We start from the raw sequence: 72,089 nt of genomic DNA on the forward strand, positions 1-72,089 counted from the left end.
CTTTCTTTTGAAGATGTACCTCGAAAGCCTGGTGGCGGGGGAGCTTCCCAGAGATCAACGAACGGCCACCATCGTGGCGATCCCAAAGCCTGGAAAGCCTCCTGAGGAGTGCTCCTCGTACCGCCCGATCTCATTAATTAATGCGGAAGCCAAGATTTTAGCCAAGCTATTGGCAGCGCGCTTGACCCCCCACCTGGCGACTTTAATCCACCCAGACCAGTCTGGATTTATGCCAAACAGGAGCACAGCTCTGAACTTGCGGCGGTTGGAGGGAGTAATAGCGCGCATGTCTCACATTCAGGAGTCGGACGTTATTCTATCTCTTGATCCGCAAATGGCGTTTGATATGGTGGAGTGGCAGTTTCTTTTTGCAGTCCTCAGGCATTTTGGTTTTGGCCCCAAATTTTGAGCATGGGTAAGGATGCTCTACACTAAGCCTATGGCACATGTGGCTGTCAATGGACACATATCCGGAGACTTCCCACTGGCGAGAGGAACGCGCCAGGGGTGTCCGTTGTCCCCGCTGCTCTTCGCGTTGGTGTTGGGGCAGCTTGCGGCATGGATCAGGTGGGAACCCATGATTCGTGGACTTCGATGGGCACCGCACTGGGAAGACCGCATCCCCCTATATGCGGACGATGTGCTGCTGTACCTGGCGTCACCCGAGCGTTCTATCCGGGCGCTATTAAATATTTGTGAAGTGTTCGGGAGAGTGTCAGGGTATACCATTAACTGGTCCAAATCGGTCCTCTTTGTACTGCATGGACCGACGCCGTTGCTCCCGGGGGACTGCCCGTTGCAGGTCGCGGAAATGACCTTCAAATATCTAGGCATTCATATTACATCTACGCCTGGGGAATTCATGCGGCGCGATCTCAGACCTCCCTTGGAACGGCTTCAGCGCGACACGTCAGTGTGGCAAGGTCTGCCGCTAACAATGCTGGGGAGAGCGGCACTTTTTAAAATGATGGCTCTCCCACGGTTTTTGTACGTTTTAGAGAATACCCCGTTTCAAGTACCACTAAGCTATTTTAAAGCAATTGAGTCGCAGGTTTCGGGTCTGGTCTGGGGGAATAAACCGGCGCGTATTGGACGGGATAAGTTGGTCAGAGGCTGGTATGACGGGGGCATAGCCCTCCCTAATATACAGTTATACTACTGGGCGGCCCAACTGAAAGTGATTAATAACTGGCTGCACGCTCCCCATACTGACCCAGCGTTCCAGGCGGATAGGCAGGGCTTAGGGGAGGGTGGAGTCCTGGCGGTACTGTATGATAGAGCACAGTCCAAACACCTGATTGGGCCAACGGAGCATACGGTTCATATATGGTACGAGGCCCACGCCAGGTTGGGTTGGAGAGGGGCGATTACGCAAATGACACCACTCTGGACATCTCAGCGTCTTGGGCGATTGCACAATAGTAAAGGTTTTGATAAATGGGATGTGATAGGCATATCCACGGTGGGGGACCTCTGGCAAAAGGGCGAGGTAATGCCATTCGAACATCTACAGGCCAAGTACGAACTTGCGGCGTTGGAATTTTACAGATATATGCAGGTGAGACATACGCTTCAGGCGAATATCCCTGCAGGTACCATCCTGGCCGAGGCCACTCCCCTGGAGGATAGATTGTTAACTGAGTATATGCATAAAAGGGCTACCTCATTTACCTATCGTAAGCTGGTGAACAATCTGCCGGACCCTATGCTGGCACTTAAGCGGAAATGGGTCATAGACCTGGGGGAGTTGGATGATGGAGAATGGCAGGAGGCGCTGTCATCCCCTCGGGAGGTGGCAATACCGGCACGCTTGCGATTGATACAATTGAAAATACTTAATCGTACATATTACAGTGACCCTCTTTAAAATAGGGATGGCTGCGCACCAATTTTGTCTGAGGGGTTGTGGGGAGGAGGGTACATTCTACCACACGATATGGGAATGTCCGAAGATTAGGCAATACTGGATCAAGGTAATGAGGACTATGTCACAAACCGTGGCGGACTCAGTGCCTCCGGAACCGAAACAATGCCTCTTAAACATGTGGGAACCGACTGATCTAACCCACCCCGCGCAAGACTGGGTAACGATGGGAACCGTGGTGGCTAAGAGGAATATTGCAAGGCGGTGGGGATCGAATGAGGTACCTACACTGAGAGATTGGTGTAGGGACATGGACGAAGCCATGGTAGCAGAAAGGGCTGTGTATGTGCACCGAGGATGCCCCCAGAAATGGACAAGAATCTGGGGAGACTGGAATAAATTTAGAAGATACATTTGTGACCCACCAGGATTAGACAATGTACGACGGTCAGAATAGAGATGTGGGAGGACAAGGGATGGGGGAGGTGGGCGGGACTGCTGTTAGAAATTCACTGGAGCTCGGTCCACATATTGATGTCATAACGGTTAAAGTGTATTGGTGCTGCAAAAACATAATAATGTATAAATCAGGTGTAATGTTGATGCCCTATGTTTCTGTTTCTAATAAATACAATTTAAAAAAAAAAAAACTCTTATACACTCGGATCAGAGGGGTTTTATACCTGGTAGGCAGCTCATTGAGCTTACCTTTCAAGCCATAGGGGCAATAGATTTTGCAACAGAAAGTATGTCGCCACTAACTCTTGTTGCAATAGAGGCCGCTAAGGCGTTTGATCAGGTCAGATGGATTTATCTTTGGGAGACCATGCGTAGTTTTGGTTTCCCTATGAATTTTATTGAGATTGTTGAATCTCTTTATTCAGCCCCACGAGCAAAAGTTCTAGTTAATGGCATCTTATCGGAATGGTTCAATATCTCAAGAGGTACTAGACAGGGTTGTCCCCTGTCACCCTTATTGTTTAATTTATATATTGAACCCTTTGTCTGCTCCCTTAGAAAAGATCCTCTTATTTTGCCTTTTAAGATTGCCGACCTAGAACTTAAGGTGGCTCTCTATGCAGACAACCTCTTAATGTATACTTCTGATCATGTGCAAGCAATACCTAGGCTATTTGAATTAGCTGAGGAATTTGGTAAGATCTCTGGTTATAAAATTAACATAGAAAAAACTGAGATTATGAGCTGGAATTGTGTAAATTCAATACCAGGAGCTACGGGTCGGATGAGATACTTGGGGATCCATCTAGCGCAGAAGCTGACAGCTACATCTAAGATCAGCTGGGAGAAGGTTGCTAAGGAGGTGGGCAGCTTATTATCACGCTGGGCGAGTTTACCATTGAATATATATGGGAGGGTGAATCTCGTAAAAATGATAATTCTGCCTAAGGTAACTTTCCTGTTTAACTCAATCCCACTTCCTTTTAACTCTAGAGACCTAGCCACTCTTCAAGGGAAAATTGGGTCATTTATTTGGGCCACAAAAACCCCGAGAATAGCGTGGAAAAAGCTCAGGAGAGGACTGAAGAGAGGAGGATTGGCTCTTCCCGATCTACTCTCCTACTGCCATGCTTTTAATTTAAAACTTTTTAGAATGTTAGCAAATAAGACGGATTCCTCATCTATGGGCCGTTTGTTTCAGGCACTGCTGCGTGGTGTTCCGCAGGGACAGGAGTTTTTTCTCTATAAATTTGGGGACCCTAAGTTCTACAGAAATGTATGACTCAAGATTTTATTAGCTGCACTAAAAAATTGGGGGTTTGTTAGGAAGATATTGCGAATACCATATTATACAACCCAGGCCCCAATTTGGGATTCTCCTGGTACCCCGGGATGCCTCCAGGATCAATTGTCACAACCACTTAAACTAGCAGGTATCAGGTTATGGGGTGACCTTCAGAAAGACTCACAACTGATCAGCTGGGACTTTATGTCTAATATAACTAGCGGAACATTAACGAGATTTAAATTCTATCAATTGTCCGCTTGGTGGGCAACTCAGCAATGAAGATCCGGGCATAATTATTGACTCTATCTCGAGAATAGGATCATGGAAACGGGAAGTGTCGTTTTGGTATGGGGCTTTCATAGACACAGGAGATTGTCTAGATCTAGAGGCGGAGAGACGAGGGGGTGGTGTTCTACCTGAAAATGACGACTTGCGGAAGCTTTGGTGTGACTCATTTTCTATGTTACAGTCTGTGGTTAAACCAGCTAATCTCAGGAGAAACCATCTATACACCGCCTACAGAGTTTACTGGACTCCGGGTAAACTATCTAAGTTGTCTCCAACAATTTATCACTGCCCTAGATGTAAGTACCCAGCTGCCGATGATCTTCATATGTTTATGGATTGCCCGAAAATTGGGCCCTTTTGGACGGGGGTTTGTGGTTTCCTGGAGGATGTGTTGCATATGCAGATTGAAGCTAATGTTAGGTTTATCTTTTTTGGTCTTTTGCCGGATTATGGTTTGAATGTCCTTGCGTCAAAGTTTGCATTTTATGTAGCAATCATTGCCAGGAGGGACATGGGAGAAGGAGGAAGGGAAATGTCTAAAAACTCTTCTCTCCTTGCCTAGCTCCTCAATGGTACACGCCATTAGGCAAGAACTAGACTGGCCAGCATGGAACATACAAGTTCAGGTAAACCTGTGTAGATTTTGGAAAAGGTTGGGATCAGGAGAAGAGGAGAAAGTGTCATGTTGGTGTAGGAGGGAGATCCAACAGAGTGAATTAAAGTGGGCAATAGGTACCAGAAATAAACTACACTCCATTTGTGAAACCCTAAAAGCAAAAATTAACCCAGAATCATTGTGTATTGAAGAACGGAAGAGTGCTCTAAAAATCTTGGGAAATGTAAAATCTAGACAGATTAACATGGATTACTTGAATCAAAAAAAGTCTGTGCATTTTATGTTAAATACCTGGAGTAACGATAATTATTATCCATATTTAGATACTGTACCAAATCACGGGATGAGATTGGAATTATTAAAAGTGAGAATAGGTATCAATCCCGCCCGTGCAAATGAGAAAATAAAAAACACATTAATGGATGACTATGGTAAATGTACATGTGGGCTAGATTTAAAATGTACTAGCGTTCATTTTGTAATGGATTGCCCAAAATTGATATCTGTACGGCGAATGATCTTAAGGCCACTCTTTTTAAAATACGGAATAAGCACAAGGACGCAAGCAATTGAGCTACTTATGGACATGCAGTTCTTAGATAGTGCTATTGCCTTGGCGAAGTTTGTACAAGTAGCCAAAAGATTTCTCATGGAATAAGGAAATGGAACAGGGTGGTCGAAGGAGGGATAAATGGATGGAAATAGAATGTCTGTAATTATTTTATGCATTGAAATTTCTAGGTATTCTGCTTTGACTCATAGTATGACAGTACAAAAACAAGTTCTTATGAGAACATAATGAAATTGGTTTTTAGGCTTTTTTATAAATTTTAACAATCGTACAATTTTATTTTTAATTTGAGTATTTTTAATCTGATAGTATATTGGTCATAATAAACTTATTTTTTGATTGATTGATTGACATTTGTAGATCTTGGATGTTGGAGGTACCCCCCTCCTTTGCTGACTGTCTAAAGAACTTCATCATGGTTAGTCAATCTGATATGGCCTGCGACAACTCTAGTGCCAATAAAATCTGGGCAGCATTAGAGGTCTGGAGAGGGAAGTAACATCTGTCCTATGATTATGCCGGAGGTCTGTGGGTCCGGTCTCCCCAGTAACGGTGTTTAGGTGCTGTGACACAGTCGCACCTCTGGGAAGATTTCGCCCCTTCCTTCAGGCCCATTACTAGGGCGGCTTCCAATAAGGGCTTGTCGGCAGGGTGTGGAAATATCCCTTCTAGAGCTTTTCTTTCGATGGCATGTATGAGGACTATGTCCAAGCTCTTCCTCCTCCTCACAGTGCTTCGAAGCTGAGCGACCACAAGGGCTGAGACCACCACCCGCTGGCAGCATGCTGTGGGAGAACACTGTCCTCTCCCTTTTCAGCCTGGGGCTTGTCGTCTATGAGTGGACCCCAGTGCAGCTGCTGGCCTGGGGCGTCGCGGTTATGCCATCATGGAAGCTAGAAGGGGTCTGGCCGGGAGCAGCCGCAGGAGAGCGCCACGTCAGGGCACCCAGTCACACATCTGGGCAGGGTAAGATCATTGAGGGGTCAGGGAAGAGTGGGCAAATTTGAAAATTGCACAAAGTAACTGCACCATAGCAGCATGAAAATATATATAAATCCCCGCAGGGCAAGCGCTTACTCGGATAGAGCACTGTGTGGGAAGAAAGTTGGCGCCCTTGCTACAACTGAATAAAATGAGGCAGCAGGGAGTTCATCATTTTGTGCTCACAGTTCAGTCATGCATCAAACAGTGACTGGCCTCTGAGCATCAACTTCTCACAAACCCTCCACCCCCCTAAACATTCTGGGTAGCTCGATCATGCTAGTGTCAAGTGCGTGGTAGTGCAAATAGTGGTGTTGGTGTGTGCCGGCAGGGGGTGAGATAGATATGGGAGAGGAAGGAACGGGGTTAATGAGGTTTAAAGCGGCAACTGCAGTATGTGACAAGCATTTGCAATGCAATAGGTCTCACATTACTGAAAGTTTGAGCTATTGGCGTTGCATTATTATTAGCAACACCAATAGCTCAAACTTTCAGTAATGCGAGACCTATTGCATTGCAAATGCTTGTTCTTACTCCTGGAAGTCATTCACACTTTTCCCCAGGAGGACAGAAGGCTTTCTTGTGGCCAACATCTGTGTGGCTACTGGAAACGTGGGCAACAGAGCGGGAACTTTCAAAAAGTTGCACTTTCTCAAAAGTCACAATAAATTTGACTTGGGCAATAAGTTGGGTTTAATGCAATGATTAATTTGATACTTTGAAGTACCAACTTTAGTAGTCCCATCAGGAGTTAGCACAGCTGAGTGGTCAGCATGTAACATTGTACTCGACAATGGGGCTACTAGCCTTTCCACAGTAACAACGATAATTTGGGTTTTTTACAGTTAGGACATATAAAAATGCATGTCCTGCCATTTAATATACAGCACCCTGCCTCAGGACTTGATAGCCCTGCTTTAGGGGTGTATTAGGCATGTCAGCCTTAAGGTGGTCTTTACTCAAACGTTTTGCCTACTTACATCCATCATTCTGCTGAAATTCGTTTTTGTTGGCCTTAGGACTCTCTGCACTTTACCACTACTGAACAGTGCTAAAGTGCTTGTGCCTAGTCCCCTAAACATGGTTGAACTGGTTTACACCTGATTGGCATATTTAATTTACTTATAACCCCCTTGTAGAGTGGTATACCATATACACAGAGCCTGTGAATTAAATTATACTAGTGGGTTAGCAGCACTTATAGTGCCACCCACTTAAGTAGCCCTTAAAACATGTCCCAGGGGGGCGTGGCCAAGATGGCGTAGTGAGCAGACGTGCTCCGTAATGGCTCCGCTCCGGCCCTGCAACAAAAGCCCTAAATTAGCAGTGCCCCGCAGTTGTTTACTGCAAAGCGGCCCCTGGGCCTCGGGGGTCCGCTGGTCGGCGGTGAAACCTGCTCTGGCTCCGCCGAAGCAAGCAGAACTAGCGGCTGACTGAGACCTAGGCGACGCAGCGCAGCACGAAGTAGAGGAACCGGTGTCTGTGCTGTGGGTGCAGCCCGCCGGGGTGCTCGAGGTGCTCCATGGGGAGCACACACACAGGACATCACCCCTCAGCTGACGACTGCGGGCCCCGGAGCCTTCATCTGACTGCCCGGCCTTGAGCTGCGCAACAAAATCCCTAAATTAGTGGTGCCCTGCAGCTGTTAGGGGTGGATATACCGCATGGTGACCCTGAGCCTCAGGGAACCGCTAGTCAGCAGTGAAACCTACTCTGGTTTGCAGATCTGCGGCCCCGCCAAAGCAAGCAGACCTGGTGGCCGACTGAGGCCTGAGATACGCAGCGGAGCGCAAAGGAGAGGAACCGGTGCCTGCGCCACAGGTGCGGGTCGCAGGGGTGCTCGAGGTGCTCCGTGGGGAGCCCACGCGCAGAACATCACCTCCCTCCAGGCGACGACTGCTGGCCCCAGAGCCTTCATCTGACCGCCCTGATCTCCAGCCTAGACTCCAGCATACGAAGGAGAGCATGCATGGGCCGGCCGGACGAGGGTGAGTCCGTGCCTCCCCCAGACGGTGGACCTGCTGAAGGCCCTCTGAGACCAGTCAGGAGAGGCTCGAACCAGACAGAGGGAGAAGATCCTGCGGGCCCTGAGGACGGCACGGGCCCGAACTGCGGGCGTACTTTGGGCCCAGACGAATAGGAGAGAAGGAGGACCAGCCGGGGGGTGTACCTGGAGGTAAGAGGCCCTGGGACAGCTCCGCGCGGCAACCCTGTGTACCCAAGGAGGCAGGAGTGACCATATACTCTGGGTAGCGACTCTCGGGGGCATAGGCCTGGCGGGCCCAGACTGAGCTGAAATTGGTGGCTTTGAAGCACCCTCGACACTGACTCAAGCCCTGAGAGAGACGTGGGCCAGGACTGGGGGCCGTGCACTGCCAAAGAGGGAGGCCCAGGATAGGCAGAGAAGAGTCGGGCCTGTCTACACACTGATCCTGCACCCGAGAAAAATGTATATACTCTGTATCCAATATTGCTTGTTGCAAGAAGACCAATATAGAATCAAACAATTATTATGCTTCCCATACAAACATCTATTGACAGATAACGTAAGTCTTGATTGTAGCTTTGTTTAATCCATTCTTTATTGAAAATCAGTTCTCTGCCTTAAAATCATCAAAAGATTGCTTTGCCAACGCGTTTCATCCCTCTTGGGACTTCTTCAGGGCCATAAAGCAATTTATAAAAACACTATTTACAATTCATATAAACAGACATTTATAAGCTACAACATAGATCAATCTTTGTAAAACAACAAAGAAGAACAATTTATATCATTGTATATAACACAACGTTCTAAACATGGCCAGTCCACATGATTAATATTTGAGAATGGAAAATGTTCTCAATACAGATCTAACATATTGGGAAGCTACTCATGTATGGTGCCTAAGATATCACAATTTTAATTGGTTAGGGGAGAAGCACATCCTAACAAAAATGCTATTCAAATAATACAGTATCAGTGTTGACATAAAATATGATGTATTCACTGCTCATTATCTCATATAGTTTGATAATCACCCAGACAGTTAGCAAACCTAGTAAATTATAGACTGGATCATCCCTGTCTTACTATTTGGAGTAAAATATTGTCCATAGATAAAACAAGTCACTTCTAATACTGTCATTCATACCTCTTCAGCGTGCTGTCTTTTTTGGCAATTCGTGTAATGCCAAACCTGTGTTGACAATACAGTAAGTGAGATTTCCATATATCTATAAACAAAAATAATAATAATAAATTTGTCTCAGCTCCTAAATTTGATAATTGTTTATCTATTGACATTTTGACATAAGATCAGAATATATTTAGTAAATTAATGGAGCAATTTATCATGATATAAATATATAAATGTCTGTGTAATAAAAGCATATCGAATAATACTTTGAAGCTTTCATAAATTATAGCAAATCAATTGATACTATAAGTAATAAACCACATCTTGTATAAATGGAACGAAGAATGCACTTACTAATGCAAAAGGCTTTGGATCGTTTTTTGGTTACGTCTCCGTGCGGTCACTGAATATATTTGACTGTGGATTTCGCTTTGTGTATTATCAGCGTAAATACATCTCAGGTATCAATCTGTAAAATACATCAGAATAGAACCTGAAACGTGATTCGCATCTATTAAGGACCTATTTTAGTCTCACGCAGTTACTGAACTTTTTAGAAATACATCGTAGGACCACTTGCTTACATATCTATTCCTTATTTTAGAAGTTGTTGATGATGTCAATGTGGTGCAATTTGCTTAATACAATATATTTGCGCTTTATTGCCATCAAAAACAAATGTATCGCAAACCAAGTATCATTTTCAGAGATCACCGACCTTAATATCGTCACACACAATTTTATATATCATGTCGTTTGTGGGACGGCCGAAACCAATAGTTTCAAACGGAACGTCATATAGTTAGCACGTTTGAACTTAAGAGGACATATGCCCACTATTACATAAGCTAAGATCATGAATAAACTCACAACTTTAAATCTACATGTAATTAGTTGGAGTTGGGTTGTTAAACACAGAGGCATCTCTTGTCAATCTGTAAAAACCCAAAACGGACAAATACTATGTCTCACAAAATGACCATGCTCATCCTGTTTAATACGGCCACACATATAAATAAATGAATATGATCTATGGAGCACCACGCTCGTAGTAAAAAGACCCCGCGGTAATAGCGCTTACTTGCTATGTCGCCAGCTCCGTGCACGCCGTGTAAATGGTAATAGAACACGAACTGTCGATACGAAAGTCTTTTAAACTCTCTAAAGTGCTCACACCTGTGGTCTATCAGTCAAAGGTGAAATAATCACGTGAATATGCATTTCAATGTGGGCGCCATCTTAGAACGGTATACGAGCACAAGCAGGTGCGTATTCGTGGGCGCCATCTTCAAATGGCTAAATCATCAATATAGTCATTGAACACGATAGTATATATATTTATTCTTCACAGTGTGTAATCTTGATAAGATTACACCGACAATTTTTTTTTTTAAGAGCTATAATCAATACCGATTTTATAAGCAGAGTACGAGTGCATGGTCTCTGAACTTGGGTGCCATCTTTAAATGTCTAGAAAATGGATTGACTTTAGTACTCCATAAATGATAAAAGATAAAATAATGTCAGGAACAATCAGTTACGACTTGTTTAGTGATAATCCGTTACCAGATAAATTAACCATTTGTGAGGACTCTAACCCATAGTGTGTTGTATAATACTCTCAATTAGATGTGTGTAATATACATAGTCGGATAATTCTCGACCGAGGCACCATTATAACATGTGTACATGGTCAAAATAAAATGAAATAAAATGCTCGATATGTATATTTGGATTATTGTAAGTATACACAATGTGATACATTCCACAGCGCACTAGCGATGTGTAGAAGCATGTATATCCAAACAGTTCAAAAAAATCATTCAATTCAACGACTCGCATAGATTCAATTGGTATCTCCTATTCATGCTAGAGCATATTTGTTTAACAGTTCTCATGGTTCGTTAACAGTCTCTAAGATTGCCATCCTATTATATTAATAACCACACATTATATTAAGCGATGATTACATAGTTACATAAAATATAGTTATTTGATCTATCTATAGAATATATAGCAACATTCAGACTGTAAGGTACATCGAGTGAGAGACCAACTCATAGGAAATGATGAAATTCATTATTCTGATTCAGACCCAGTGTGACTGCTCTCAGACGACAAATCCATAATGCTTCAGTTTGTCTCAACATAGTCACCCTATCTCCCCCTCTGCAGCTATTTTTTACCTGATCAATTGCATGAAATGTAATTTGAGGTCTGTCAGGGTGTGAATCATTTATATGTTGGGCAATAGGCTACTGGCATTCTTATTTCTGATGTCTCTGACATGTTCTTGTATGCGGATCTTTAAGCATCTAGTACTACTGGCCACATAGATTTGGTCACATGCACATTTAAATGTGTAGACTGTATGGGTGGTATTACAATTTATGAAGGACAATATACTATATAGTTTCGAACCATTATATTGGAAATTGGAACATTTGTTTTGTCCAAAACGACAGATGCAACAAATGCCACAGACATAAAAACCATCCGGTTTGTCTGGTAGCCATGTCTGTGGGGCTGCTCTTGGTCCCATGACATGACTTAGACATAACATGTTTCTCAACGTCTTGCCCCTGCGGCATATAACCCTGGGTTTAGGGGGAATGAATTTACCAAGTGTTATGTTTGATTTCAAAAAATGCCAATTCTTGCGCAGTATATTATAAATATGTGTGCTATACATATTATACTCTGTCACAAATGCCACCTGATCTGAGTATTTCTTATTTACTTTTGGCACTCTATCTGCAAGAGTATCCTTTCTGCGTAATCCTATGGCCTTGGTCAGGGCTTTTTTAAGGCAGGTATTGTTATATCCTCTTGCCCCAAAATCCGTCTCAATACCTCGCAATCTTTTTTCATAATCATTTTCCTGACTGCAGTTGCGTCGTGCCCTAACCATTTCGCCAAATGGAATGGCCACAATGGTGGTACTAGGATGACAGCTGTCGGCACGCAGCACACTATTGCAAGCAGTAGTTTTTTAAATATATCACTCTGAATGGTGTCATCCAGAATGTACAGTCGCAGATCCAAGTATGTGATCTCTGTTTTGGAACTATTTAGTGTCAATTTAACATTAAAGTTGTTATCATTGAGATATTGACAATATTCAAGTAAATCCTCATTACTGCCTTTCCATATCAACAGTATATCACCTATATACCGTACATGTAATAAGATGCTCTCAATCCAGTGATGTGCTCTAGGGCTCCAGACATGCTCCATCTCATACAGACCCATGAAAAGGTTAGCATAAGATGGAGCAAATCTGGAGCCCATCGCAGTCCCCTGTTGTTGTAGGAACCACTGTTCTCCATGTAAAAAGGCATTTTGTGTCAATATCAATTCTGCAATCTGGAGTAACATCTGGGAATGTTCCAAATGACTAGCATTCCTTTTATAGAGGAAGTATGTCAAAGATCTTAAGCCTTGAGTCATTTCTATGCATGTGTAGAGGCTCTCTGTGGTATTCTTGTCTTCTCCTTCTCCCTGCTGCTCAGCCTGTGTGTGTGTGATGTCATTTGGAATGTTCATGAATGCATGGTTTGAAGTGTGGTCAGTTGAGTGAGATGGGCTGAGCAGCTGGATGCTGCTCCCGGTGGGGCATTCTTACCATCTAACCTACAACAAATAAATCTACTTAACTACACCTATGACTCCTGGATTACATCACCTGCTAGAGTACCTTCTTAAATGTAACAGTGGCGACGATTGGAAGCAAAGAACCACGCAAAAAGCCTAAGGATTTGAGGGAACTGAAGGAACTGATGAAACTGATTTAACTGAAGCAAGCTGAGCCTAAAGACTAAACTAATCCACGCCTTGGATGCTCCACCGGTGTCTTTTATAACTGACAGCTCACAGCGGTATGTTTAGGCGTTGGAAGTGTGTGGCTCAATTTAAAGGTAACCTGTTTTCTTTTGGAAATACTGTGAGAAGAGCGCAGCTGTGAAATTTCTTCAACTGTCTGTGGAAACCTTTGATAGTTCTTGACCAACACCATATTCGTGAGCAAGGGTTTGACTATGGTCATCTTCATTTAAAAAAAAAAGGGATTTTGTGGATGTTTGACAGAGTGTGCTTTGAAGCCTGAAACTCGCAAACATGGGACTCTTCCAACCTTTTGGCTGTGTGCTACTGCAGTGTTTCAGGGTGCCAAAATACTCTGTGAAGATGTTATCTTTATAACGGTCAAAGGTTAAACAAGAGAACTTCGTTTGCATGTCTTGTTGTCAAAGGGCCCTGCATTTTTCTCGTGATTGTTCTTGTTTTTACAGCGGAGCATCTATAAGCCTGAATTTCTTTTTTTAACGACCTACATACACATGGGAGGGACATTTGATTTTATTTGATTTTTAACTGCGTGCACTGTGGACAATGAGACACCTTGCAAATATTTATCGTAACGAGTGCCGGTTCAACACTTTGTGACTGTGTTTGAGGCTGTCCGGTGAGGATCAAGGAAAAAAAACTGTAGTGATCAATGGTGATTCTTTTTTAAAACGAAGCTATTTTTGAAGTTGGAGGCGCGTGCAGTGCACAGTCCGCGCGCCCTTACCTGTATAACGATGTACGCTCGAGCTGGCAGCATCATGACACTGGCATCTTCTTCGACGTTGTAGCCATTCCATCTGTGACTGCACCGGCGATTACACTGTTTGTTCATGTCGTCGCTCATAGACGCGCCTGGAGCCACCCGGCGAGCGTCAATTCTGCGTGCTGTCATTTTGGTTTTCTATTAGTCAAGCGTAAGTGAAGTGAAGCCGAGTTGCGTGCCTAATCGCTGCGGATTTGTTACTGTGAGGTCCGTAGTTGAATTAATTGGACTTTATGGAGCATTGCCTGAGGTAATTCATCTTTATTTTTAAAAGAAAGGGAAAACTTCATCGCATAAAGTCTTATTTTGTACTTCATCCGAAATATGTTATGGTGTTTGACACATTTGAACTAAATCGTGTCAGCTACGATGTAAGTACTGTAATGAGCGCTGCACCGATCCTTTATTCCTCACCTTACAATGGAAATCGATGCATTTTTGGGCATTTCCTTATATCAAACTCTTAACAACACTGCCACCTTGTGGATCTTCATGCATTCTAATGTGTTTGGTTTCAACTTGTCTTCTGGTGACATTTAATTCCAGCAACCTTTTCAAGTGATGACAACGGTGACTACATTAATTTTTTTAATTTATTTTGTTGCCATGTCTTACAGCATACTCGTCACAACTGTGTCTATTTTATTTACTTAAATCCAGTGTTATTAATTTGTGACGTAGTTTCTTGAACCGTTACTGTAAACGAGTTAGTATCTCGGTCTAGGTTTTATTAAATGTGTTTGCATGCATTTTTGAATCTTTAAAAGTAGTGGTAGTTTGGTCTAGGCGTGCGTTCCAGGGTGTCATGTATCCGGGTACGTTGGGGAGTCATGTACCCCTTTTAAAGTGGTTGCCTAGGTGTGTGTTCAGGGGTCAATTACCCTTTAAAGTGTATTTAGTTTTGTCTAGGTGTGCGTTCAGGGTGTCATGTATCCTGGTACGCTGGGGAGTCATGTACCCCTTTAAAGTGGTTTGCCTAGGTGTGTGTTCAAGGGTCTAAATCCCTTTAATGTGTATTAAGTGTTGTCTAGGTGTGCGTTCAGGAAGTCATGTATCCGTTGAGCGCTGGGGAGTCATGTACCCCTTTAAAGTGGTGTGGCCTAGGCATTGGTTTTGAGGGACAAATACCCTTTTTAAAGTGTGTAATGTGTTATCTGGGTGTGCGTTCCAGGAATCAGTGTCCTGTGAACGTAGGGGAGTCATGTACCCCTTAAAGTGTTTGTTGTCTTAGTGTGCGTTTCAGGGAGTCGCGAACCCTGAGCGCAGGTGGTCTTGTACCCTTTAAAGTTGTGCTTTAGCATATGTTTGAATGGTAATTTTAACTTATGTGTTAACCCCATGCTGTGTGTGTTTAGTTTGTAATGATACATTACAGTCCTGGTTAATTTGAGAGGCGCCATCAGTTACCTGGTTATCGTTTTTTGTGCTGGTCTGGCCAACTGGCATGACTTGTGATATTTTGGGTATTTTTTGGTTTGGAAGAGGGATGGTGGTTAGGTAATGTCTGGTGTGTCAGTGTGAATGGGTAAATTGTAGTGTCATGTGATGTTTTTACATTTGGTTATTTGTCGCATGTGTTGTCATGTGAGGTTTTGCAGTGATGGTTGGTTTGTAGGTGGTGTATTGTTTTAATTGGGTTGTGCAGGTGGAATTGTGTTTCTTTTCATGTTAGTGCAAAATGTGACGTTCTTTTGAATTTAGTGGAGAGGTGTTTTGTCATGTGGTGTGATACAATCAATCATACCATTTTAAATTATTTAAATTATTCACCGTGATTGGAGTTCTTACTTTGTGATGTAATGCTATTTTAAAATTTTATGTGAAGTATTCATACATTTTAGTCTTTGCTTATTTGTAATCCTGGCTTTGTCATCGTCAGGACTTACTGTGATTCTCTTTTGTATCTTTTGTTTTTATTATTTAAAGAAGGGAGATGTGGTATTCTTCTCTTCTCCTTCTCCCTGCTGCTCAGCCTGTGTGTGTGTGATGTCATTTGGAATGTTCATGAATGCATGGTTTGAAGTGTGGTCAGTTGAGTGAGATGGGCTGAGCAGCTGGATGCTGCTCCCGGTGGGGCATTCTTACCATCTAACCTACAACAAATAAATCTACTTAACTACACCTATGACTCCTGGATTACATCACCTGCTAGAGTACCTTCTTAAATGTAACACTCTCCACGTCCATCGTAACAAACGTGAAGCTGTCTCTTTCCCATAGAAAATCTTCTAGTTTACAGAGTAGTTCTTTACTGTCCCTTATGTAAGACGGAAGATTTCTTACGAGAGGTTGGAGAAATGTATCAATGTACTCTGCAAGATGTTCTGTGGGGCCGCCATTACCTGATATTATAGGGCGGCCAGGGGGGAACTTGCCACCCTTATGTATTTTAGGGAGTATGTAGATACAGGGATGACGTGAGTTTTGAGCAAAGAGATATTTGTATTCCTGATCAGTAATTAGACCAGACTCACGCCAATCAAATAACTTGGCATTGATGTTACTCTCAATTTGTATGGTAGGATTCTTATTGAGTCTTTTGTAACATTGTACATTTTTGAGAAGGCGGTCTATTTCTGCCACATAGTCTACATAGTCCATCAGGACTATGTTGCCTCATTTATCCGCTTCGCGGATCACTATATTTTTGTCATCTCTGAGTGTGTTTAAACACATTTTCTCTGCTTTCGTAAAATTGAATACATGTTTGCTTTTGTTATGTGTATTATGTGTCTCTTCTAGATGATAAAGATCCTGTGTGACTCTTGTTGTAAAATCATCTATTACAGCGCAAAATTGATTGGAAGGTATAAACTTGGAGGTTTTACGTAATTCACTATCTACTGTGGTGTCCTCTACAACGTCTAGGCTGCGTGCAAAATCAACCAGATCGTCAGTTTCCCCTTCATCATATAGTGTTGCAATAGTATGTGAAACATCAATGTCAGCAATGGTAAAATCAGATTTACATACATTATTAACCAACACATCACGTTCTTTTGTATGTTCATCAAAGAATTGTTTTAATCGCAACTTGCGAGCAAATTTGTATAGATCAACATGTACATTTTCTAGACATGGTTTGACAGTAGGACAATAATGTAATCCTTTGCTCAAAACAGACAATTCATCTTCATTCAAAACTCGCGATGAAAGATTAACCACATTTAATGTGTTGGTCTTATTTTCTGTATCAACACTGTCCATGCTGGGGCTCACAATCTCTTCATCTATTTTGTTTGTCCATTTGCTATCCTTGCCTTTGTACCGGCCCTTGTATTTTTTGCCACCTCTCCTTGTTCTTCTATTTGATTTTTCAATTTGTTCCCCAATCGGTACCTTTGAACTTCTCTTAAAAAAATAGATGGTGGTTCTATATTTGTTGTACTCGTGCTAGGTCCCTCACTAAGGTCACTCCCTAATGAGGAAAGAGAAGCAGAGCTAGAAGAGACACTTGGATCTTTAATGACTTGTTCAGTGGCTTGGGGCAGTTTGGTGGTAACATCATCATACTTTCTAGCGAAAGTAAAAATCCTACCCCGTTCATAATCACCCTGATCACGTTGTATTTTTTGCTGTTTTTTATCTTTCAAGTAGATTTGATAATTAGCTATCTCTTTTTTTAGGATCACATAGTTCTTCTGAATGACATCCGTCATATTGGTGTCACTAATTTCTTTCTCTAGTTGTACAATGTCATCGCTAATCTTTTTAACTTTGCGTTCTGAGTTCCGAATCAAAATGTCCATCATGTTATAGGAGGCCTTATATAATCCATCCTCCTACTCACCCAAATGATCCGCATCCAAATCTTCATAATTCGGGAAGATAAGAATTCGGAGACCACGTGAGATACGTCTATTTTCTAGGTATTTTTTAAGTGTTGCACCATCCCACCATTTGGCGAGCTCTTGTTTTTTTAATCTCTCCAAGCGTATAAACTTATTTTTAAGACCTTCAGTCTTTGATGTTTTGGAAGGTACTTGTACCGTGTCAGTACTCTTCTTACCAAATATCATGATAAATTGCTCCATTAATTTACTAAATATATTCTGATCTTATGTCAAAATGTCAATAGATAAACAATTATCAAATTTAGGAGCTGAGACAACTTTATTATTAATATTTTTGTTTATAGATATATGGAAATCTAACTTGCTGTATTGTCAACACAGGTTTGGCATTACACTAATTGCCAAAAAAGAAAGCACGCTGAAGAGGTATGAATGACAGTATTAGAAGTGACTTGTTTTATCTGTGGATAATACTCTTATGGATAATATTTTACTCCAAATAGTAAGACAGGGATGATCCAGTCTATAATTTACTAGGTTTGCTAACTGTCTGGGTGATTATCAAACTATATGAGATAGTGAGTAGTGAATACATCATATTTTATGTCAACACTGATACTGTATTATTTGAATAGCATTTTTGTTAGGCTGTGCTCCTCCCCTAACCAATTAAAATTGTGATATCTTAGGCACCATACATGAGTAGCTTCCCAATATGTTAGATCTGTATTGAGAACATTTTCCATTCTCAAATATTAATCATGTGGACTGGCCATGTTTAGAACGTTGTGTTATATACAATGATATAAATTGTTCTTCTTTGTTGTTTTACAAAGATTGATCTATGTTGTAGCTTATAAATGTCTGTATATATGAATTGTAAATAGTGTTTTTATAAATTGCTTTATAGCCCTGAAGAAGTCCCAAGAGGGATGAAACGCGTTGGCAAAGCAATCTTTTGATGATTTTAAGGCAGAGAACTGATTTTCAATAAAGAATGGATTAAACAAAGCTACAATCAAGACTTACGTTATCTGTCAATAGATGTTTGTATGGGAAGCATAATAATTGTTTGATTCTATATTGGTCTTCTTGCAACAAGCAATATTATATTGGATACAGAGTATATACATTTTTCTCGGGTGCAGGATCAGTGTGTAGTTAGGTAACGGTGGTTTTCAATCACCTAATTGGGGTGTATGTGGGTCACACCCCAGATCTCACTGCACCGAGTCATATCATTAACACAAGGCAGATTTATTGGTGACGTCTGGTGCTTGGCAGTAAAAAGCTCTGACCCTGTCCTCTGGTTAATATAAGAGTCGGGCCTGTCCATGGATAAGTGACCGATGGGAGCGGGGCCACGGGCATGAGGGAAGAGCGGCGACGGGGGGCCCCAGGACTTTCGGCAGCTGAGGCACTAAGTCAAGTGAAGTGGGGCACTGCCTCATCACGGTGGCCCCCCCCCCGAGAGACTCATCCCTTAGACCCTCCCTGTTAAGTGGTCCCGACTCAGGGAGTTCCAACCAGCCTGGGACATACTCCAACTTATGGATCTGCGGCATCCTGCGACCCGGGGCCTGCCGTTAGCTTAAGTGGCGCGAAGGCAAGGCTTGCTGGGCCCCTGGCACCCCGTGTGACGCACATCAGGCTGAGCATGCTGTATTGTGCTGACCGGAGACGGGCGGCAGACGTTTTCGCCCTTGCAGCCCCGCGTCTGAGGCCAGAGACAGCTTCTCCCCTCTCAAACTGACACACAGGCTCCCGTTCCACGGAGGAGTATGGCGACATCCAGAGTTAAAAAAGACAGCACGTTGAAAGACATTCTCACTAAGACCCCGGTCCAGGATCGCCCGGGCCTCTCAACAGCTACTTTACCCCTGGAGGGCAAAGACACTGGTGAGGTTGCCATTACTCGCCTTTACCTCGAGTCCCTATTCACGTCCATCAAGGAAGATTTACAGTCGATTAAAAGAGACCTCACTAGGGATCTGCAAGGGGTCAGGAAAGAAATCTCCGACATAGGAGATAGAGTGGACATGTTGGAATCAAATGAGACCACCAGAGGCAAAGATCTAGAGCAACTCCGGCAAGAGATAATTCGCCTCTCGGACAGGCAGATAGACCTCTGGGCCCATGCCGAGGACCTTGAGAACAGGTCAAGGCGCAACAACATACGGATCTGGAATGCCCAAATATCTGCTGAAGCAGGGAACATAGAAGAATACGTCAAGGCTCTCTTCGGAGTCAAACAGTCGCCTGGACAGAGTTTACCCGGTTGGGCCACCTAGAGCTCCGAACATGCCGACCCCTGATACCCTGGTGTGCATAGTTTACCTCTGAAGAAACGCATTCTTTGGGCCATTAGGGGCCCTGTTCTGGCGCTCTTCCGTGTCCACCCGCTCCAGCTGTATCAAGACTTGTCGGCGATCACACTGCAGAAGAGAAGGGAGTTTCGCCCGGTGACCACATTCCTTGGAGAACGTAACATCTCGTACTCTTGGGGCCATCCGTTCCTCTTGATTTTCGTGTGGGACGGAAAACTCGTCAACTGCGATCCTTCAGCGTGGCGTGTGCCCTCCTTCAGATTGAGCTGCCGGAGGTATTGCAGGGGGCACAACTAAAGAACAGCCTAAGCCCGGTCGCTGGGAGCAACAGAGAAGGAGGCAATGGAGCGGAGGGCCACTAAAGCCTGATTCAGCAGAGATGGCACAGGAGAGAAAGGCAGTTCTGGACAACTTAGTGAGCAACTGAGTACCTGGGGGAGCTGACTAATGTTACACAGTCTGCCCTGCCGACTGTCGGGGAACACATGGGTCGCCTACCAGGGCTATGAGGGGAGGGATCACCAAGATGACTTCAGGCCACCAAGTACCCCTTCCTCCGTTTTTCTCCTTGGAGGGCGGAGACTGCTCAAATGAGCTACTTCCTTCCAGAGGCTTTGTTTATTATGTTGGGGGTGTTGTCTTTTCCTGTTCTTTGTTTATACAGGGTTGTTTGAAATGTACCACTCTGCTGCACTGTTGAAGGGTGCTTTTACGAGGGCGACATGGGCACTACTGCATTACTTCCCATACCTGGGAGTTGTGCACCTCAACACAATATTGTTAGATGGACCACAAGGCAAGCCACTGCCTCATAGCATAATCGTAGGCATCCACCATGACTATACATGACATCTTAAATATCATTTTTCTAAATGTGAAAGGGCTCAATAACCCAGTTAAACGCAAAGCTGTCCTTTCTTACTTGGAGCACACAGGGGCAAACATCTGTCTCCTACAGGAGACTCATCTCCTTGCGGGCGATTCTCACCGGCTTAAATCCAGATCCTTCCCACAGCAACTGTTTTCCTCCTCAGAGTGTAAAGCGGCAGGGGTGGCCATTCTGTTTTCCAGTACCTGCCAAGGCTCAATCGCCCCTAAACTGATGGAACTTAAGGGCCGATGGTCTACCAAATACAGTTGGGCTCACAGACACTAACCATGGGAACCCTCTACGCACCAAATGAAGGGCAGGAGAACTTCATTCGGGAGGCCTTAGCGGGGACTCTGATAACCCAAGACAGACTATTTCTGATAGGGGGTGACGTCTACATAGTCCTTAATCCAAATATGGACCGCTCGTCCTGAAGGAGGGTGGCACTGGGTCACTGACAACGGACGGGCTCACTTGGCTTAGGGAAACTGGACAAATAGATTTCTGCAGAGCTTCCCATCCCAATTCTCGGGACTTTACATTTTATTTGCATGCTCACAGATCTTACGCCCGATTAGATGAAGAATTTATCTGACAACCTAGCGTTGGTACTGGAGATACACAATCCCCAACTAAGACAAGCGCGATGCCATTGGCAGCTCAGGGAATCGCTGTTGCAGAAACCGGAGGTGGTTAAGTGGCTTAAGAGGGCTATTTCTAAGTATCTGGATATCAATGACAACCCAGAAGTGCCGCTTCCCATAATCTGGGATGCACTGAAGGCGGTTATCAGGGGAGAAATGAAATTCCTCTCAGCCGCTGAGAATCAGCAGCGCAAATTCAAATGGGCCGAGCAGCAGCAAAAGGTAAGAGAATTGGAATTCATTCACCACTGAACTGGTGCCCCAAGGGTCTGGCGCCTGCTGGAGACCGCAATGAAGCAACTATACGGTTTATATCTCAACAGGGCAGAATTTGCTCTGCTACACCTCAAGCACTCATTCTATTTGAATGGGAATAAGTGCGGCCGGCTTTTGGCTACCAGGCTCAGCGCCCAACGACAAGCCAAAGGAGTCAATTCCCTTATGACAGAGACTGGAGAGGAGCTGATAGATGACGCTTCTATAGCAGCCTACTTCAGGGACTTTTACGCGTAATTATACTCAGATCAATCAGTTCCCTCCGAGGCTATAGCACGCTATCTCCAAGATTCTCCTGTGACTAAATTGACTGTTTCCCAAGCATCCCCCCTTGATGACCCCATACGAATTGAAGAAGTCATATCCGACATTGTGAGGTAGAAACCGCTGAAATCCCCGGGCCCAGACTGATTTACCTCCGAGTTTTATAAAACCTTCTGAGCGGAGATTGCTCCCCTCCTCATCCGGCTCTTTAATACCATCGGGGACTCGGACTCCCTCCCGGCCTCAATGTTTGAGGCGACCATAGTCGTCATTCCTAAGCTTGGAAAGGACAAATGATTCTGCGTGAATTATTGTCTGATATCACTACTAAATACGAATGCGAAGCTCCTCACAGGAGTTCTCACAGCTAATATTAACCCTCTAATGCAAAGTCTTATTCACCCCGACCAAGCGGGATTTTCTTCCACAGAGACAATGTGCAGATAATACTAAACGACTCTTGCACATAACAGCCAAGGCTACGGTTCATGATGCTGAGAAAGCCTTTGATCGGGTCCACTGGCCCTTTCTGCGGGAGATACTGACGCATTTTGAATTTGGGGAGAGGATCCGATCCTGGATACTTAGCAGCTACGGGTCCCAGGTGGCCTCAGTAAGGGTTAACAGGCTGGCCTCGGAGATCTTCCCAATATGCAGAGGGACGCGATAGGGCTGACCGCTCTCTCCCCTCCTATTTGCTCTCTATATGAAGCCCTTTGTGCAGCAGGTGTGAGACCATCCTTTAATAAGCGGGATTCCCTTGGGAGGGAAAGAACACTGCATTAGCTTGTACGCGGATGATGTTATGGTCATGCTTGATAACCCAGCTGAGAGCTTGCCACCCCCTTCTAAACAAATTAGCAGAGTTCGGACAGGTGTCTGGATTTCGAATGAATCTTCATAAGTCCCAGGCTCTTAATCTCACAATTGCCCCTGTTGAGGTGGAGGCAATATGCAATAGGCTGGGCATCTGACTCCTTCCCTTATCTGGAGGTCCAGCTTATCCAGAATGGCTCTTCTGGGAACTGCAGACAAATTTCTCCAAGGCAGCCACTAACTCCCTGAGGTCAGCACAGGCAAACATTCTTTCTGCACTATTCTCACAACTGGTCCGCACACCCGAGATTTCTCAATGTGAAGCATCAACACTTTCAGGACGTGTCTTTTTTTAATTCCATCAAAAATACAGCCTGTTTTTTAGATTTACTAACCCTCTGGTGAAAGCTTAAGCCTGAAGCCAACCTGACATGAGCCAGGGAACCTGTTGGACTGTAACCCACTAACCACCTGCGCATTACCTGAGGATGAGGCATTCTGAGCAATGATCAGTTTTATGAGACTTACAGGATTATTTGTTGTTTGTGAGCTCTGACACTTTTATTATTGCAGATGGACACACCTATAATTATAATACTAAAAAATGTGGTGGCAAAGAATATTATTAATAAACACAATAATACAAATAATCCCAATACTATAATGACTAATTCAATAATTCATTTTAAAGAGTGATGTTGTTCACCTACCCTTCCTTTCTAGACTTTAAATAATCTATATTAGCACCGAATGGGTAGTCTGAATTTCTTGAGGTTTCCTCTCACCCACATACCTTGAAGGACTATTGTTCTGATACTTCGCTTTTGTCATGCGTTCTGGTAATGGTGTTCCTGTCAGCCAATAAGGCCAAGATGGTTCCAAGAGGCCTGCTGATTGCCTTCATTAGAGGCAGCTTTAGCTTATGCTTACATGATCTGAGTCTCCCTGGAAGGTGAAGATCCTCCGCTCTGTCTTATGCTTATCTGTACCAAACTTCAGTTCTCTTTTCTGTTTTTTTTAAAAAGGGCAAGCCTCATACTGAATGATGTCAAATGCAGGATTTAACATTAATCTTTCTGACTGGCTTTTTGGGCAGCTTTCCATTGTTTTAAAAATGCCTGGACACATGGTATGTTGGGTGTTAAGTGCTCCCAAACCAGACAAAAGCTCTGGGTGCAGGTAAAACATTAGAACACTGGCTATCAAAGACATCCCAAGATTCCAGCAAGCAGACACATGCATTACATGGGTGGGGTTCCACAACAAGAGGGCTGTAGCAGCACAGGTAACTCATGACACACCTTCCACCCTTGAAGAAAATTGAAAACAAAATAGAGTACAACCCAACAGGGAACCAGGAATGAGGAAATGGGAAACAATAAAACATTGTTAATTAAACATTAGAACTATGCATGGAAAGCCTACACTAAAACGTATGAAAGATAATAAACATGGAACCAAGCAAAGAATGTCTTACATAGATAACCTGTAAGAAATAGTTTCCCAACAACCAGCCAACATACCATGACACTTGCAAAACAAGTTGGTCAGTATTTTGAAGGAAAAACTAAATGTAAGTTACTGCCACATTTTTAGTTATTGAGAGGCTTCTCAAATCATCCCACTGAACTGTGAGAAGGAGTAAAGCTGTTGGAACACCCCAAAGAGGAAGGTGTGTCCATGGCCTGACTCAGATCAACAACTGTAGGTTTGGCCTAATTAACCTGGGCATGTGTCATGTCACCTGATGCCAACAAAATTACCACATTTCTCTAATCTTCGCTTATGATAAAAGGTCTCATAAATTTGGTTAGATCCTTCCTCACATGATCAGGTTTTTTTTACCATAACTTTGTCACTCACCTTCCAAATGTCTAATCTGATGGAGTGCTTGGAATCATACTTGTCTTTGTACGTCCTTTCAAACGTCTTGCAGCAATCTCCTTATCAGGGAGGGTTTTATCATAAGCCACCTCTTTACCAATATTCATCCACACCAGATGGAACTTGGAATTCAGCACTCTACCCCTCAAGGGGAAAAAAGGAGACTCTACAGTTATGCAATTAATGTGATCCTCTAAGGCCACCAAGTTTCATAAACGACCTCGGTTAACAACTGCCCTCTGAACAACTCCTAACTACTCTATTAATCTGTTCAGCTAGACCATTGGCTTGTGGTGAATAAGGAGCAGTCTTCAAATTTGAAATAGAAAGGCCTTTAAAGAAGTCTCATATATCCTACAAGACAAACAGAACACCATTGTCTATTACCAAGGACTGTGTAAATATCTTCTTCCTTAAGGAATTCTAACATAGTTTTAGCATCAATTACACTGATATATTTAGTCACCTCTCCGTTGGAAGTATAGTCATCTAACAACATAACGTTCATTATGGGACTAAAGTTCAAATGGATCCACAATGTCTGGACCCAACTTCATCCAGGATGCCAATTGCACTTCAACTGGTGTCAACTCCAGAGGTTGTGTCACATTGTTCTTATCATTTACTGCACACTGCCAACAATCTTTGAACACAGCTTCCAATTGAAGGTCAACACCAGGCCACCAGCACCACTGTCTTAACCTTGCCTTGGTGACACTTCTACCCAAATGCCCTTCATGGGTCAAATTTATCACTTTTTCCCACAGGCCAGGTGGAGTTATAACCCTTGATCTTCTGCACACCTTCCCGACCAAGAGGCTTAATTCATCACAAACATTCTGATATCCCCTCAAGCAACTGAACACGTCCTTGACATCTTGCCAACCTTTAAGCATAAAATCAGACTGAACCTTGAAATTCTCATCAACACCATAAACATGTCCCATTCCTCAGGAATCAAGGCATTCTTTTTTACCCAACCAACCAGAACAGGTTCATGCACCTCATCAACCCAAGGAAGAAATAATCTAGACAAAACAGTCTACAGCCTTGTTTTTTTCTTCTGGAACATACTCAACATGGATATTAAAATGAACTAAACCTTTAGACCATCTCTTAATTCTCTGGGGCAAATTCACATTACCTTTACATGCAAATAATTACACAAGGGGACAATGATCCATCCTCACAGTAAAGGGTATACCCTGGAAGAAGAATTTGAAATGTTGACAAGCCCATGTCACTGCCAATGCTTCAGTCTCAATCACGGAGCACCTTTCTTCAACACCATTAACAGAGTGTGAAGCAAATACTATCATCTTTGCCTCACCATCAGCAACTTGGGAGAAAACAGACCCTAACTCAGAAAAACTAGCATCGGTGGATAGCAATGTTTTCCTCTAAGTAAGAAATTAACCTAGAGTAGGTAAAACAGTAATACTTTCCATAATTGATTCAAAAGCTTTAATGCATTCTACATTCTCATCAAATTCAACACCGTTTTAAGTAGCTATCTCAGAAGCAAAGACAAATTGGTAAAATTAGGAAATAACTTTGAGCAAACTTCCACTCAGAAACTAATGGACTTGGTCATGATTACTAGAGGAAGGCGGCACCTCAAATATACTCTGGGCTAATCCCTTGAGAGAGATCCTGTGTCCTAGGTAAGAGACTGATGTCACCTTGCATTTACACTTTTCTTAATTAAGTGCGAGGCCAAAACTGCACATTCTATCTAGCACATGCCATAAAATATTATCTGACAATTATCAACACCTGACACCAAAATGTCATCTTTAAATACCAAATCTTAGAGTAAATCCGATAAAACTTTGTTCTTCACTCTTTGAAAACATGCTGCTTTTGATGCCAGCCCAAACAGCATGCTGAAACATCTGTATTCTCTTAAAGGGGTGACAAAGGATGTTAAGTGTCTGGATTCAACATGTAAGGGAATCTGGTGACAAGTACATCACACTAAACAATTTGGCCTTACACAGGGTTTCCAGGGACTCAGATGTATTGAGCAGCGGTTGTCTGTCAACCCAAATGTGTTTTCTGAGATCACGCAAATCAACACACATCCTTTATTTCTTTCCACCCTCCTAGGGTGCCAAAGCTACCAGTGCAAGCTACTCAGATGATTCTTCAATTACGCCTGCATTCAGGAATTTCCGAAGTTCTTCCTTCAGAGGACCCAACATCAAGTGAGGAATCATTCTCACATTTTACACAAAAGGAATAGCATTCTTCTGAAAGAGTGATCTTGTGCTGAAAACACTTCAGAGAACCCAGGGCACTCTTGAAAACATCAAGATATTAATGGCAATTATCTGAGTTGTCAACGGAATTCACAAGTAAGAGTACTTTCTCAGTAGCATCAGGGTTAGGTGTGTTACCCATGTCATGTTGTTGATGCCGCCCTTGTAAAGTATCCCCTCTCTTGACCACACATACCTTCGCCACTGTCTCCCTGTCAATGAATTATATCCTCATGCCAGTGTAATAAAGTCCATCAATTTTGAGCCCACCATATCCTATTGATTAATATCAGATGACAGCAACTCAATATTTTTAGAACCAAAACTACTATCCCAATTTGTATCCTCAACCATGGTGTATGGAGAGCCAGAATCAGCCAAAGCATTCACAGCTTTACCACCAATCAAACTTGCACATTCAGCCATCACAAGAGTATCACTGTCAAGACTACCATCACTTTTGACACTCAGGATCACCTTTTTGTCAGACTCACCTTTGTTTTGTGTTTTTGCATGCTTTAGTGTAATATCTTTACTTCCCATATTTCTTACATGTAATGTAGCAAACCTCACAAACCACCCAGGACTGTTGGAAGGGTGAGCCTAACTACTACACCTAAAACATTTGCCATGGAATTCTTTGTCAATCGTATTCTTAGATTTATCATCACCAGCTACCGTTGAACACAACCCTCTCCCACTTTGTTGACTCTTTTCTCACTCAATTAATTAATTGTACCATGAACATTTTTGCTCTCATCTCCCCCACCCATGTTGTTGTATTTTCCATACCTTCTATAATTGCAACAGCTTCCCTAAGATATGTTTTTTTTTTGCAGTAAGCTTTTCCTGTATTCTTGGACAATTAATACACCCTACTAGTTGATGCCCTAATCAAGGAATCAGATAAAGCTTCAAATTCACATGTGTGTGTTAACGTCTTTAATGCAACATGGTTGTCATTTTTCTCATTTTCCCTTGCTCCCTTTTGAAAATATTATGTCTCTCCAATACAATACTGATTTGTGACTTAAAATGATGTTTGAGCATTGAATCACCAGCTTCTCCATCTCCTCTTCCCCCCGTATCTAGTCAAGGCTCTCATGAATGTTCCTCCCTATATGCCCGAATTGTGAGGGGTACAATTTGTTTCTATAGTGCAGAAAAAAATGTCTCACCTCTGATGGTAAGAAGATATGAGTTAAATAGCTAATTCCCATTGTCATACCAACAGGGGATCTCCTTTATCCCAAAGGAACTGTTGAGGGTGTGACAAAGTTGCAGCAGCTATGCCTATATACAATTAAACTATGAACAAATCCAACACAAGATGATATCTGTATGTGACTCACCAATGCCTTAGTTGCACTTGACCTATCAGTGTCACTTTTTTTCCCCGGAGTTTTATATAGTGCAAACTTGACTCGAAGATATCAGTGCGCTTTACATGAGCACCAGTTGTGTTGCATTCATTTTTTTGTTAGGTACGGAGAGAATAAGTGATTTGCCCAGAATGACAGGATGTTAATCGTCCATGCCGAGACTCGAACCCGGTTCCCTAGCTTCAAGGTCAACCCCTCTGACCGTTAGGCCAGGCCACATCCTTCACACAAATATTCAGACATCACACTTATAGAAAGATCTCACCTCAAGTACACTATATGGTAAGCCTCAATAAGGAAAAAACTCATAAAAAATAATAATTGTAATAAATTGTGTGCCTACCACCACTGAGAGGTATTGTATGTTGGGTGTTGATGCTAGGTTCAATGCATCATAATACCATAAAGAAGAAAGAACATTCCTTCCACCATCACGTAGAACAACATTCCTATGATTGAGAATATAGGAATTAATCTCAAAGGATAAAGATGAAACACCACATACATAAGACTGTGCTTCCTACAACAGGTGAAGCTTGTATGGAGATGTACAGCCCAATCTAACAAGATGGCCACAAAGTTTGGAGGATTGTTTCTAAGTAGAGTAGGGCTAGTACCAAGGTATTCCCACACCTTAAATATGGCCCCTGAATGATGTCCCCGGTTTTGTGAGGCAGTAGTTTCAAGTTTGGAGTTTATTGTTAAATTTGCTCGGTTACTTAAAACCTTTGCAAAATTTGAACAGACATTAAAATACAAAAAATACACAAATTAATATAAAAGAGGTGCCATAGAGCGTCAGGTTATTTTAACTACTGTGAACAGATTTAAATAAAATATATTAAAAATGTGTGCGGCTAAAGTGTAAGCCGCTCTGTAAAGTGCAAACTAGGCAGTTCCACTGAAAGAATTATGCCCAAAAGGATTTCACTTTTTTTTTGTTTTGAAAATATTTTTATTAACATGTTTCATTACAATCCAGTGACATATTATTTTGCATTTAATATTCGATAGCGCGTACATAGACATGAAGATTCTTTATCAATAGTGGTGCATTTCTGCGAGTACTTATCCGGGCTACCTTTTTTTTCCTCCCTGTACTCTATAACTGCATTAGTTCACACTTTACATCATAACACCCTCGCTTGATTTCACTTTTTTTAATATTAAAACCTGGAGAAGGTAGCTGAGAACTAAACGCGTTGGTTGCACATAGGAAATCCTGTTTGGAAATGTATTAATCTATAAAGGATCATTTGCTATGAAAACTGTGGACCGTCAAGATACTTTTTGAAGACTAGAATTATGGAAATATGATATGATGTCTTTCTCATCCACTTCAATTGAATATATAATATAATGTGATATGTACCAAGTGTGCTGAACCATATCATATAAGGCAAGCGAAGAGTAATTGCTTCATGGCATCCCATGCTCCCCTCAGCGCCTCACGGGAACTCTGATCGATTCCCACACAATGATGGTGGAATCTTACCAATACTCTTCAAAATACTCTATGTGGGTTGATCATCATCAATCTCGTGGTATTCAGCCTTGAGGTACACGGAACTCATCACAAACCAGATAGAAGCTCTGGGTGCAGCTAAAAGGTTTATTATGATTAAGTGAGCAGTATATAAGACCACCAGCCACCTCATCTACAAGATAACTTACAACATTAGAACTGTGGCATACATGCCAACAGACCTGATTCAGACGGGAGATTCGTGATACGTTAAGCCAAATGTGGTTTTATTTTAGCAATCTGCCACCTGAAATTGCCTCTGCTTCAATGGAACTCAATTGGGAAAAATCATTCCCCAAATTTATTTTTTCAAAACCGTCTTATTTCAAAATGTTGGCTTGTATGCACTGGTCACCTATAACATCCCCATGCTTCCAGCAAGCAAACACGTGACATGACATAGGTAGAGTTCCACAGCCAGAGGAGTGTAGCAGCACAGGTAGGTCATAATATGAGCAAATAGGAACTAGTGAAAATGTTAGTTGGGTTGGCCCTGGGAACGTTTACCCTATTGGTTAAGGTGTGCCCAGGAGTCTCTCCCACCCACTAACTGGTTCCAGGCATAAATCTGGCACCCCCTTCAGAAAACTTTTTGGACCTGCGGAAGATCAGAAGAGGACAGGATCTGCTGTCAATAACCTGAGAGGAGCACTGAAGGATCGGACCAGCTTCCTTTTTTTACCTAGGACAAGGAAATGGACCCCATGGGCCAGTTGGCTGACCTTCTGTCTTTTTTATTTTTTATTTTTTTTATTTTTTATTAATGTTCCACAAACCGGCCATTACAATATATCCCAAACATAAAACAAATTAAGTCACATATATCTCATACAATCATATCAGCTTGTACACGTTAAAGATCAAAATAATCTTTTAAAGGGCGCCAAATTCTGAGGCCTAAAAGTCTTTTGCGAGGTTTTTTTAACAAATATATACTAGTTTCAATGTTATACAAATTAAATAACTTAGATCGCCATGTATCAAAACTCGGGGCTTGAGGTTGCAGCCAAGCAGTTGCGATGGATAGACGAATTGTAGCAGCAATAATGAAAAGAAAAAAGCGAAACTCAAATAGAGGATGCCCCACCGTAATTTCATCCTCTATGCCCAATAGAATTAATTTTGGTGAAAAAACTACAGGTTTCCTAAGAATATAGCCGAGAAAGTTTGAAATTTGATTAAAAAAAGATGTTAATGATGGGCATGTATAAAAGACATGCACTAAGTCGGCTTCACTAGCTTTACAGCGAAAACATTCACCAGAGTTAGCGTATAAAGGTGAGTTACCCCATTTCATCATCACAGCCGGAGTGTGATATAAATTAAAAATGGTTTTATATAATTGTGTTTTTAATGATGCGGAAAAGAAGATAATATGGGCCATTTTAATAGATTCTTGAATATTAATGGGGGCAGATGTTAACTTGCTTGACCATTTCTGATTAGTTTTGTCAATGTCATCAGTACGATATGTTAGTAAATGTTTATAAATAGTTCCAATCGGAGGTTGTACCCTGATAGCATCAATAACGTCATTTGAGGACAACGGTGTGGTGCGTTTATGTAAGAAATCCCGAATCTGTAAAAATTTAAAGAATTGATTATTATCTAGATCAAATTGTGTTCTAAGTATATCGAAAGAGAGAAGTGAACCATCCGTAGAGACGAAGTCGCCAAGACATGTGATACCTTTGGAGTACCAGTATCGTGCTACTACGTCACCAAAAATTGGCGGCAATAAGTGTGAAGCCCTGAATGGAGTATATATTGTGAATTTAGGTATATTACACATTTTCCTGACACTTTTCCATGTATTGAAGGCAGATATAATGGTTTTGAACCGTGTGTGTTTGTAATAACTGCTATCAAAGTTAGAGATCAGACAGCTTTTTGCAAGTGAACCAAGAGTGATATGGTAGATCGAGGGATTTTCTGCCATATTAGATATTTCATCTCCAGTCAGGAGGATGCGCATTCTTAAAAGTAAACATGACATCTGGTAAAGGGCAAAGTCCGGTACTCCCCAACCCCCCCGAACAAGAGGGAGCGTCATGTAGCGTGAAGCTCTACGGATTTTTCCAGGGGCCCATAAATATTTTTCACAAATTGATTGTAACTGGCGAATTTGGTGCCTAGGGATTAATAACGGAACAGCACGAAAAAAATAGAGTACTCTGGGTAATATAATCATTTTGAGTAAATTAACTCTGCCAACCAGAGTAAGATGTAAACTCTGCCAAGATTCCAATGCATGTTTTGATTTGTCCAATATGTCAGTCCAGTTGGTATTAAGGAGTTCCTCCAAATTAGGCCTGATCTTAATGCCCAAATAAACCACTTCTTCCATAATCCTATTGTCGAGTGCAAGAGTTTGATCTGTGCACAGACATTGTGTTTTAGATTTGTTGAGTAGATACCCAGAGTATTTCCCAAAAGATTCGGCTAACAATTCGATGGAGGGTAAAGCCATATTCAGATCAGATGTGATAACGGCTATGTCGTCCGCGTACGCGAGAACCTTATACTTTACGTCATGAGCTATAAAAGGGGGAATCTGAAGGTTAATCTCGAGCATCTTAACAAAAGGATTAATATAAAAAGCAAAAAGAATTGGAGAACACGGACAGCCTTGTCGGGTCCCTCTACTGATCTGTACCTCCTCAGATTTAAAGCCCATAGCACAAATCCTTGCAGTAGGAAACTGATAAAATATCTGGAGCCCGGAGAAAATTAGAGCTAAATCCCAAGCGAGTCATGACCTCCCATAAGAACCTCCAGGATACGCGGTCAAACGCCTTCTCGGCGTCGAGCAGGGCAAGACCCAGAGGTCTGGACTCAGCCTGCGCGACGTCGAGAAGTGCGATGACCCGATTGATATGATCTACCGTACCACGCCCCGGCACGAAACCGTGTTGCTGTAATGAAACCAATCCTGCAACAATAGGGGCCATGCGGTTTGCTAGTAGTTTCGCATATAGTTTGCCATCACAGTTTAGCAGCGAAATCGGACGGTATGACCCGGGTTGGTCAGGGGGTTTCCCCTTCTTCGGGAATATGACTATATGAGCTGCGGCCCATGAATCAGGTGGAGTGCCCAACCTAGCTGCCTGAAAGGTGGTCAGGAGGTCGAAACGAAGTTCCTGAAAAAAAATCTTATAAATCTCTGATGGCAGGGAATCGGGGCCCGCTGCTTTACCGGAAGGTAGGTTAAAAACTGCACGCTCAATTTCATCATCAGAGAATGGAAGATCCAATCTTTATGCGGCGGCAGGGTCAAGTCTGTTCCATTCTAAAATAGGAAGTCCAAGATCAGATGGGATATCATCAAAGTTCGGCTGGCTATACAGTTCCGAATAGAATTGATGAAAAACTTTCATGATAGCCACAGGATCTTGGATTAGTACCTGTTGGTCATTATGGAGAGCTTTGATATTGGATATTTTTTTTTTCGCCCGGATCCTGTGAGCTAAACATCTCCCAACTGTTTCACCATATTCATACATCTGTTTCCGGTAAAGTTGATATTTAAGCGCTATTTCCTGGGCCCAAACGAGATTAATCTCAGCCTTGCAGCGAGCTAATATATCAAGGCTATCCTTGGGATCTGTGGCTGCCTGTAAGTTAGTTATAAGATCCAATTCCGCTTTCTGTAGATGAATGTATAACTGCAGCAGATTTTGTTTGCGCAATTTTTGTAAATGAGACGCAAAGCTAAGGACTTCGCCTCTAAAGCAAGCCTTAAAGGAGTCCCAAACTACAGCGGGTTCTGCTGAGCCACGGTTACGCAGAAAGAAATCTAAGATCCACTTTTTCATATACGACAAGAAAGAAGTGTCTAGCAAAAGCTTCCTATCAAAAGTTAAAGTTTTATTGTGTCGTATGGTGGTAACATTAGAAAAGGAGATGGTTACCGGGGCATGGTCGGATAGCAATCTAGGATAAATTTGAATTTGGCAATGGGAAGCCCAGGCAGCGGGGATAAGAAAATAATCCAACCGGAAAAACTTGGTGTGTGGAGAGGAAAAAAAAGTGTAGCCGGGTGTCTGAGGGTGTGAGAAATTCCATCCGTCTACGAGGCCATGGTCTGCCATCAAATTCTTTAAAGCCTGGAAAACCTTGGGTTTACGACCCCGATATGGGGATAAAGGAGGGCCTGCCCAATCACTATCTAGATGGATATAGAAGTCCCCACAGCACACAACTGGTGAAGGCCATAGAGGGAGCTCACCATTTAAAAAATTAAAGACATTAGCATCATCCACATTAGGGCCATATATTGTGCAGAGGGTAAAGCGCTTGTTGCCAATTAAACATTCAAGTATTGCCCATCTACCGTGTGTATCAGCTAAAATCCGCTCAGTTTTAATTATAGAGGGGCGAGCGAGGATAGCCACTCCCCGTGTTGTATCCGATTGTTTAGAAGTAACTAACAAAATGTACCCCAAATCATCTAGCTTCTGTCGTACCGACCACGAAATATGTGTTTCCTGAATACATACTATGTCAGGATTAATAAGATTCAACTCCCTTTGCATCTTCCTGCGTTTTTCATATCGGTTAAGACCACACACGTTATACGTGACAATTTTTAAATTCAAACTAGCCATTAAGTTGGAAACCTATGAGCCCTTTAACCCCTTCGACGCTCATGACGGAACGGTTCCGTCATGAGCGTCGGTTGAGCTGTGCTCATGACGGAACCGTTCCGTCATGACCACGCCCGCGCAAGCAACGGTCAGCACCGCGGGGGAATCCGCCCCGCGTGGAAGGGGTTAATAAAGTAAATCAAAGCTTGCCTAAATAACAAAACATAGAAATAAGTAGGACGGTTGCAGAACATATTATTTTTCCCCCCATTTCTCCCTTCACCCTCAACCCAATCCTCCCCCCCCCACCCCAATCTCAAACCCCCCCCTCCCAACCTACCCACCCAATAGTGAGGCGTTAGGACCGTGGTCCTGGTGATGGAGAGCTGGATGGACTCACCCGCGGTGCCCCTATACACTAAATTAAGACAAAAGTGGCAACGTGGCTACATAGTATATATTACAATCTTAATCTTAATCATAGTGCTATCTTCAGCCCAGAGGTGCTAGCTGTTGCAAAAATTCCTCTGCAGCTATTTCAGACAGAAAGAATTGGTTTCGACCCTGCGCCACCACCTTTAATTTAGCCGGGTTCATTAAGAAGGCCTGTGCCCCCTTGGCCTGAAACATAGGGATTAGTTGACGCAAATGCCATCGACGGGAAACTGTTTCATGGGAGAAATCGGGTCTGACAAAAAAGTGGATCCCCTTGGCCAGTCGCTTACTGTTGGGGCGAGCTAGGTCAAAAACAGCATCTCTTGCTAAGAAGTTATTCATAGAGATCAGAATGGCACAGGGGTATTTAGGATCTGAACCTGCCGGGGTAGTTTGCTGTTTTTGATGGAAAGGGAATCGATGAGCTCTCTGGATCTGAGTCCCCCAGTCCCATTGAGAGAGCTCCGGAAAAGCCTCGGTGAACAGTTGAATTATGAATTGTCTAGTGTCATCTTGCTCCACCCCCTCCGGAACACCCAGCACGCGTAGATTATTTCGTCGCATTTGGTTTTCGAGCTCAGACAGTTTCCAGGTAACATCGTCTTTTTGTTTTTTGAGAGCAGTCACCATATCTGTCTGCATAGTTAGTGCATCTTCCAGAGCAGAGATATGGTTCTCAGTCTCATTGACTCTGATACCCATCTCCGCAGTTGATTTATTAATACGTCTGATAGCATTTTGGAGTTTGCGACAAGCATTTTGGGTTCTGGCGTTCTCCAGACGGGTCTCCGCTCTGTGTGAAATCATTGTCTCATAAATCATTTCTAAAGTTATAGGTTTAGAGGGGTCCGATGGTTTAGAAATACTTGTACTCACAGAGTCTGCTCCTTGACTGTTGGAAGTGGGGTTCGCTGCGGAGAAAGAATAATCCCATGCGAGATTTTCACCCAGCTCCAAGTTCTCTCCCGGCGTTTCAAATTTATTATCTGATGGAGTATCGCCAATATGCCTCCCGACCCCACTTTTATTATTTCTGCGAATAGTCCCAGGAGTCTTATGTATGGATCGAACCACAACTTCTCCTCTAATTACAGACTCTGCCCACTCTCTACCGATCCCTTCTTCATCCGAAGTGGTGGATCCGTCTGATAGTGAAAAAAAATTATCAAATAGTTCATTATCCATGTTATGAGCAGTCTGAGCCATGCTTGACCCATCTTGAAAAGCCAAAGACTGCGAAGCTTCATTAAATTTGGGAGAAGGAACTACTGGACCCAGAATGCATCCTGCTAAACCATCCAAAACACTTACAGTCTCATCCCCAGCTTCTGATACATTTCCAACACACTTACTGTGATCAGCCTCTGATGTATTCAGCAAGCCAACCGCTTCCTTGGGGTGAAGGATGGGATCGGAAGTCTGTTGATCCCCACTGTCAACCGCTCTGTTCAAGGACTGTATCACCGCCTTCGTTGGACCTTTTGCAAATAGCGGGGCTGTTTTCCCAGCACTGGATGGCGTGGGAGCAGGCAGAGAGCCCCTAGGGGCCGAGGCCCCCACACGAGGTGATAGACCGGGGCCGGGGGGGCCGTTCAACCCTGCGCCTACCGCCGGTGTCTGTCCGCCGGAGATAGAGTCAACAATCCCAGCCTGCCTGGTAGCTCCGCGGGACTTCAGGTTCTTCGCAGGAGCCTTTGGGGCGGCTTTCGGAGGCATTGGAAAACAGTGCAATACAGCGCCGTTCCGAAAGATGTTGCAGGGCGCGAGTCCGTAAAAGGAACAGTCCCGGTATAAGGGAAGGAAACGCCAAGATCCCCCACGAAGCCAGGTAGATGTAAGCGCGACTGAAAGTATTTTCATTGCCAGAGCAGGCGGCGACTAGGCGCATTGACAGTATTTTCGCATCTTCTGCAAAATATCCAAACGCTTATCCAAACGGTGCTCGTAGCATGACGATAGGGGAAGATCACCGCAAGGAGTGCAGTCCAGCTCACTCGGCTAGGAGGTCAGCCGCCATCTTGCCTGGCTGACCTTCTGTCTGGCTATAGGGAACAACAAGCAGCAAGAGGATTTTTCCCAGAAGTACCCAGCTGACCAGTAGCATATGATCTTGGGCTGGACCCTGCTATTGGCTTCTGCCTGACACCCTGTGACTCTCTAAGCACCTCTCCTGAGGTCCATGGGGCTTAGAAGTGTACTTCTGTGGGTGGTTGAGACTGAAAAGACTACGTCAGAAGGTAAAATCTTTAACCAGGAGAAACCTAGTTGGTGTTTCAGACACACACTCCATCGTGGTCAGCCTGAAATTGCCCCTGGGTCCTGGTCTACCGCAACCATAGACTATCATTGGCGCTTTGTGCTTTTTGGTGGTATATTCCCTTAAATCTTTAAAGACTCATATGTCCTGGTTCCCTTATTGTCATTTTGGTGTCATTTTGTTTATTAAATGTTACTCTGTTTTATAATTTGGTTTGGGATATTTATTGTTTTGCATTTTAACTTTATTACTGTTTTGGTACTGCATAAATACTTTACATATTGCCCTAAGGTAAGACTGTCTGTTTTGTACCATAGCTACCAGGGGGTTAAACTAAGGTTCATTTAGTGACTTTGAGGCTTCTCCTTGACATGGGTTGAATATTCCTTGGGGTGGGTAGCCACCCACACCAAATATAAATCCAATTTCTTACATGCACTCTACTTTATCAAATTCTTTCTTGCATCAAGCAATATGAATGCTAATGAAGCATCGCTAGTGTGGGCCGAATCCAGCAAGGCAGTGGCTATAGGGGTATGCTCTACCATCCCTCTTCAAGGTACACAGCCATGCAGGATTCCCGAGACCAGCATACACAATATCTTGTTCAAAACAATTGGCTGACCCTCTGGCATAGATGTTAGTAGTGATAAAGGGCTAGGTGATCTGGGCAATTGTGCTGATTTCCATTATTAAAAAAAAAACAATTCTAGTACCTCCCCTTGAAGGAAGTGAGTTTTCCCCATGTCTATTTCTAGATAATAAGTGAATAGTGTGGAGTGATTATTTTTTCAGAAGCACGATATATTTCAAACAGAAGCACAGGTGTGTCTCCCACTTTGGATTTAGGTGCTCCATTCACAGTTTAAGTGGTGTAATTGGTGCTATCTGTGCCTACGCTATTTGTGAAAGGTTGAATCCGGCTAGGAGCCCAGGAGAATTACTTGCAATAAACCATCGTAGAGTTGCAGTGGAGTAAGACTGCTCTAGGTACACCTCCAGCATATATTTCCAGTATACAGCTTGCTGAGTTCTATTCGTGAGACAAGGCAGCAAAGGCGGCATCTACTTCGCCCTAATTAGATCGCCTCGTGCTTTGTGCTGAGGTTCTTTTGTGCTAATTATACAAAAAGAGTGCAGTCATTTTTTTGGTTAAAGAAATTGATATTTTTAAATAACAACATGGCATGCATCAAATTCATAGTATAATACAGATTAGACATAGGAGCTAATATCATCTATGTTTTTTTTTAAGTCTAGTCAATTTTGACCAAATGCTGTAAATTTCAACATTTTGAGGCTCACTGTTTCCCTCTGGCTAATTGCCTCACATATATATTTGTTAGGTCTGCCAAAGATGTCTGCAGTTATTTCTCCTGCAGCTCATTTTCTTAGGTCTGTTATTTTATTTTTATTTTATTTTGAAGGTTTTGTATAGCGCGAACAAGACCCTTGCGGGTATCATTGTGGTTTCAGTAGAAGATTATCGGAACTCCTAGTAGTTTTGTTACCACCCAATAGTACTAATTTCTCCGCTAGGTATCTCGGGGTTTTGTGATGCAATGCCTTGTGTGTCATACAGGCAATTTCCAAATGGATTCTGGCCTCAAAAGGTAGCCTGTTGAAGGCACGAAGGTCAGGGGAGATGTGACAGTTTCTTTTGGAGCCTGTGATGAGTCTAGCGGCAGCATTGATTGAGGCTCTCAGAGGGGCCGTCGTTGATCTAGGAAGGCCGCAGAGGGCGACACTCCCATAGACAACTCTGGGGATTACTAGAGTCTGAACTGCCCGTTTAAAGTAATTTGTGGGTATGAAGGGTTTCAGCCTTCTCAGGGTGTTCATCTGAAAATGTGCTACCTTAGTTGCAGCGCTGATGTGATTCTGCATATTTAGCTTATTATCCAGAGTTATTCCTTGCGATTTGGCAGAATCAATAATCAGAATCAACAAACGATTGCTCTGATATTACTAGTTCGCTAGACAATTACTAGACTTATGGTCCCTTCATTAATGGTAAAGAATTGATCCACCTGCCCATACCTGTGGTTGGGTGGGAATGTATCAGGACGGGCATGGAAGACAGTATACAAATTACTGCCTGACAGCATTGTCTCAATCCTCACTCCGCTGCACGGGAATGTACCTGAGGTAACATGGCCAACTCTCAAACAGACATTCCCATATGTGCCAATTCCTGCAATTTGGGGTGCCTGAGTATTTAAGCGGGAAAACTTATAACGTTATCCTACCTGTCTACTCAGTACAGCATATGAGCAGGTGCAGGCTCAGTAAAACACACAGGTTGCCATACCTTCCTGCACCTTCTCCAGAGAAATCAGAGCAGGGTCGCGATATGTAAGGGGTGGGATGCGGCATCCCAACCACAGGAAAGCACACTATAGAAGGAGGAGGGGTGTCCTGTTGAATACTAATCCATTAAACGGGGGTGGGGGGAAAAGTGGAGATATATCAGGAACTCTTTTCTCTATAAATTACACCAGACAGTGAGATGACAAGAAGCTGATCCGCTGACAATGAGTTTTCGGATTGAGCTCTTCTGTTTTCCAGGCAAAGAAATATATGGACAGAAACCATGATTGGTAAAAAACGGAGCAGCTGGATTGACAGGGAGTGTTTTGACTGAGCATTTTTGTTTTCCAAGTTGGGTGGAAGCTGGTTCATGAGCAAACAGGGGAAGACACTGGTTAACAATTCTCTCGGGATATCCAGATTGTACTATTTATTATAAAAGACTGGAACCCAGTACGTGATCATTGACTATCGATCCTTGTGAATGAAAAGAAATGAAAATAATGCATGCTAAAATCATATCGACATGTACTAGTATGGTGATTTATGAGGTGGGACATGGCCAAATATATGAAAAAAGACAGATGAAATGAGTTATGATAAATGTGTGTCAGTGGGAACAAGATTTAAGTACTGAACTGATTACAGCTGTCTGAATTTTATTTTGTGGAAGTATTGCTTCATGGAAACTGGATTATAATTTAAGACTGGTTAAATGGAAAGCAGTTTACAGACTTCATTTCATTTTATTTGTCAGATTGAATTATATAAATGAATCTACAGCATACAACAAATATTCAAACTCAAGAGAGATGAGAGTCATAAAAACAGACATGAGATAAAACTTTGTACAAATAATGCAATACCACTTCAAATATTTTTAAAGCAGGTCGAGACAGGCAGCGGGGGCATTGATTCTGCTACCAGCAAGCATCTCTCAGGTGGGACTTTGTCGCTCAGAGTGCCATCTACCTGTTGTGGGTGGTCCTGGACGACATGATATGCAATAAAGTGCCCACCTAGTCCCGCAGTGCGGGCAAGACAAGCAGCAGGGGCATTGATTTTGCTGCCAGAAAGAGTCTCTAGGGTGGGACTTTGTCCCCCAGAGTGCCACCTACCTGTTGTGGGTGGGCCAGGATGACACGCACTTAAGCGCCCAGTGAGCCCCTCAGCGCGGGCAAGGCAGGCAGCGGGGGCCTTGATTCTGCTGCCAGCTAGCGTCTCTGGGATGGGACTTCGCCCCCAGAGTGCCATCTACCTGTTGTGGGTGGGCCTGAGTGACGCACATTCAAGCGCCTGCTGAGTCCGGCAGCGCGGGATGCGCTCGGGCCAAGAGCGGGCCCGTCTGCACCCGTCCAAAACCGGAAGACATTTGTTTTTTGGGTGCCCTCATTTGTTCTATTCTACTTTATTACCTTGTTGTGGCACCACCCGTGGTTTTCTGACTGGTCTGCCATGGTTAAAAAGAAGTGAGAAAAAGATTGCCTGAACCTCAATTTATTTCTAAGCTTTTAAACTTAATGCTTCATGGCCAAACACATTTCTTTCTGTTTGTACCGGTATTTTATTTATACCTTTTACTTCATACATTTATATCTTCATTAGCTTTTTTGGGATATGAAAAGGGAAAATGGTCCACACTTTTTACAAAATACATACATAGACACTTTAAATGTTATTTATTTTTTTACACAAAACATTTATGGTCCACATATCCATTAGGACTTACTCTACATACTACATCACAGTACACAACTTTACACAAAAAACTAAATAAACAAATACTCATAACCTTATTCACAGGTTACAGTGAATAAATCAATGTCTTAGATTTTTTCTAACAGAATATCTAAATATCCAAAAGAGCACAAGAGCATTAATCACATGATATCTCACATAGAAATGAATTCTAAATTAGTAGAATGCAAGATTTAAATCCTTGTTCTTCTGTGCTCCTTTAGTATGCCGACACGTTTCGAATCTTAGGAAGGTAATGCCTGGATTCTCATCAGGGCTTTTTGATATTCTGTACAAGATGTATAAAAAAGATAAAAACATTTTTAGGATGGGGGGCTTCATTCTTTTTAGCACATTTTCACTATCTCTACAAGCTACTCTCTTTTATACCTGAGGAGGTGCATTAATTTCTTCCTCATAGATTATATCCCAAGCTGCATTCTGTAATTTCTTTAATTCAAGGACTCTCTGTTGACAAACAGAGAATATTGTCAGTGATATTCATATGAGGCCATTGACCTTTATTAGCACATTATTCGACTGTATCCTACCTTTTCAGTCGCTTAGTAGAAGTCAATGTATAGCCGTACATTCGTTTATAATATTGCGGCGCCTTATCTATGGAACACGAGTGTCTTTGTTCGTCCTATTCCATTGAACGTTTATATCCCAGCATGTTTCTTATCTGAAAAGGAAAGACCTTACCTAGAGCCCCTTCACGGCAGTGTTTCAAATTCACACTTTTAAAAGAATAAATGAGGAGAGCGCATACCTCACGTCTTTTTCTCTTTTTCAAACGATGTCTCTTATGCTCCTAGAGCGTTTCCGTCGCGGCGTTCTTTCTCAAATCTAACGAGATAGAACTTTGTTTACTAGATACTCCCTTGCAAAATTGTTTCAACCAGGCTTACGGTTCCAGAAAAACAAAGCGTGTACCTCTGTATGTTTAAATGACGAGTCGCGCTGGTTCCCGATTGACTTCTCTTGGCTCGCGGTTCCTACGAAAACGAAGGGATATTACTAATCGTGAGTCACATAAATTCCTACAGCGCCTTTAGTTTGTTTAAATTTAATCTAGGGCATACCTCGATGTATTTTGCTTTGGCTGCACTTCGTATCCAACTCCCAGCTACTCGATGTCGTGGCAGACATCTTTAGGGAGGAGCTTTGCCCTTATATAACTTATTCATGAATCCTGGGATACGTAGTCCGATTCATGACCACAGCTCAATCAAACATGGTGCATTATGGGACATGTAGTTAATCAATTCATACCAGCTCTGTCATATTGTTTCCCTAGGGATTATGGTCAGTCATTAGCAACAGTCTATATTCTGGAGGTCACCTCCACAGCTTCATTATATTCTTGCTACTGCTGACAAGTTGTTCAATCCAGTTTGGGCACTATTAAACTTCAAAATTAAATATGCCTCCTTCTGGAGCAGTGCTTTTTCGATATCCAATGGACGTTTTGCAGCATCAATAGTAGCTAAAATTGTCCATTTAAAGTCATTCTCCCCATGTGCTCTCTCAATAAAGTGTTCTCCCATTAGTGCAGTCGCGACCTTCTTTTTAATCCGCAATCTGTGTTGCGTGATCCTAATGTTAGCCTGTTGGTTCGTCTTCCCTATGTACACTTTCATACAGGGACATAGTATGGCGTACACTACATTTCTGGTCTTACAATTTGAAAAACCAGAATGTTTCCATTTTACACCATGACGGTTGAATTCCGTGCCTTCGATTGTATTGTTGCAGGCCACACAATTGCCACACTTGTGATGGCCTTAAACTGTTTTTAAATTCCATTGTGATAACAAATCACTTTTAGGTTTTGGTAAGGAAATTTCAGCCCGTACAACCTGTTGGCCTATGCTTTGATTCTTTCTCATAGCAAATATTGGTTTAGGAAACGGACATTCAAGATCCTCAAGGAGGTGCCAATTTTTAAGTACTATTTGCCTGAATTTGTCAGTCTCAGGACCAAAAGTTGGCACACATACTAGTTGATCAAGTTCTTTTTTTTCTTTCACCTGGAGAAGACTTTCTCGTGGTGTAAATCTAGCTCTTTTTCAAGAGTGCTTCAGCAGCTTTTTAGGGTAGCCCCTTTGGCTCATTTTATTACAAAAATGTGTTGCATGCATGTTGCATGTATATGGCCCTGCCTAGTCCTCGTCCCTTCGCGCCAAACTCCTTAATCTTTTCATGGTTAAAAAGAAAGCATCCCTGATAAGGGTTCATTCCCCCCCCCCCCCCCCCCCCGAAGACTACAAGCATAGAATAAATACTTCAGAGGGCTATGGGGATCATTTTGACCGAGATAGAATTAACAGAGGAGATTGTCCTTGGGAACTTCTGTGGACTTTTGCAGCGGGCTTCCTTTGCCATCGGAATCCATAAGGGTGGATAATGTGTTGGACTTTTTGGAGGTAGACCATCTAGTGGCTGATGTGGAACTTGGCAACAAAGAGACGATATCTTCATTTCAGGTTCAATTAGATGCTAGGAAGAAGTCAAATTCATGATAATTACGAGCTGCCTAATGCTCTCCACAGTTCTCTGCTCTGCAATCCCACCTGGAGTCTGCTGGTCCAGCAAAAGAGTCAACCTGCTCTGATTCTTCTGTTTAGATCCCTGCAAGGGTTCTCACATTATCCATTGCAGAGGGACCAGCCAGCCCTCCCTGTGGATGGTAGACCTTATGGAATCAGATTTTGGGATAATCAAAAATCTGCTGTCAAAGGAGCTGACCCCGCTTTTCAATTGGTTAACATCTATAGAAAAAGGCCTGGGAACTATTTCTACACACCAAATACAATCGAATAGTCTTCCGTCTGATGGAGTAGTCAGTGTTTGTGCTTCAATTCATGACTGTCATAAATCCCAGACCAGCAGGTTAGGCAATTTTGAATAGGTTCCAAGAAGGGATGCGCTTGTAACCATTATGCCCACCTGTGGTTTACAAAACATTGGCAAAATGCCTAAAGTGTTGGAGCCCTCATATGCTGACGACTGTATGACCCCCCCTTCATGGTGCAGACAAGAGGGCTATAACAGAATCTAATTCCTTAGCTATTTCTAAAGACTTCAAGTGATAGATCTTTCCCCAGGCTCCTCTCCCTATTTGCTTGTCTTAGTTAGTGTCCCGGAACTGCGTACAGATCAGAGGGAGGACCAAGTTGATTTAACCAACAAATGTTTAAATTCCTTGGTGCAAAAGAGGCAGTTTCCCCTTTCCATGGCCGTGGAGATCTTGCTTACAAGAAGAGTGAGCTGGTTGGGGAAGGGGGGTAAGTCTAAAAGTGGCGATCGTGTAATTATTAATTTTAGATCACCCAGGGTTGCACAAAAACTATTATTTGGCCCTTACCAGTGCCCCACAAGAGAATCCAAAATTGATCTAGTACCATTGCAGTACTTTTATAAACCACCCAGCACAAAGGAGTACGACTTCCCTACCCACATTCCCTTATTTTGCACACCTAGGGCCTTTATGAATCACTCAACTGGCCTCTCTGGTTTCAGTGTATCAGTTTCAAATCAATTACATAATCTGGATGGGGTTGAGTGACTAGAGCCAGAGGTAATGCTCCCTTGAGGATGCATCCTTCTGTCACAAAAGATGGGGAAGTCGATGAGGGTAGTATGGTTGTTACATATGGAGGTAGGGTGTGAACAGGGGTTATGTCTCCAGTGGAGGGTGAAAGGGGGTTTATCCCCTTAGTGGGGTGTGGTGAAGGGAAAGTAGGCACCCAATGGTTCTAAGCTACTCGATGATGATGTACCACAGGGGCACTGTGAAGGTTATGACAAGCAGGAATTTCAGCAGAAGAGTGCATCACCTTATTTTGTAACCCAGAGAGGTAGGTTTGAGGTTGTTGGTAACCAGCTGAATCTGCGACCACCGTTTGACCTGTTAGATGGTGGTAGTGGTTCTAATGACCTGGATGGACCAGTTAATCTGAAGAAATGGTGTATCAAATCCTCTTGTAGCAAGCCTAAGTTATTATCATGGAATATTGCAGGCTTAAACTCTAAGCTCAATCTTTCAGGTGTGGCTCCTTTTATTGACCAACACATTATCGGTTTCTTTCAGGAAACCTGGGCCCTTACCTTAAACCACTATATTCGGCTGGTTATTTTAATTTTAATTAAGAAGCGGTTTCTAATGGCAGTGGTAGACTCTCTGGAGGGTTGGCTACCGGGGTTTGCTCAGATATACCTAGGGAAATAAAGGAAGTCCCAGGGCCATCCCCCGATAGTTTATGTGTGTCTATCACCTGCACAACTAATATTGTGTATTTACACAATGTTTATCTCAGACCAGGGGGTCTGCATATGAACGCTTCTTTTGGAGCTGTTACTCTCTCATATGACTGCTGCCCCAGGGGCTGCAATAAAGATTGTAGGTGGAGATTTTATTTTCCAGTGCGATCCATTAGATGACGATAGGGAGGCAGTTTCGTATGAAGAGGATACTGTTTGGGGAATCCCCAGGTTGACTATGGCTCCAATTAATAAATGGACGAACACTGCTGCAGCGGATTTGGTTTCACTTTTTGCATAACTTTATTCATTGGAGGGAGGTGGTGATTCTTATCAGCAATTGGTGATGCTTGAAAAGTTATTTTTTTTTGTTTAACTTTATTTATAATTTTCCAACATAAAAACATGTATCTTAGCAGAAGTATATCGGTCACAGACATACAAGGAAAGGAAAAGGAAGGCATTAAGTACTCATTGCTCTTGCTGGCATACGTTATCCATATATACCCAATACTGTCCCACGGCTCGGCCAAAGGAATGCTATCCTTTTACAATTCTGTTCTCTGTCATCACATTCTACAGACATTATGACACAATACAGTACTTCACAGGAGGTCAAATGTGCGACAATAGGTCTAACAGATATCTACCTTAAGTTGCATCGCTCATATCAACCCAGCATCGTGACCACCTTCATCCCAAAATAGTATGGCTCAGGGACTCCTCCCATCCCCTTAATATTACACTGTGGTATGGGGACCACTGGCCGTCTCAGTGGGGCCAGATGCGTCCGGTAGGGTAGCCTCATTGTGTGCCACCAAATAGTGCGTGAGAGGACCCCAGATATTACTAGGTCTTGAAGCGCAGGGGAGCGTTTCCGCGTGAATTGTCAGTTGTTCCTGACAATAAACCATGTCATCCAACCATTCCTTAAATTTAGGGGCTCGCCCCCTCCCCACCTACATGCTACTCTGCGCTTTACTAACAAAAGGGAAAGGGTGGTGCAACAGCGGTATGCTTTAGGGATTTGTTTAGTGTATCCTAGGAGCGCGATCAGGGGATCACATTCCAACTCCAGGGATGTCATGTCAGACAGAGCCCTAACTACTTGCACCCAATAGTCCTTCACCTGCGGACATTCCCAAGCCAAATGCAGGAACCCCGCCCCAGAAATGCCACATCTATCACACTGGTCTGTGTCCCGTAACCCAAAGCAAAGCATCTTGGCAGGGGTACAGTACATGCGTTGCAGGAATTTGTAATGAATTATACGTGGGCGGCAACTAGCAGATATGTGCGCAGTCTGTGAGCAACAATATTGCCACTGTTCATCCATTATGTCAGCACCCAGATCCGTAGACCAGTGCGCTCGGGCAGCACTCTGGGGTTGCGTGTGCTCTGCTCGAATCGTCCGATATAAGTTGGATACCAAATGTCTAGGGTTAGCCGCCTGCACCATCTGATGAAGTGGCTTAAAGTTCACGGGCTCCTGTGGAAAGTACGGTAGGATGGCACGCATGCCCTGTCGCAGACGCACGCACAAGAACAGATCCAATGAGGTGGGACGTAAATCCCCCCAAAAATTGTGCTGACGTGCAGAAGATACCGTTGCGAAACAGATCGCCCCAGGTCCCAACGCGCACTCGCTTGCATAGTTGTCGAAAGCCCGTCTCCTGCAACACGGAGAGCTGTGGGTGGTACGATAGGGGTAGTACCGAGGAGTATAAGGATGAGTCCCCCAGGGTATGCATAATATAATGCCAAGCGTCTACTGTGCTCGTGATGGTGGTTGGCACGGTATCACGTGAGCGAGGGGGAGCATGTATCAGCCCATCGAGCGGAATAGGATCCGCTAGCCAGTGCTCCGCCGCGACCTGCAATGAGCTTTGCTAATATTTTGGTGTCACAATTGAGGAGTGACAACATTCTGTAGGAGTCACAAGAGGAGGACACCTTGCCTGGTTTCAGGAGGGAAGTTATCAGGGCCTCTCTCATTGATGAGGGAAGCGCGCCACACTCCAGAGACTCCTCATATAGTTCCTTCAGTATAAGGGCTAGTATATCTATGTAGGTTTTGTAAAATTCAGCTGGGATGCCATCCGATCCCGGCGCCCTACCAGACTTTTGCTGCATTATTGCTTCGCGTACTTCATCCAACTCAGACGGGGCACAAAGGAACTCTCTATGATGATCCTCCAGCCAACCCAACGCGACGTCTCCTAAGAAGGTATCAAGTTCAAAGTGATCCATGCGTTGCGATGTGTACAGTGTGGAGTAGTGCGAGGTGAATGTAGCTAATATCCCTTCCGTATCCCTCAGCGTCTCTCCATTAGGGTCTGTTATTTCCAATATGTAGCTGGAAAATCGGGGTGTCTGTATGACCTCAGCTAATGCCTTCCCTGGGCGCTCCCCCTCCCCATATCTCCGAGCCTTCCAATATTTCCCCATAAATTTGGATTCACGAAGTGCAGTATCTGTGTACTCCGATAATTTGTTACGAAATTCCAATTGTGTCTGCCCCACCTCCCCCCCCCCCAGCCATACTTGTCTCCAACGACTTAAGGTCCCTCTCCAATTTTTGGTGAGTGCCACGGATATCTCATAGCACACCAAAGCTCTTGGAAATACATATTCCCCTGACCGTAACCTTGAATGCCTCCATATTATTTCCACCGAAACAACAGACCCCCTATTTCCTTGGAAAAACTCTTGTATCTCCTCCGACAATTCAGCGTGGAATACTGCGTCCAACAGGGCAGTGGGCTGCAACCTCCAACCGCATCAAGGTGTCTCCCATCCCGGCACCGCTAGTAGCAGCCGCACGGGTGAGTGATCAGAGTAAGTGCGAGGTAGGTGGGTCACCCCCATAAGGGCTGGCCCCAGCCCTCTCGATACAAGGCAGTAACATAGCGCCCGAAGTATGGGAGTCATACTTTGGGTCCCTGTATGATTGCGAGGCAGAAGGTCCCCCAAGCCCAGAAATCTTGAGTAACATCTTGGAGTATTGTCAGGAGGGAGGTGGGGACATTTTGCTGATGGAGGTTCGAAATGCTTCAACTAGCTTACTCCCCAATAAAGCCCCGGGTCTTGACAAACTCCCGGGGGATCTCTTCCGGGAAGAGCCCATTGTTTGGGTCCCATATCTGTGTGCCTTATTTAATGCAATTTTGAAGGGTATGAATCCCCCAGATACTTGAAAGGGTGCGGAGATAGTACCCATACTTAAAAAGGGTTCCCCTCTTCTACCCACCAATTACAGACCCCTCAGTCTAATTGATAACACTCAAAAGCTGATGGGCAGGGTCTTATTGATCCGTATACAGGGGTTGATGGAGGAGCAGGTAATTTTGAGCCCCTACCAGGCCGGCTTCAGATCAAGTGTGTCCACCGTGGACCAGATATTCATATTACAGCTACTTTTCTGGAAAACGGTGAGGATGGAGGGTGGCAGCCTCTATCTCATATTTGTTGACCTGAAGTCCGCCTTCGATCGTGTCCCTAGAAAGAAGCTGTGGGAGGTGCTTGGTGAGCTTGGGATTCCATCATACCTTCTCAATGTGCTGGTGAGGCTACACACAGATAACTCGCGCTTCTCTGTCAGAAAGGGGGTTAGACAGGGCTGCCTTTTAGCCCCTACATTATTTTGTCTTTACATCAATTGGCTTATTGCTTTTTTAAACAACATAAAAGATACTGATTCACCAAAACTGGCCACCGGGAAAATACCTGCGTTGATGTTTGCGGAGGACACTGTTGTCCAAGTCACCCCTAGGCATTCAATGCATCCTGGATGGGTTTGCACAGTTCTGTAATATGAGAGGTTTGGAGATAAATTTATCTAAGACCAAATTTATGGTCTTCAACCCTCCAAAGAGCACACGCCCAAACCCCTCTCTCAATGGCATCCACCTTGACAAAGTTAGGACATTTGATTATCTGGGCATAACATTGTCCGAGCAATTCGGGTGGGGCCCTCAGATGACTAAAGCACGGCTTAGGCTCACCCAGTCAGTAGGGGGGATAATGAAAATGCTCAGAACATCTGCTTTCAAGCCAGCAGCCCCTGTGGTGGAGATATACAGGGCTCAAGCAAGATGGGCCACGTTATATGGGGCGGAGCTTTGGGGGCATTGTTCTACTATGGATTTTGTGAAGCTAGAAAGTAACTTCATGAGACAGCTCTTAGGTCTACCACGCAGCAACCCACTGGTTCCCCTCCGCATGGACTTGGATATGAGGCCAATCAATCAAGAGATTGCCCTCAGGCCCTTGACATTTTGGTGGAGGTTATGGGTAACTCCCGAGCTGAATTCGTTTAAAGAAGAGCTGAAGGAGCTCCTCCCCAGACTCAATCCTAGTAAAACACTTTGGTTGGCCCATATTAGAAGCCTTTCGAATAGGCTTGGGAGACCAGAGCTTTGGTCATCACCTGAGCTTTTCTGTCCCATGATTTCTAGGGTGGACCTTGTAAAACATTTTAGGCAATCCAACCTGCTGTCTTTACAGGAGAACGCTAAAGAGGGCAGGTTGACAAGGGAGTTTTTGCAAGTAAAGGAGGTGTACATGAAGGAACCCTTTCTGGATGCAATCCAGCCACCTATGGCGAGGTAACTGTACGCGCAATTTAGATGAGGGAATTTACCTTTGGCAGTGTACACTAGTTCATGGGCTCCGGAGAATTCGAGTGTGTGCCCTAGTTGTAAACTAACGGCTGAAACTGATCTGCATTTGCTGTTTTTCTGCCCGGCATATGTGCTACCCCGCAAACGCCGGGTAACCCAATTATGCAAAAACTTAGGATTTATTCGTTGTGCCGAGGCTTTTAGAGTTTTTAAATATGATACTGATCCTCCAATTGTATTCTCGGTATCTCGGTTTTTAAATGCCATGTGGCATATTAGGAGAGGACTTTTAAACCATCTATAGGGGGGGGATCAATTGGAGGCACCCCTTGTCTATTCTTAAAGTGTATTTAATGATTGTCTGGCTCTTTTTTAAAAAAACGGAACTTGGTAGTATGTGTTTTTAATTGTACATACACTATGAAAATGTAATTATTGTATAAACTTGGGAATTGCTTTTTTTTGCACTTTTATGGCCTGAACGGCCGAAATAATGTTTTTACAACAACAAGTAATCTATACGGGCCCAGGAGGCGGCACGGGAAGCAAAGTGTGTACCCTCTTTAGTGGTGGGGTGCATGTGACGCCAAGTATTAATGAGGCTCCCTTCTTCCAAAATCCCCTGCATTGTGGCTTGCGACCTATTATAGTGATGTGGTGCTGCATTGGACCTATCATAGAGTGGGTTGAAGGCTACATTATAGTCCCCGCCACAAATCACGTGTGTGGTACCTATATCCACTATTTTCCCCCATAGTACAGTGAAGAAGTTGGGTGCGTTGATATTCCATAGACATAGCAGCACACCAGCGTGACTATATCTGCCCCTAAGCGTCCCCATACGATGACAAATCTTCCCTGCGGGTCTACAATCTCCCCCTGGGGTACAAATGGCGTGCGTCTCTTGATGAGTATCGCTACACCTCTCGCATAAGAGTATGAGGAGAACAGTCTGAACTCTGCCCATTTGCCCGCAAAGGAGATAGGGCGCTGTGGGTTAAAAAGCGTTTCCTGTATGAATGCTATACTAATTTTATGGCGATCTAGGTAGGTGATTATCTGCCTCCGCTTCCTGGGATCTCCCAGCCCTCGCACATTCCACGATAGAATTCCTAGGCAAGTATCAGGGGTCGACTCAGCCATAGTCCCCATCAGTAACAGCATGGGCAACATGCAAGAGTGTACTTATCATGCTAAAAGCAAGTGTAGCAGCACTGCGCTGTATGTCCGTAACTAATAAAGTCATAACTAAACTCTGAACATTACCCTCCCCTACCTCCCCCTCCCACTGCAGCATCCCAAACATGCCAGAAAAAATTTCCCCTATCCACAAACACCCCGTGTTACCAGGGCCATCAACCCTTCTGGGTATATGTGAAACTATAAAGAGGGCTCTCCCGAGTGGGGACGTTATATAAGTGGCTCACAAGCAATGCTCTCTCCCTCAGGGGCACGGGATGACACTGCCAACCCCAATGAGGGAGCGAGGGTGCCCGGTGAAACAGTACCTCTCATCTCCATCGCCAGCTCTGAAATAGAAAGTGGCCTGGTCAGTGATCTGCTAGGTAGTTCAAACATGTTTCAAGGATCAAATTCGAAGAGTATAGCCCCGGCCGACACGGGCATACCAGCATCCCCCGGTGAGGCCTGTCAATCAATGTCCGAGGTGGCCAACGTCGATGAGTCATCAGGAGAATGGGATACTTTATTACGCCTCCTTAGCTGTTTCAGAAAGTCCTCAGCTTGTTGAGGCTTCGTACAAAAGGTTTGTTTACCTTGATAGGTAATGCGAAGGCGGGCAGGGTATAACAGGGCCTAATCTATTTGGGCTTGTCTCAATTTCTGCTTTACCGGGTGAAATTTACGTCTATCATCCTGCACAGCAGCGGTGAAATCCAGTTAGATGGTGAACGGTACCCCTTCGTAGTGCAACTGCTTTTGCTCCTGCGCCACACGGAGGGCCACATCATGGTCTCTGTAGTTTAGGAGACGACCTATAATGGGGCGCGGGGGACCTCCCACAGGGGGTCTGGGGCTCAGTGAGTGGTGCACCCGCTCTACCACGAATTGAGAGGAGAGGGCCTCTGCACCCACTACCACTAACAGAAGTTTCTCAATGTATAACTCCATCTTGCCTGTGTTGGTGGTTTCCGGTATACCCAAAACTCTGATGTTATTCCTTCGGCTTCTCGCTTCGATGTCCTCATTTTTGGCAGCTATCACCTTCAGTAGCTTGTCCATTTGGGCCATTGTGCTTTGCATGTGCGTGCTGGTATCTTCTGCGTCCGAAATACGGCGTTCAGTCTCCTTGATCTGTTCCTCATGACCATCAAGTTTGCGGATGATGCTGTCCATGAGTGTGTTCATCCCATCCATTTTGTCGGCGATCGTTGCGATGCCCTGTTGAACCTCCAGCAAAATGGCTTTCATATCGTCCTCAGGTGCAGCGGGGGGCTCCCGAGTGTTCGCTGCTGCACCAGCCTCATCCCCCTCCAGATTTGTTTTAGCATTCTTTTTTAGCTTCAAAGTGGATTCGAGGCTGCCTGGCATCCGGTTTCCCCATGATATTGGCGCAGCCAGGGGGTGCCCACAGGCACCGTCAAGGCGCAAAGCGTAGCGCTGTGTTGTGTCCGTTAAGCTGTGTGCATTCAGTGGTATGGCCGGTTGGGGCAGCCGTATATCGCTCAGGGCAGAGTATCCCGTCCGAAACTAACCCTACCGCAGTGCCTATGCGGCTCGTCGCCTCTTCAAGATGTCAGTCCCAACATACACATTGCCGGCCGCGTCAACAAGGTGGCATCGAATTTAGCGCACGAGCAACCATGTGCCTTCACTTCGCAGGCTCCACAGCGCAATCTCGCAGCCCCTCCGCAACTCGTGTCGCTAGCAACATGCACCATATGTATGCCCTTATTTCCTGGCCAATATCAGTCAGAGTGTCATGTCCATTACACCAGCGTACACTCCCAGATGACTTTTCAGCAATTACCTCATGTCGCATGTCAATCATTAAACGCCAATCTACAGGGCTATCAGTGTTCAGCTTGCAATCTCCATTGGTGGAAGGCCCCTTCAGCACTGCCACTGCAGGCCGACAAGAATAGCAGAAGTATGTCCACAGTTATCAGGGGGGCTCAGAGACGCCGACCTGCCACCCGACCCCGCACGCACCACCTCTGCCGCTGTTTTGTGGATTCGCGACAGTGCCAGTTCAGCGGTCCGCAAGGAGCGTCGTCGTATCTCTTGACCCTCCGCAAATTCGGTGCCACTCCGCAGCGCCGGCACTGCCGACCGCGGCAGGCACTGCAGCGGCGGGACCCCGCAGCCACCGACAATCTCCGCCAGGCCTCCATCCGCACGGGCGTCCATTACCCTCACCTCAGCTCTGCAGGTACTCAGTGCTGCAACGTGTAATTTGTTGGGCCAGCTCATGGGGTATTCAATAAAGTTTGTGAATCATCAGCCCCACTGGCGGTGCAACGGCAAACCGGCAAGGCTGGGGAGCGCCACTCGTCTCAGGGCGGGAGCACACCGAGCGGCACCAAATGTCCGCTTTTTTGGTATTTAGGTGTTTTGTTCCCCTTGTTTTTTGATGGTCGCTCTGCCACCCGGTCCTCTCTCAGCACTCTCTTCCCTCTGGGTCACGGGCGCCCGCTGCCGGAATCCAGCGCCACAGCTCGGGATCGCTCACCCAGTGATGCGAGGCCCGTGTGCCTCGTGGCCGCCGTGGCCTCGCGAAGGTCGCTTCTGCCGGGTCACAGCTCCGGCCGATACAGGCTGCACACCGGCCGTATCCGACACAGCCGCCACTACACGCTGCCGGGTGCCAACTCAGCCGAAACTTTCACCGAGTCTGCTGCAGCATACCAGTAAAACCAAATCTGCCTTATGTAGACGACTACCCGCTGGAGAGAAGGATCATCTGATGGATTACAGCACCGGGCGGCGGGAGCCTCACGCGATGGCGTCCATTCCGCACTTGCACCACCTAGCGCCCCCTGATGCTTGAAAAGTTATTGAAGGAAGGGGATGATTTGTTGTAGCCATTGACTTTCAACCCCATTTCTCTGGAGGACGTTAATAAAGTACTTAATAAAATGCGTTGTAATAAAGCACCTGGACTGGATAAAATTCCTAGGGACCTCTACAGGCAAAATCAGGATGTGTGGGGGCCATATTTTATGGTACTGTTTCACAACATTATAAATGGAGCAGCTATTACCCCTAGATGGGTAGGGGCGGAAATGTATTCCAAAAAGGGTTCCCCAGTGGATCCGTGTAACTATGAACCAATCAGCCTTATAGATTGCTCTCAGAAATTATTCTGTACTATACTTTTAAATCGGCTTCATACCTGGATGAAAGATCATAGGATTTTCACTCCTTTCCAAGCAGGTTTTAGAAAGTACATCAGCACAATTGACCAAGTTTCCGTTTTTTGTTAATATACTGGAAAACAGTGGTCTTGGGTGGTGGCAGTCTTTATATCGCCTTAGTCGATTTACGCTCAGCATTTGATGTGGTGCCATGGCTTAATCTTTGGCAGGTTTTGTCTGCTATGGGTGTTCCCTCTGATCTTTTGGCTATTTTAGTTAGGCTTCATCTAGGTAACCTTGCACAAGTGCAGTGTGGAGTGATAGGTAACCTAACGGTTCCTTTTTCCATGGATTGAGGGGTAAGACAGAGATGTGTGCCTCCCCCCACCCTATTCTCGCTATATGTGAATGATTTAATCTGCTTTTTAGGTCGAGCCTAGAACAGCGCATGCGCTGTTGCTCGACATTTAGTATACGGGTTTCCAAAGTGCTACCTACCAGACCTCGCTGGCCTAGCACTTGCATTCACGCGCCCAGCCGCCAATCACGGCTGCGCGCGCACCACTCGCGTGCTTGACACACAGCACGTCCTGTCCTCGCGATCGCGATCACTTTCGCTGTGATCGCGATTTCTTTCGCTTTCACGGCCGCGCGGCCGTTACTTTTACAGCCGCGTGGCCAATGCTTGTTCAAAGATTGTGATGGTGATGCACCTAGGTTGGTGAGCATTAAGGCTCCGGCATTAACGTTTGCAGATGATACCCTTTTAATTTCAAAAATCCCCTATGGGCATACAAAATATCCTATGTCATTTTGAGAGATTCTGTGATCAGAGGGGCCTTGAAATAAATGTTGGAAAACCAAAATATATGATTCTAAACCCAGGTCATTCCACACGAGGCAGTCCTAAGCACTTATGTGCTTTCCTAGAATGGGTTAAGGTTTTTGATTACTTGGGGTTGACTCTTACCGAGGTTATGGATTGTGTCATCACATCCATAAAAGGGGACTCAAACATATGCAGTAAAATTGGGCATTTTTGAGATGACACAAAAGCTTGCAATATCATCCAATTTTGCCAGTTATGCAAATTTATAAGGTGCAGGCTATGGGAGCTGCTAGGTATAGTCGGAACTCTGAGGCCATAAAAACATTCCTAGCTTACAAGTCTCAGAGAACAGCTTCCTACGTCAATTATTAGGCCTCCCCAGTAGCCATCCGCTAGTCCATTTGAGATTTGATCTGGGTCTGTGGCCTATTACAGAGTAAGTGGGTCTAAGGCCCATTCTCTACTTTCGACAGATTTGGCCCACACCTGCACTTTCATCATATCAAATTTTTACAAGTCAAAGTAACTTATAGTTTTGAAGAATTTTTAGATGATATTGAGCCTTCATTGGCTCGTAAGCTGTACTTGCACTTTAGATATGGAACTTTACCAATTGCTTCTTATACTAGTAAAGGAGCTTGTAAACCTGGTTTAACAGGATGCAGAAGAACTATAGAGCATGCATTTTTTTTTTGCTCTACTTATCTTTTAACTAGGAAAAAGTGGCTTATTCCAATGTGCCGAGGTTTGGGCACTAGAGCACACAAAAATGCCCTCCGAATATTGAAGTCCGATGTAAGCCAAATTATTGTTTTTGCTGTATCCGTTTTTAGGTCTCGCCTGAGACAGCGCATGCGCTGCCTCTTCGAGACATTTAGTAAGTGGCTTTTAAAAGTGCCACCAGAGGCTTTTGCTGGCTTCAAGCGTGCGGTTACGCGCACAGGCACGAGCAGAGGCGCCATATGGCTTTCCTCTCGCTTGGCCAAGCGCGCGCGCCTCGCTTCAATGCCCCTTCCCCTTTGCAGGAAAAGTGCTGTGATTTTCTGGTGTCTTACGTTTTGAAGAGAATGTTGTTCTTAAAAGCGATAGATGGACTTTCTAGAGAGAGTTTACAGTACTGAAAGCATGCAATGTGTTGTTTCACTCTACACGTGCACAAGCAACTGTTGTACAACACAGACCTCTGACCATTTGCTTTACATTGGAAACAAGGAAAACATACATACTTCTGTGAATCAGGCACAGGTATTCTGCAGAGAGACAAACCATATAAGGTATGACCACTGTGTGAACATGCATGCATGTCTTTAAACCGCAGGATCCATGTTAACAGCCGATGACATTAACACAGTAAAACATCCAGACTCTATTCCTGCTTGCAAACCTTTCTTGCACAGCCAATGTCTTAGCACCTCCTTGCTGTTTACTCTCCAGCAGCCTTTGCATGAGTGGACGCTTCCAGTGGCATTCACGAAGCCACACCTAAGCTCACTCATAAAATAATGCACATATTCCACTATCATTTTTGTGAAAATCAATACTTGGCTGAAACATGGGATTTTTTGTATCATATTCAAAATCTGAACTATTAAAAAAATAAGTGGGACCATCACGTTTCTGACCACACTGCTATCAGTGTTTTTTTCGTAGACAGTCCATTGATTCTTACTTTAATGTTTCCTGTTTTTTAAACAAAAAAACAAGCTCATTACTACAACAGCGCTTGCTAGGCCAGAGGCTCGACCCACTCGTCTTCGTGGTGTCTCTGCATTGCCCTTCTAACCCTAGCCTTGGAGCTGTTTGCCCTTTTGTGAATGTCGGAGCTAGACAGCTCAGTGCAGAAGGTACTTAACTTTACTAAGAGCAATAGACAATAAGCAATGCAAATGTATACACTGCTTTCCTAAGTAGCTCACAAAAAGTGTATGTGATTTTAACATGTAAAAATGGTTACTAGCTGTGTTTTACTCGAGAAGCCGCTGGCAAACAGGAATGTAGATCACCATTTTTGTATCATCCGCTCGTTAAAATGGGACTGTGTGGAAAACACTAAGTGAATGCAGTATTTTTGTATCTCACTTTCCGTTAATTAATTTTAACCACCTTTTTGTATGATACAGGCCACCCAACGTTTACCAATGCCTACCATTTTACAGTTAATGAATTCCCAGTTTATTAATCCCTGAAGGCTGATGGTGTGAGTCGGCTGTGTCATGATTCAAACTTTTGATCTGCAAAAGATGACAGCAGCAAGAGTTTAGCTCACTGAGCCACCTAAGAAGGTAGCCTTACATGTAAAAACCACAACATTAACAGCTGAGCATTTCTCGTTTGTATTGTTCAAAATATTTCATTAACCTAGCCCAAGCCACAGTGCTCTTAAACCTGTACAGCGTGATTTACACACTGTTTATCCAGTGATAAAGACTTCCTGGAGCTATTTAGGGATGTTTTGTAATAACAAAATACATGTATATTGTAATTGTTTTCACAATTCCTCATCTTTTCCTGATTACTCACTGCCACCTAGTGGATATCACTGCACATATTTTGGAAGACGCCATGCAAATCTTCGGGAAAAGAATGACGTTATGAATGTTATCTACCATTCTCTTATTTGTAGTAAAATCTATGTTTTAAGAGGCTCCAGACGTTCATAAAATATAGGTGACGCAGTAGGGAAAATCAGCAACTAAATATTGATGCTAATTATAATTAGTGCTACCTCCTAGGGTACCTCCAGTACACCCTTAAAGAAAGGGTTCAGGTATGTGGCATTTTTGTGTCTGTTAGAAAGCCGCATAATTGCCCAATGGAAATCACACTGCGCATTAATACCAAAATCCCCCCACACTGCTTTTACAGCATCCTTGACATTTTTTTAATTCAACAGAGATAGGTTATTTCTGGATTAACCCACCCTAGTGTGCTCATTTAATTGAGGGAAGGGGAAGAGAGGAGTGGGTGGGCAGGGCTACAAAATGCAAACAATTTGGTCCAATTTCCATGCGCTGTCTCTTCGAGACATTTGGTAAGTGGCTTTTAAAAGTGCCACCAGAGGTTTTTGCTGGCCTCAAGTGTGCAATTACGCGCACAGGCACGAGCAGAGGCGCCATATGGCTTTCCTCTCGCTCGGCCAAGCGCGCGCACCTCGCTTCAATGCCCCTCCCACGTACCCCCACAGAGCGCGTCTCACAGCTTGTTCTCTCTGTCTTGTCACGTACTCCATTTTCTCTCTCTTCTTCTCTTTCTCCTCTTTCTGTTTCCTCCCTTGTCTGCATATTTCCTCTCTTGTCTCTTTTCTATATTTCTCCACTTCTCTCTCACTCTCACTCTGTCTCCTTTACTCTCTTTATCTCTATCCTTCTCTCCTGTTTTCAAGTTTTCTCTCTTTACCACTCAGTTTTCCTCTCCACTCTGTTTCTCGTCCCTCTTTCTCTGTCTCTCTCCCTTTCTATCATTCTATCTCCCTCTCATTCTCTCTCACTCACCCTTTCCTATATCTTCTCACCTTTGTTTGTTGTCTATGGGTCCTCTATCTTTCTCTGACCTGCTCCCCATCTATTTCTCTCCCCCCTCTTCTTCTCTCTCACTCCGATTAACTGATAATCATTGTCACTTTATCTTTTATGTTGTATTATGTTCCAGTTTATCCATCAGTTTTTGTCTGTCTTGCGTTTTTTTCTAGTTGGTTTACCGTCTGTGTTTTCCTCTTTCTTTCTGCCAATTAACCGCTCTGTGTCTTTGGATTAATTAGTCAGCGTCTTATCCAAAAGCCCAGCTCATGCACTTTCACAGTGTGCACCACATGTGATCGTAGTTTGCTCCATGAACAGCTTGTACGATTTCCAAAGATGTGCCTGAGCTCTACTAAAAACAAATCTATAAGATGCGTCAAACTTGTTTATAGCCCATTAACTTAACCACAGTCAGGCAAATGAAAGGATCCGAGTATTACAGCGAATAACTAATTATGTATGCTGCTTAAAATAATAATTATAAAAATAATGGCTTTATCACCAGTGACAACAAAGTTTACGCCGAGGCTTTGCGTGCACTAATGAAAGTAAATTGGAATGAAATGCGGTGCAGAAGCATCTCATTACATCTAGATTGGAAGCACCGTGGTTTTGTGTGGTGGTTACTGAAGCATTACAGGAGCAATAATGGAAACATGATGACATGTTTCACACATTGACTGTCAGATTCGGCTCGCTGTCACTGCCGTTGTAAAAGGCAGGCTCCTGTAGGACTGTGGCTGCATTCTTTTGAATACTACAAGCCACTTCTAACTCTCTTATTACACCGCTAGCACTTTGATTCTTTCTCCGAGCACTTTCAGCTGGAAGCTACAAGAAATGTACAGGGGGTAAAATTGTTTATTTTCAGATGTTGTCGTCTTCCAGCATTTCGAAGAAATCTGTTGTAGCATTAAAACCAATGGGGCTGGTGTGAGTCTCGTGCAATTCCGAGCGGTAATTAAGTCCCTGTAAATACTTCTACTGTCAGATGCATTTTGTACCGGGCTCGTAATCAGTGGCATATCGTTAAATGGAGCCCCCTCACCTCGCAGAGGTTTATGGGAAGCCCCCGGTCTCCCATATTTGGCAGAGATTCTTTACCCTGAGGATAAATGGGGCCCCCCTGAAGTGCTGGGGGGGCGGTGGTCCCCATGCACCGCAGGGGTTGCAGGACCCTGTGTTACGCTCCCGTTTGTAGTTAGTGCGCCATTCTGATTCACGCACCTTGAATTGAAGTAACGACGTAACACTGCATGTTTATCCCCTTTTGTGGCTTTTAGAATTTGAGATTTTTACACACGTGATTTTACCTTTTGCAAAACCTACAGAGTGAGTTATATATATATATATATATATATCAGTTATAATTGCAGTTTAGGCACAAGCCTCCGTCTGCCCCAAAATGGAGATTTGTGTGGGTAAGAGGAATGACAGCCATGATCTTTTATCACAAATGGCACTGTGTGTTGATTTTAATTATTCTCAAACTTACATTGAAACCATTGCTTTTTGTGTTCACCTCTTCAATATAACATTTGCCACCACAATGTATTTTTCCTGATTCCCTCCAGATTGGGAGGAGTCCTATTCTCAGAAACTGCATCACATTTCCAAACACGTTATCATCAAAGATATTTTCTTATTGAACAATTTGCCTGGCTCCTGCTTGCTTAGTGTAGTCAATACATGAAGTTTTCTCAAAATAGATTGGACTTTGGTGCAAAAATGAAGGACAAATGGATCATTTGTGTGAAAAATATTCAAGCACAGAGACGTAGCTTTACAGCAGTTAAGAAGGCCCTCCATGACAAAAACGTTAAATACTCCATGCTATTCCCAGCCAAACTATGAGTGGAGTCCGATGGCAAGACTTGGTTTTTCCTGTCCCCGGAGGAGGCCTGAGACTGGCTGGAAGGCTGGCATTGAGTGGGGAAACAGCCGGATGGACGCAACAAGAATGGCCCCAGCGGTAGCCAGCGGGCCCCTCCCGAGATAAAAGAGAGACAACAAGAAAGGGACTCAGATGGGGCAAATTGACTCCAGCTATAGGATCCTATTGCTTTATCCACATCTACTAGCCAAATTTGCATTTACCGGCTCTGAGACTTGCGACCTCTAGGCACTGTCTCTTAGAACGGGTGCAGGATGAGTACCTGAGGTGGTACCAACAGAACTGGGCACACGCCTTAAGGTCTTGTACCTCTCAGGACACAAACATGAGATTTGGACTTCAATTAGCAGCATTTAAATATACTATGAAAATAGTATGTTGGAAGGTGAGGGAAGGAGGTGGTTAGCCAGGCACCTCGCAGATGGGTGGGTGGGTGAAAGGCACTCTGCCTAGTTGGGTAGTGGATAGTTCTGATTCCACTGGCAGGGGGGTAGGGAGGGGGGGTCAGAAAGGGGGTGGGAGGGTAGTTGGGAGTTTTGAATGTTATATTTTTCTTTGCACAGAGCACACAAGTAAGTGAGTTATCACCAATCCAAAATGCTACACAGTAGTGTCTGTTGGCAGATGGGGGGGATGGGACGGAGAGGGTCCCGCAAACACTCTGGCCAAATACCACCTCTCGCCATGGGGTCCAATATCAGCGTCACCAATGCTGATACACTAGTCCACACTTGCTTCCTTTAATTACCAGACATGGCAGACTTTAAAGACATGACACTGTCAATATTGACGTGGAATGTCAATGGACTAGGCAGCAAAATAAAGAGGGGGTAGTCCTGCAATACCTTAAACGACACTCGCCAGACTTGATATTACTGCAGGAAACCCACCTGGTAGGCAACAGTTGTAAAGCTCTCCACAGATGGGGGTACAGGCTGGTGGATCATGCCAGGTTTACGTCTGGATCTAGAGGTACAGGTATCCTTATCCGTAAGAATCTAGCCCTTACACCCACCCGTACTTGGGCCGAGCCCCAGGGGAGATTTGCTGTTCTAGAGATGACCTGCGAGGGCAAGTCACTGAATATAATCTCAGCCTATCTCTCACCAGGGCTGGGAAAGACAGCACTACAAGATCTAGGCAAGATACTCATTGATCTCCCCCCAGGTACTCTTATTCTAGGTGGAGACATTAACATGACTTTGGACGACACGCTGGACAGACACCCTCAAAAAACCGTCTTCCCGACGCGGCACCTCCATGGCTGACTTCGCCCAAGCAATGGGACTTGCAGATATCTGGCGAACGGTGAATCCCGGGGACACCCATTTCACACACTACTCCAATGCACATAAAAGTATGTCCCGCATCGACTATTTCCTTACGTTCCTTACAGACATAGTGCACTTCCAACATCCCCAGGGGCTCGCAAGAGGCATTTCCGACCACTCTCCCCTCAGGGTTAAACTCACTTTCCACCGACTTATTGCCCGAAGCCACATAACCATTAATCCGTGGCTCCTTACAATTCCAGATATCAAAGACGACCTTGCTAAACAAAAAGATCATTACTTCACCGAAAACATTGGCTCCGTTGACTCGGCGAACACTATATGGGAGGCTTATAAGGCAGTAATCAAGGGTCATGCCCTAGCATTGAAGGTCGGAAAGATCCGAAACCATAGCAAACAGCTAACCCAGATGGAGAGCGATTTGCTCCTCCTCGAAATGGAACATAACACCTCTCCCACTGAAACTATAGCCCACAAACTCCGGAATAAACAACTAGAATACAAAGCCCTAGCACGGGAAAAGGCCCAAGACAGATTACTTCACACACGCCATAGAGTTTACGAACTTGGGGAACGTACCGGCAAGATGCTAGCATGGCTGGAAAGATGAGACCAGGATGCTCTATGGGTTCCGGAAATCCTACTTGAGAATGGGAGGTGGGTAACAGACCCCCGAGACGTTGCGGAGACATTTGCAGATCACCTGGAGGCCATATACACCTCTAGGACTACATCCTCCTCCGAGGACTCTCGTCAACACTTGGAGGAAATGAATCTACCTACACTTTCAGACACTGATAGAGACACCTTAGACGCAGATATATCTGCAGACGAGATCTGTAAAGATATCTTTGCTATTAACTGTGGAAAAGCAATGGGGCCTAACGGGATCCCCATTGAATTCCTCAAAGGAATGGCCCTTAAAGTAGCTCCCCACCTGAAAAATATGTATGACGAGAGGTGGGAGAGAGGCACCCTTCCCTTGGATGAAAGACTGGCTTCTATAGTCGTCATCCGCAAACCGGGTAAATCAGCAGTGAATTGCGGCTCATATAGGCCCATCTCTTTAATTAGTTCAGAGGCCAAGGTGTTGGCCAAACTTCGTGGTAAAAAAGAGGGTGGTGATGGACGGAGCATCAGAACCAATCAAACACTCACACCCAGTCAACAGATCTGGGTTTGATCCATCACCGTTCTTTAGCCCACTCTGCCACCCCAGTTCAGACATGGCCATATGCAAATCAGTCTGACCCTGTGCCTCATGAGAACAGTCCAGCCCGAACTGCCAAGCCATGCCTTCCCTGGACCGGAAACAAGCTTCCTAGGACCGGTTTCTGGCATTTCAGCCGTCTTCAGCCAGGCTTGCTTGAATCCAGTGGCAAAGTGAGCAAGGGACTCACGTCTGAGCATACCCTGCCAACTTATGGCGAACAAAGCGGTAAAAAAGAGGGTGGTGATGGACGGAGCATCAGAACCAATCAAACACTCACACCCAGTCAACAGATCTGGGTTTGATCCATCACCGTTCTTTAGCCCACTCTGCCAGCCCAGTTCAGACATGGCCATATGCAAATCAGTCTGACCCTGTGCCTCATGAGAACAGTCCAGCCCGAACTGCCAAGCCATGCCTTCCCTGGACCGGAAACAAGCTTCCTAGGACCGGTTTCTGGCATTTCAGCCGTCTTCAGCCAGGCTTGCTTGAATCCAGTGGCAAAGTGAGCAAGAGACTCACGTCTGAGCATACCCTGCCAACTTATGGCGAACAAAGCGGTAAAAAAGAAGGTGGTGATGGACGGAGCATCAGAACCAATCAAACACTCACACCCAGTCAACAGATCTGGGTTTGATCCATCACCGTTCTTTAGCCCACTTTGCCACCCCAGTTCAGACATGGCCATATGCAAATCAGTCTGACCCTGTGCCTCATGAGAACAGTCCAGCCCGAACTGCCAAGCCATGCCTTCCCTGGACCGGAAACAAGCTTCCTAGGACCGGTTTCTGGCATTTCAGCCGTCTTCAGCCAGGCTTGCTTGAATCCAGTGGCAAAGTGAGCAAGGGACTCACGTCTGAGCATACCCTGCCAACTTATGGCGAACAAAGCGGTAAAAAAGAGGGTGGTGATGGACGGAGCATCAGAACCAATCAAACACTCACACCCAGTCAACAGATCTGGGTTTGATCCATCACCGTTCTTTAGCCCACTCTGCCACCCCAGTTCAGACATGGCCATATGCAAATCAGTCTGACCCTGTGCCTCATGAGAACAGTCCAGCCCGAACTGCCAAGCCATGCCTTCCCTGGACCGTAAACAAGCTTCCTAGGACCGGTTTCTGGCATTTCAGCCGTCTTCAGCCAGGCTTGCTTGAATCCAGTGGCAAAGTGAGCAAGGGACTCACATCTGAGCATACCCCGCCAACTTATGGCGAACAAAGCAGTAAAAAAGAGGGTGGTGATGGACGGAGCATCAGAACCAATCAAACACTCACACCCAGTCAACAGATCTGGGTTTGATCCATCACCGTTCTTTAGCCCACTCTGCCACCCCAGTTCAGACATGGCCATATGCAAATCAGTCTGACCCTGTGCCTCATGAGAACAGTCCAGCCCGAACTGCCAAGCCATGCCTTCCCTGGACCGGAAACAAGCTTCCTAGGACCGGTTTCTGGCATTTCAGCCGTCTTCAGCCAGGCTTGCTTGAATCCAGTGGCAAAGTGAGCAAGGGACTCACGTCTGAGCATACCCTGCCAACTTATGGCGAACAAAGCGGTAAAAAAGAGGGTGGTGATGGATGGAGCATCAGAACCAATCAAACACTCACACCCAGTCAACAGATCTGGGTTTGATCCATCACCGTTCTTTAGCCCACTCTGCCACCACAGTTGACATGGCCATATGCAAATCAGTCTGACCCTGTGCCTCATGAGAACAGTCCAGCCCGAACTGCCAAGCCATGCCTTCCCTGGACCGGAAACAAGCTTCCTAGGACCAGTTTCTGGCATTTCAGCCGTCTTCAGCCAGGCTTGCTTGAATCCAGTGGCAAAGTGAGCAAGGGACTCACGTCTGAGCATACCCTGCCAACTTATGGCGAACAAAGCGGTAAAAAAGAGGGTGGTGATTGACGGAGCATCAGAACCAATCAAACACTCACACCCAGTCAACAGATCTGGGTTTGATCCATCACCGTTCTTTAGCCCACTCTGCCACCCCAGTTCAGACATGGCCATATGCAAATCAGTCTGACCCTGTGCCTCATGGGAACAGTCCAGCCCGAACTGCCAAGCCATGCCTTCCCTGGACCGGAAACAAGCTTCCTAGGACCGGTTTCTGGCATTTCAGCCGTCTTCAGCCAGGCCTGCTTGAATCCAGTGGCAAAGTGAGCAAGGGACTCACGTCTGAGCATACCCTGCCAACTTATGGCGAACAAAGCGGTAAAAAAGAGGGTGGTGATGGACGGAGCATCAGAACCAATCAAACACTCACACCCAGTCAACAGAAATGGGTTTGATCCATCACCGTTCTTTAGCCCACTCTGCCACCCCAGTTCAGACATGGCCATATGCAAATCAGTCTGACCCTGTGCCTCATGAGAACAGTCCAGCCCGAACTGCCAAGCCATGCCTTCCCTGGACCGTAATCAAGCTTCCTAGGACCGGTTTCTGGCATTTCAGCCGTCTTCAGCCAGGCTTGCTTGAATCCAGTAGCAAAGTGAGCAAGGGACTCACATCTGAGCATACCCCGCCAACTTATGGCGAACAAAGCAGTAAAAAAGAGGGTGGTGATGGACGGAGCATCAGAACCAATCAAACACTCACACCCAGTCAACAGATCTGGGTTTGATCCATCACCGTTCTTTAGCCCACTCTGCCACCCCAGTTCAGACATGGCCATATGCAAATCAGTCTGACCCTGTGCCTCATGAGAACAGTCCAGCCCGAACTGCCAAGCCATGCCTTCCCTGGACCGGAAACAAGCTTCCTAGGACCGGTTTCTGGCATTTCAGCCGTCTTCAGCCAGGCTTGCTTGAATCCAGTGGCAAAGTGAGCAAGGGACTCACGTCTGAGCATACCCTGCCAACTTATGGCGAACAAAGCGGTAAAAAAGAGGGTGGTGATGGACGGAGCATCAGAACCAATCAAACACTCACACCCAGTCAACAGATCTGGGTTTGATCCATCACCGTTCTTTAGCCCACTCTGCCACCACAGTTGACATGGCCATATGCAAATCAGTCTGACCCTGTGCCTCATGAGAACAGTCCAGCCCGAACTGCCAAGCCATGCCTTCCCTGGACCGGAAACAAGCTTCCTAGGACCAGTTTCTGGCATTTCAGCCGTCTTCAGCCAGGCTTGCTTGAATCCAGTGGCAAAGTGAGCAAGGGACTCACGTCTGAGCATACCCTGCCAACTTATGGCGAACAAAGCGGTAAAAAAGAGGGTGGTGATTGACGGAGCATCAGAACCAATCAAACACTCACACCCAGTCAACAGATCTGGGTTTGATCCATCACCGTTCTTTAGCCCACTCTGCCACCCCAGTTCAGACATGGCCATATGCAAATCAGTCTGACCCTGTGCCTCATGGGAACAGTCCAGCCCGAACTGCCAAGCCATGCCTTCCCTGGACCGGAAACAAGCTTCCTAGGACCGGTTTCTGGCATTTCAGCAGTCTTTTTGCATCCCGCCTGATTGCGGTCCTCCCATCTCTGGTCCATGAAGATCAATTAGGATTTGTACCTGGTCGAAATACCACCCTGAATATTCGTCGAGTTCACAGTGTCCTGGGCAGACAGCCCTATCTACAGGAAGATGCGGTTATACTGTCCTTGGATGCTGCTATGGCATTGACTCGATAGAGTGGCCCTTTTTTTCAAGGTCTTGGCGAGGTTTGGCTTTGGCCCACGATTTAGACAATGGGTGGCATTGCTATACAATGATTTATTAGGTCAGGTCAGGGTGAACAATCACACATCAGGCACATTTGCCTTGCAGAGAGGTACCCAGCAGGGTTGTCCCCTGTCCCCCTTACTATTTGCGTTGACCCTCGAGCCGTTAGCCCACTGGATAAGGCGGGATGTATCTATAAGGGGACTGAGGTGGAGCGAAGATGGAAAAGACAAAATATCACTGTACGCTGATGACATCCTTATATACCTAGCGTCCCCCCTCCATCAAGTTTGCTTAACGTCATCACTAACTTTGGTAAATATGCAGGATACACTATTAATTGATCCAAACCTGTACTGTACGTGCTGCACGGCCATCTGCCTCGCCTACCTCGCGGATACACAATAGAATTGGCTACTGAAGGTTTTAAATATTTGGGCATTTTTATTACACCCGACCCCAAATTGTTCTACGAACATAATCTTCTGGGTCCCTTAAAGCGGCTACAGGAAGATGTTAGGCACTGGAGGTCGTTGCTCCTGTCCCTCCTGGGCAGGACGGTCCTATTCAAAATGTTAGCACTCCCCCGATTTTTATATGTACTTCAAAACTGCCCATTCCCCATAGCTGACAATTATTTCACCACCAAAGAAGGAGAACTCCGTATCCTGCTATGGGACGGGAATGCGCCCCGTATTGCCCTCCAGAAACTCACCAAGGGGTGGTATGACGGAGGTATTGCCCTTCCGGATATGCGCCTCTATTACTGGGCCTCACAGCTGGTAGCCGTCAATTACTGGATCTACGGATCCCCAACGAACCCTGCTTTCCACCTAGAACAATACCAGACTGGACGAGAGGGGTATTTGGGGGCCCTTTACAGTAAGGCTCGCAGGAACCGCTACCTAGGGCCTATGTCACAAACTGTAGCCATTTGGCATAAGGCCACCAAGCGCCTGGGCTGGTCGGATACATTCACAAAAGCCACACCGTTGTGGTCATCGCAGAGGCTGGGATTCCTTTGCTTCCACACTGGATTTGACAAGTGGGACACCATCGGAATCACTATTATAGGGGACTTGGTCAACAAAGGGAAACTTCTTACCTTTAAAGAATTACAAACCAAACATGCTCTCACACAAAGAGAAATTTTTCGATACTTACAGATCCAACACGCAATTCTCACTAACGTCCCTGACCTCCCCTCTTTGCTAGACGCCTTCCCCTTAGAGGACCGCTTGCTTACCGAACCACTCTTGGCTAAAGCTATCGCCTGCACTTACCGTAAACTCTGCAATAACTTACAGGACTCCTTTCAAACTCTTCGACGCCACTGGCAGACTGACTTGGGGTTACTGGAGGATGAGGACTAGCAGACAGCACTAATGTCCCCCAGGGAGACGGCTATAAATCATCGTTTCTGCCTCATACAACTAAAAATACTCCATAGGTCCTACCTTTCAGGAGTACTCTTGGACAAAATAGGTAGCCGAGGTGATGCGCCGTGCCTTAGGGGCTGTGGCCAAGATGGTACTTTTTATCATATTCTATGGGACTGTCCCCATATACGTCCTCTATGGGACAGGACAACCAAGAAAGTAAACATATTCAATTATCACCAAGAATGGGGATTTTAAATATATGGGAGGCTACCGACCTGACAGAAGTGGAGCAGCAGTGGGTGGCATTGGGCTACCTACTGGTGAAACGAGCCATAGCAATGCTCTGGGGATCCAACAAACGGCCACTGACGATTGGATGGGTGGCAGAGATGGACAGATGTATGATCGCGGAGAAAGAGGTCTTTAAACAAAGAGGCTGCCCTAAAAAGTGGGATAAAAAATGGGGAGGATGGAACGCCTTTAGGGGGGTAATTTGCACTTCTCCAACAGAAGATATGGCGATGAGAAAAACTGGAATTGGTGACCCTCTAAATCCTTAATATTTGTAGAAAACAAACATCAACATACTGTAATTTATGGACTTTGACCCACAATGTGATATTGTAGTGATGACTCTGTGCTTTATCTTTATTTAAATTGTTTATATAACAAAAAAAAGTATCAGACTCTGATAACCTAATGCCCAAGTCCCTAACTTTTTTTCCAAAGTGTTCGACCCTATGTTTAGTTTGCATTTATATGGCCTTCTAGAGTTAGAGAATATTCCTTTGTTGTTTTGAGCATTTATTTCTACGTCGTTCTCCCTTCAAAACAGACCAAACTTCTCTATTAAGATCTGAAGGCCTTTTCTGGGTTTTAGAGATCAACGATATTCTCAGCAAAGAGGAGGGCCGCGACCTTTTGGCCTGCCAGGGTAGGGAAATCAAACTCACAATTAAACAAAAAACACCATTGATAAACAGAAGAAATAATGTGGGGGCTAGGATGCAACCCTGTCGGACCCCTCTGTTGACTTCTGTCTTTTCTGTACGTACCGCATTGGGACCACAGGGGACACCGCCATAAATATGTTTGTAAGCGTTCGATAGTAGACAGTAATTCAGATTGCATGCCCAAATCTGCAAAGGTGTGCCATTGTTTGGCCCTGGGAACCAGGTCATACATGGCCCGTAGGTCAACGAAGGTTACTTATAAACTGCCCTTTCCCAAAGACACTGTCCTCCACCTGATCAATTGAAAGAAAAAGGTCTGGTCAACTGTATTTATTTCATATCTAAAGCCCACTTGTAAATGACTTAGAATATGATGTTCCGATATCCATTCGTATCAATGGGGCTAATTAGGTCGTAGTTGCCTGGTATATTACAGGACCCTTTTTTATAAATAGGAATAATCTCTGCGCCTAGCCATGATTCTGGGATTGGGCCTCCCTGTATGACTGTATTACAGTAGATATGAAAATATGGCACTCACACATACAGATTAGTACAGTAAAGCTCAGTTGGAATCAAATCCAAACCAGGGGTCTTAACAAGTTTCTGGGCCTCTAGGGCTGCTATAGTGTCAGCCACAGAGAAATTTAAATTATCCTCTGTGGGGCACATGGGTTGAAGCTCAGGCAGATCAGTAATGGAAGAATGACAGGTGACAGGAGACTCTAAAGAGTAAAGATCACTAAAATGGGACATCTACTCAGTAGCTAAAATATGGGTCACTGGTACATTATGTGCTCTCCTGCCTTCATGCGATATTAAATGCCAAAAATGTTTAGTATCATTATTTTGGACTGTATCAAGTAGCTTCTCCATAGTTGCTATTTTCTTATTGTCCATGACTTTTTTGCTGCCTGGATAGTTCTCCTAAATAGGGATCTAGTTTTTTAATCGCAACTCTATCGCCTAATTCAATGGCTTTTCCAAGGCTCACTTTCCTAGAGCAGCACGTTACATTAAACCATTTGTGAGTCTTTTGTTGTGGTATTTTCAAAATTCTTGAGGCAGTGAAGATTCCTGTAATATCTTCAAATAATGTCCCATGTATCTTAAGGATGGAAGTAGAGGAATTCTTGATCACTTTAAAAGAATCAAGTGCCAAGTCAGAACCAACTGAGATATGCTGTAGTACCATGTTATTGGATTCTATAATGGCCCATTTAAAAATGTTCTTGTAATTTGTCAATACCAGATCGTTTTTACCAAAAGTAAGTTTAAGGGTCGTGATCATTCTTGTACCAAGATGCCACATAGAAATCCACCAGCTCTCCCCATAGCCCCAGGTTAATAGGTAATCTATCTGGCTTCTATAGATTCCCCTTTTAAAAATAAGGGCAGGATTACTATCTGCAGGTAGATTACCACTACAGGCTAGAAGGCTGTATTATAGAGTGATGTTAATAATTTCGGTTTACAGACTTAACTGGACACTTGCCATGACAGCTACATTTTCGCTAACTGGATTTGACTGTTGCTGGCTTGTTATTCCAACCAATGTACGCTTCATTTGTTGCAGCAATAATGTATGGAAGTGAAATTCTGATGAGAGGTTTTGAATGTTCTGAATTGATACTTGGAAAGACATCTTTCTGTGCGCAAGACCTCATCAGGACAGGATCTTCAATGTGTAATCTGTTGTTTAGCCAGAAAAAAGGCCAAAGGGATTGATGAAATAACAAAGTATGTGAGTCTCAAAGGGCAAACATGTTTTTATCTGCAGCTAGTTTCGTCCAAGATGCAGTTTTCAGCCGAGCAGCTGATCTAAAAAGCGAGGTGAAAGTATTTCAGCAAATTTGTATTCCCACCTGAACTGCATGCATGCATACATTTGAAAATATGAATGTGCAATGAGCTCCCAGCACCAACGTAACCCCAGCCTGTGGGTAAGTTTGCATTCTTTGAAAAAGCAAATTAAGTTTTAAAGCCACTCTGATTGCTTGCTTCGGGTTGACACTCAGTGGAATCAGAGAAATAATGGTCACTGTGAGAAGTTGGCCTGGCATATGCTGTCCATTCGTTATAGGGGACACCTTGCACCAGTCCAATTCGAGTCTTAAGGTGATAGGTTAAAAGACAACCTTTAAAGAAAGCTATCCTAGTAGTAGCTGTGGAGAGCAGCCTTCAGGCTAAGTCTTGAAGGAGTGTTAAGCTTATTGTTTTACCATAGATAACCTCTTGAATAACCAAATGAAAGAGTAGTCCACACAGGTATATATATAAAATATATGTATTAATTCTAAGAATAATCCCACTAGTCTCTTTATAAAACTGGAGGTAAAGATACAATTCAAACAAGCATTGATAGTTACAATAAATAGCACTGGAATCATAGGGCCCCGGGGGGGACCAAACCATATATGAAAAAAGTGGTATAAGAACCACGACAATTCTACAGACAGTGCCTAGGGCACTTAGGGTCGCTGGCCCCTTAAGAAACCACCCAAGGTAGTGAGGAAGGGGGCCCAGGGGAGACGCATGCAGTGGTATAAATTACTGTCCGGATCTCTATTAAACACTATGGAGAATGTCACGGTTGAAAATTGCAAGAATTAAAACACTTCTAGCAGGAGTTCAAGTTCAGCAGCTTAGAGTTAAGCTCTTGGAGGGCCCACACCCACGACAGTACCGGGGTACCACTGTTACCTGCCCCAGGGAAGCCGGGTGCATAGGTCGTTTTCGATGTCGGGTCGCGTTCTCGTTTTCAATGGAAAAAGGTGAAGAACTGCTGCTGGCGTGGAGCGTCGTCGATGTCGTGCAGATTGAAGATGTAGATCTTGAAAGTAAGGACCTGAAAGCAGAGGGGACAGAGTCTGGGTCACGGCACAGTGACCGGGGGCTCAGGAGAAAGAGCCCTTCAATGTCGGGTGCTTCCAGGTGGAAGATGGGTAGCTTGGATCGGCAGACACGGGG

The sequence above is a fragment of the Triturus cristatus genome, chromosome 10 (assembly GCF_964204655.1).
Source record: "Triturus cristatus chromosome 10, aTriCri1.1, whole genome shotgun sequence".
Classification (NCBI taxonomy): domain Eukaryota; kingdom Metazoa; phylum Chordata; class Amphibia; order Caudata; family Salamandridae; genus Triturus; species Triturus cristatus.